The sequence below is a fragment of the Dicentrarchus labrax genome, unplaced genomic scaffold, assembly GCF_905237075.1.
Source record: "Dicentrarchus labrax unplaced genomic scaffold, dlabrax2021, whole genome shotgun sequence".
NCBI lineage: Eukaryota > Metazoa > Chordata > Actinopteri > Moronidae > Dicentrarchus > Dicentrarchus labrax.
Window position 1 is genome coordinate 12,637,692 of NW_026136718.1, and position 72,089 is coordinate 12,709,780.

General features: G+C 39.0%; 4 protein-coding genes across 20 annotated transcripts in view; 2 read left to right on the top strand and 2 right to left on the bottom strand.

Annotated features, from left to right (window-relative positions):
- The window catches only part of b3gnt7 (UDP-GlcNAc:betaGal beta-1,3-N-acetylglucosaminyltransferase 7), a 4,078-nt gene extending 3,975 nt beyond the window's left edge, over positions 1-103 (bottom strand). Inside the window, exon 1 of the mRNA XM_051375941.1 lies at positions 1-103. This exon is cut by the window's left edge and continues 163 nt beyond it. The gene's annotated coding sequence lies outside the window, so the exon portion shown is untranslated.
- An 11,560-nt stretch (positions 104-11,663) lies between these two features.
- LOC127349867 (lisH domain-containing protein ARMC9) lies at positions 11,664-37,217 on the bottom strand. Of its 17 annotated transcripts, none has more exons than XM_051375911.1 (27): positions 37,026-37,216; positions 36,467-36,567; positions 36,214-36,339; positions 35,448-35,618; positions 34,860-35,015; positions 34,632-34,724; positions 33,237-33,261; positions 32,637-32,794; positions 32,267-32,392; positions 31,463-31,498; positions 31,078-31,137; positions 29,307-29,341; positions 29,102-29,213; positions 28,259-28,351; positions 26,666-26,756; positions 25,865-25,988; positions 25,523-25,662; positions 24,459-24,535; positions 23,694-23,768; positions 22,902-22,992; positions 22,709-22,761; positions 21,725-21,823; positions 20,938-21,053; positions 20,076-20,245; positions 19,449-19,554; positions 15,334-15,524; positions 11,664-12,895 (listed from the first exon to the last, which is right to left on the bottom strand). In XM_051375911.1, the coding sequence occupies exons 2-27, from the start codon at positions 36,539-36,541 to the stop codon at positions 12,852-12,854; spliced, it is 2,643 nt and encodes an 880-aa protein (XP_051231871.1). In that variant the 5' UTR covers positions 36,542-36,567; positions 37,026-37,216; the 3' UTR covers positions 11,664-12,851. The 17 variants fall into 17 exon arrangements, with proteins under 17 accessions (XP_051231871.1, XP_051231872.1, XP_051231870.1 ...); XM_051375912.1 differs by having other exon boundaries at positions 29,102-29,210; positions 36,467-36,635; XM_051375910.1 differs by having other exon boundaries at positions 36,467-36,635.
- A 356-nt stretch (positions 37,218-37,573) lies between these two features.
- Positions 37,574-40,984, top strand: polr2h (RNA polymerase II, I and III subunit H). Its single transcript, XM_051375955.1, has 6 exons — positions 37,574-37,777; positions 38,682-38,773; positions 39,108-39,191; positions 39,439-39,532; positions 39,903-39,986; positions 40,548-40,984. The coding sequence occupies exons 2-6, from the start codon at positions 38,701-38,703 to the stop codon at positions 40,663-40,665; spliced, it is 453 nt and encodes a 150-aa protein (XP_051231915.1). The 5' UTR covers positions 37,574-37,777; positions 38,682-38,700; the 3' UTR covers positions 40,666-40,984.
- A 2,577-nt stretch (positions 40,985-43,561) lies between these two features.
- mfsd8l1 (major facilitator superfamily domain containing 8-like 1) lies at positions 43,562-52,196 on the top strand. Its single transcript, XM_051375936.1, has 12 exons — positions 43,562-43,972; positions 45,765-45,950; positions 46,089-46,151; positions 46,507-46,626; positions 46,930-47,009; positions 47,104-47,452; positions 47,904-47,977; positions 48,169-48,382; positions 48,673-48,795; positions 49,024-49,154; positions 50,801-50,921; positions 51,117-52,196. Exons 1-11 carry the CDS (start codon positions 43,897-43,899, stop codon positions 50,879-50,881), a joined length of 1,497 nt encoding a protein of 498 aa, XP_051231896.1. The 5' UTR covers positions 43,562-43,896; the 3' UTR covers positions 50,882-50,921; positions 51,117-52,196.
- The last annotated feature ends 19,893 nt before the right edge of the window (positions 52,197-72,089 follow it).

Below are 72,089 nucleotides of genomic sequence, written 5' to 3' on the forward strand. Positions count from 1 at the left end.
CAGTCCCGAATGAGCGGAGAGTTTCTTTGCCTGGTGGTGCAGATGTGCGCTGCGGAAGACTGCGCTCTCTCTCTCTCTCTATGACTCTCTCTCCCTCACTGAGATTCGCTTTTTAAAGGCACGGCCGTAGTTACGTAGGCTACCACATAGACCACAGGAGGTGGATGATAAATGAACGGGGGAGGGGGGAGTCGGAGCTACACACCTATGGTACACACACATATCCCGCAAGCATGATACTTAGTCATAGGTTAACACAGCCCCTCAGATTAGGTCAATATTTAATTTAGGGACCGAGCCAGTTCACTGAACTGGAAGGTCTCTATTGTTTTCCTATGTTTATTATTATTATTTTCAGAACATTGAGCGCATTTCACCCCCTACCAATTATAATATTCGCATTTTATTGGCACATTGCAAGCTCTCAAACTCGGAGATTCTATGCAGATCAGCCACTAGGTAGGCCACTAGGTGGCGCTATTTAAAAGATCTGAAAGGCTAATAACTCCCGCATAGTTTGTCTCACATTCAAAAACCTTATATCCACGCGTTCGGGAATGGAGCGAACCCCCCATAAGGCCACGCCCACTCCGCCTAGATTTTTTTTCTAGAGCGCAAAATGTCCACAAATGACTTTTGGTGTTCATCCTACACACTTTGTCCGATTCGCACGAAATTTTGCACGAGCATCTGTGGACCGCCCTGACAACAAAAGTAATTGAAGAATTTTGATATTTTAAAAAATAAGCGTGTTATAAAATTAGCACTTCCTGTTGATTTTCGTCAAAAGGAAGTGGACCATTTCTCCACATTTGTATGTCCGATCGACACCATGCTTGGGTACATAGTTCCCCATGTCTTCCTTAGGCATCGGCACAATTCAGGTCATCACCACAAGGTGGCGCTCTTCAAATGAAGGAGTTTATATCTCTACAACGGATGGTGATTAAAATGAAACTGGACGCTGCTTCCCCATGGCCCCTGAGGCCCCCTAAAAAGAAAACACGCCACTAGGTGGCACTCTGGTGGCAGGGTAAATCACTGTGCACACACCATAATAGTTATGAATATGAAATTCACTGGGCACGTGAGAGGGTGCCTGAAGCCACATACCAAAGATCGGGTTTGTCGTGCTTGAGCGCCCCTATAGGATAAAAACATCAGCCCCGGCGCCACGTTTCATCGATATGACGAAACTCAAAGGCATGTAAATGTGCCGGGCGACAAAAAGCCTCTGGACCCATACCTCAAATCCCACAGGAAGTCCTATTTACATTTAAAATTTGCACTTTGGCAGCCATTTTGTGCTCATTTTGACCTTTGGGCTTCTTGGAACTAACTGATCCTAGGGAATTTATCGGATCTGCTTCAAAATGGTCAGTACAGCAAAACATGGTGCTTAATGAACGCATTATATTTGGTGACTGACGTTGAAGGGCGTGTCCGTGGCGTGCCCTCAAAGTTGGCCATTTAGAACAATGTCACACTGTGATGTCATTTTTGCATTTCAGGGCTTCTATTTGATTGATGCCCTCCTACAGCTCTATCGGATCTTCTTCAAAATTAAACAGTCCAGTCACAACATGGGCTGAATGAACGCATTATATTTTGTGACTGTACGTTGAAGGGCGTGTCCGTGGCGTGCCCTCAAAGTTCGCCATTTTGAACAAATGTCACACTGTGATGTCATTTGGCCTTTCAGGGCTTCTATTTGAATGATCTCCTAATACAGGTTCTATCGGATCTTCTTCAAATGGCAGACAGTCACAACATGGTGCTGAATGAACGCATTATATTTTGGACTGTACGTTGAAGGGCGTGTCCGGGGCGTGCCCTCAAAGTTGGCCATTTAGAACAAATGTCACACTGTGATGTCATTTTGGCCTTTCAGGGCTTCTATATGAATGATCTGCTCCTACACGTTCTAACGGATCTTCTTCAAAATTGGGCAGTACAGTCACAACATGGTGCTGAATGAACGCATTTCATTTTGTGACTGTACGTTGAAGGGCGTGTCCGTGGCGTGCCGTCAAAGGTGGCCATTTTGAAGCCCGTGGTCCTGTATTTGAACAAACAAAGTCCTTGAGACTTTATCAGATCTGCTTCAAAACTTGACAGTACTCTTGAATAATCTTGCTGATTACAAGTTGTGCTATTTATGACTGTACGTTGAAGGGCGTGTCCCAGGTGTCTCGTCAAAGTTGGACATTTTGAATGATGTGGTCTTTTTTTTCAAAGTGATGAAACACAAACACCCCTCCGCTCCCACTAGCCACATCTAAAAACCATATTTCCTAGGGAGTATTGTTCGTGGAGCATAGTGGGAAACCGCTGGAAGTCACTTATTAAATTGCAAGATAAATAGGGGACTTATCAAATCAACTTCATAATTGGACAGTCTTATAAAAACAAAGTGTACATGAAGAATTGAGCTATTTGTGACTGTACGCCAAACTGCGTGCCACTGACCCCTTGTCGAATTCTGATGATTTTCCATTAAGCAGTACTCATAACTTCAGTGTGCAATGTCCAATTTCCAATAAACTTGATATATTCTGTAACAGTCTCGCCCTGAACGCGTCCTCATAACATCAGCCTACGCATTACAGTCCCGCCCCTGAACTTGTCTACGTGACAAGATTCAGATAAAGTGAAAGCACAGCATACTGGCAACAGGAAGGAAGCGCTGCGTGGCGACACGGAGCTGATTTGGAGCAGATTTACGTGACGGGTTCGCGTTGCGGTCCGCGCTCGTTACGACGGCACGTGCGTGGCCTCGGCGCACCCCGACCGCACGTGACGCGCTTGCGGCCCGCCCCCGACGAGCGCCGGGTGCGAGGTCCCGCCCAACGCTGCTTGCAGCTTTAATTTCTTTTGTTTCTTCTATTTTACTTCAGTCTGAAGGGTAAAATAACCAGACAAGTGTTGTTTTACTGGCATTAGTTATATTTGACATTTTCAATATTTATTTAGCCTAACTGTTAAAATATGTGTTCTGTAGCCTTTAATCTACTTCCCCGTAAACTTTCCCCACAATGCCAGGAATATAGCTACAGGTAATTATGGAGAAGAAATGTTATTCACTTTGTGCTTTTGGCCTAAAACCAAAAGGAATTCAAGAATTCTGATTTAAATCCTTCTTAGGCCATTAAAACTCCCAAATTCAGTAAAAAAAAAAAAAAAATAAGTATTGTGGACATGACTTCCATTTCCTTAGTGAGTTCTAATTTAATTGCAAATCCCTATTCTCCATAGTGTACTGTACTGTATGTGGTGGTGTTTCCTGCCTCAGTCAGCTGTGTAAAACAGGTGAAATAAAAATGCTATGTATTCAAGTATCAAAGGTTTCATACGTAAGTAAATGTACTGAGATTCTTTCCACTACTTACCTTGCTGTTCACAAAAGAATCAATCAACAACTTGACACAAAAGGGATTACAAACAAGGAAACATTCTTCTTTTTGTACAATGTGCCGGAGCTGAAGAAAAGCCTTTTGAAGAACCAGAAAAACCTTTTTGTTAATGTCTAATCCCCACTTATGTAACGTAGTTGAAAAGAAGATATTACTTTGTATTAATAAAAAACTATACTCCTATTGTTTCTTGTTGCTACAACTATATGTTAACCTACCACACAACAGGCTTATTTGTTTGCTAAATAACAATACACCACAATACGCCGTTGTAACTATGCTGTTGTATTCCACACAGCATAGCACTGTTTAACTCGTCATCCCTAATTATTAGAAATCAATGTTTTTGATATTCACAGATAATTACATTAACACCTCACTTCAGCTGCTCTATGTGCATTTGTTTTTTGAGCCTCTTATAGGTCTTTGGTTTTTTTTTTGGCACATTTGCTGTATGTTTAAGACTGACACGTTTCAAACCACTCACCCATTTCCAATAAAATATCCTCCGAACCCACTGCACTGTACACAGCAGACAAAAAGTAGAGACCAAAACAAAGTAAAATGGAGCGTACATCCTTGATGTCTGACTCACCAGGTAGTCAGAAACGTGAAATGGATGCTAATTGTTTGCTCACAAGTTTGCCATAAAAACGTTTTAAGCAGGGATATGGTGATGCTCATTTTATGCCCTCTAGTGGCCACAACGTGATAAATATAGCTTTAAGTAAAGATATATTGTCGCTGAAACCTTGTATCTCCATAGTTTGTCACTTTTTTCATAAATCAATGCTATTTACGTATATTTATGAACCAATAAAAGGTATTAAAACCAACATGCCGACGATATTTCTAACATATTAAGTGACCAGGCAACCTCAAATCAGAATATCTGTTTTACAATTTAAATGGACAAAACATACACACAACATTAAAACAAACAATACAATAGGAATTATAAAAAGCAAGGCACAGTGTCTTTATATTTGCACAATGGAAACATGAGGAAGTGGAACTGAAACATTTCTTAAGTTAATATAAACCCTTGGCTTGTCATGTTGGCCTCTATGGACAGTATAAATAACTAATAGAGCCACAATGATTAGCTAAACTATTCATAATATTAGTCAACCCATACAGTGGACGTCAGCAAGAGGTTTTATTATTAATGAGCTGTTACAGAGCAAACAGGTTTTTTTTTTCCACTGCCTTTCACAGCCATTGTGTGACAAAGGATTTCATGTGTATGACGGCCTGTAAACGTATGTTGATATGTCACTTTTATGGATTGGCTTGTGTGGAAACAATGTTCTATAAAGGTTAGAGCTTTTGATGAATGCATTAAAAGAAAGTTTGGTTTTCTCTGAAGTGATATGATCTGAGAAATCACAAAGATACTGTATCGCCAAAAGATGAGTTGTGGACATAAAACAGATTTTACTGACAAGGAGGAACTTTGAATCACACTCTTAAGGTGATAGCTGAAATACTGATTGCATAGCTGTCACCACCACAACCGCACTTAACCGTTGCTGTGGCAAACTGCACTTCCGCCTCTTTATGGTCTGGGAAAAGAACAACAAAACGTGTCTCTGTGCTTCAAAACAGGAATTTTTCAATCCGAACACAGCTGTGATCCAAAATCTCTCCTTCCTCTCCTTCTCTCTCCATTTCCTGGATCCAACCAGCCATCCTTCTCAGGGCCATGTGCATCCTGTTGCCTGCTGGCGGTGTTTTTTCCCGTTTTGATTTTTTTTTTCCTCTCTGGGGATTCGGGCTCTGCAAGTGCTGTAGAGGAGTGAAGTGGTGATGGACACCACAGTCCCTCATCTGTACCTTGGCTGGAAAGTCAGCGTCCGTCACTGATGTCCCTATGAACACAGTGACTCATTGTAACACGTGGTCAGTGTCAGGATATGACCTTGTAACTGCAATTATGTTGATTTGCAGTTTTCCACAGACAAGAGCAACATTAAAGCTGCACTAATCAACACTTATTTACAATGGATCACATGACTACTTGAATGTGAAAGGGATGAAACCAAAGAAATGTATCACCACACTCTCCAGTTCCCCTCATCTTTGTGGTGGGTTTTAGCATCATTCAGCTCATAGTTTTAGTTTTACGGCCTTTACAACTTTACTGTTTTGGGTCACTCTTGCTGCTCTCATTAACCTTGCAACAGCTGCAGGCAGTTGTTTTCATCAAAATAGCTTAAAAACTTGCTCAGCACCAAACCATAGACAGTCCACAGCTAGCTGGTTAACATGGTTTCCCAAGGACAACTCCATGTTTGCTCTGTGTCTGTTGACCCCCAAGTGACCAAAAAAACCCCCAACACTGCTTAAAGTTACTTTAAAGTCATATTGTGTAATCTATGATCATAGATGACTTTTGCTCGCATTGCAAAATAATGAAAGTCCTTACCCTGATATACACTAGTACTGCAGGCATATCTACCATCCCTTGAATCGTGGTCACAGTCTACATTTGTGATGTAAATTAAAAAAAAATAATAAAAGACCTAAAATGACCAAAACAAGAAAAGAGAAGAGGCAATATGATCGGGTTGTAAAATATATTGATAATAATAATTCATGCTGAAATGTATCATCATTGAAAAACAAGTATTGTTCTTAAAACAAAAGTCCAAAGGTCAAGACCAGGAAATTAAATGGTTAATAATTACAGAAGCCTACAGAATTATTTCCCTGTCTGATGAAACCTTTCAGTTTGATGATAAATGAGCACCTGTGTGCTGGGAAACGGTAGCAGAGTTGTGAAACCTTGTCCTGAGCGGGTGAAATGACACAATTTGACCCACCCTTGCCACAACTGTCCTCCCCTCTGTCCCACCCACTTGTCTACTCAACAGCTCCTTTTCACTTTTTGTACTAGTTTATGCGTGAATGAAGAACTCAAGGTGTGCTAGAGGGCTGGGGGGAAAAGGAAAATAACCTGTTAATACGAAATGGAAAACCATGCTGCTGTGTTTGGCTCAGAGGAAGTCTGTGCTAATCCCTTGTTGAGTTTAACACACCTGAGGGACTTGAGCGAGGATTACCTTTGGTCTGTTCCGACTCTTGTCAACTGTCTCACTGAAATGAACGAGCCTCAGAAAATTCATGGGTCCCTCCTCCTTTGGATAAGTGAGGGGCCCTGGGTGCTAACTCCTCAGTCACCATGAAAGAATTTACTGCTGGGGAAGAAAATGTGGCTTGAGGGGATAATTTTTTCCTTCCCTCTCTATCTTTTCCACTCAGACGTCAAGTGAGGATGTTCCTATCTGAAAAGGCTGCTAGAACAAAGGCAATGTGATCAAACTGTGTTATGAATGCCCCTGTCAGCTGTGGCTATAGGTAAACACCTGCCCCCTCTAGAACCACCTAGAGGGCCCTATGGGTTTAGTAAACACTGTAGCAAGGTCACCAGCGCCCAACTACAAAGGACAATATGAAAAACTCAAAAATCTATTTTCTTCATGCTCATTTTACCAACTGAAATCTTTGAAAGGCTTGTGTCGTTGTGCTGACACACCTCATAGTTCTGTTTGAAATACATTACTGATTTACGTCGTCATAAATGTCCTAAAGGCAAAGTCACAGGAATAATATTAATGATTTACATAAAGTTATTTTGGGAAACCGAGTATGTTCATTGTGTGATTAGCATGTTGCAGCATCAGAACAATTCGAGAGATTGGCAAAACTTTCTTAAGTCACTCATCACTCTTTTTTTCCATAGCTTTTAAGCATATCTTGTGGTCCTCATCAGCAGAGGTTGTTGCTGAGCCTTATACCCCTAGTGTGGCGTCTTCTTCGCCTCATTGTGATTCACTGAGCTGTAATGGGCTAATTAATGCCCCCAAAGGGCCCTTGGGTAGAGAACACAGACTGGTAATTGAAGTTGGTGAGAACAGTAGTTGTACTTGGTTGTATTCAAAGGTGGCAAAAGTACATACATTCTTTACTCTAGTAGAAGTAGCAAAAAAAAATAGTCTGGTAAAAGCAAAAGTACTGATTCAACTTCTTTAGTGCTCTGAAATGTAAGTAAAGAAGTATAAAAGTAAAAAGTATTCTCTGGGTTCTCTACTCTACTGGCTGTTTCTGTGCAAAGCTAACATAAACTTCAAATGGAGTTGAGTCTCCTTCTCATGCCTTTTTCTGTAAATTTCTTACATCCTTTTTGGTGATTTTGTCGTATTATGTCTATCATGTGTGACATGCACCAGTCTTTGATGTTGGGAAGTCATGCAATACAAATAATAATAATAATAATAATAATAAAACAAGCCTGTTTTGAAAATGTAAAGAGTAGATATTTGTGTAAAAATGTAGGGGGAAAAGTAAAAAAGTTGTCAGGAAAATAAATGTAAATACTGAAAAAACTAAATAAGAGACCACTGCTCACATAGAAACAAGTTTAAACTAGTGCAACCGCTTTATATATCTCTATTAAAATGTACATATCTTGTAATGTAACTGAAAGTGAAAAATAATTCTTGTATCTACCCCGTGATCCGCTCAAACACCGTTTCTTCCTTGACCCTTGCTTCCACCAAGTTTCATGAAAATTGGGCCAGTTTTCCGTAATTTCTTTTCCCGTAATACGGCTGAGAGGTAATCAAATTGTACCGAAAACATAACCCTGCTTGGCAGCACAAAGGTGAAATTAATGCTTTATCAGAAGTGTTTTCAAACAGTATTTTTCAGTTTTACAAGGCAAAAGATTTCAAGTTTGTCAAACATACGTCTGATAAGATGCTGTCAAAGAACAGCACCCAGCTGCTGAACATCTACAGTTCTGCGACATCTGGGCAAACTCCATCTGCTGATAAAGACCATGTGATGCAGCCAAAATCTCAAGAACAGGCAAATAAGTGGCCTTTGAGTTTAGATAATTTACCGTAGTTTTCAGTGTAAAAAAAACAAACTGTCAAGCTCAGTTACAGAAACGCTGGTGTCGTCCACAGATGGGTCACCCTGTGTGCGTGCAGAAAAAAGCCCAGAGGACATGCAGCTAGCGTGGCTTGCTGTTAAACTAATGCAGCTGTCATCTGTGGCACTGATTGATCTTTGATCCCCCTTCCTGTTGAAGAACCAACAGCCTTAGACCGGCATTTACTTCTACAAAACATGCTAACCCACAGTTTGGATTTGCGCTAGAGTAAACACAGAAAAAGTGTAGGTGCATTCAAACTAAAGGTTAATGGGTAGTTTGTGAGGACATTCCTGAGAAGGTCAAAAACGTAAAAGGTGATGCCAAATAAGCTTTAGTCTTTAGTCTGTTTGATGAGTGGCCTCTTTAACCTTGAACAATACCGTGCTTATGAAAATATCTACAGCTCTGACCAGAATGCACTTTGTCAATATGTAGTTCTTTTTAATAAGAGTGTTCTTTTTTTTTTTTTTTTTTGGTGCATTTACCAAAAGGACCAAACATAGCCTGAAAGGAAACACAGCACAGCTTCAAGTGTTTACAACAAAAGGACAGTTGCAGGGGGTCACTTCTATCTATCCGTTCAAAAGGACCGGTCAGGAGGAAACAGGAGGCTCAGGAGACAGAGACACTGAAATGCTGTCTCCTTGGTTGGCGTCACCTTTTATCAGTAGAGCACATGGTTGTCTACTGATAAACGCATCTGAAAGGGGTGCCAGTGAGCCTGATGACAGTTAGGGCTTGTGAGTAGAGGATGCTACTGTCGTTGGAGATTTGAGTGTCTTCATGAAAAAAAAAAAAAACAAACTGTCAAACTTTTTTGTAGTTTTGGAAATTTTTTCCCCCACTGTCATGGTAACATTTTCTCACCAGATTAGTTATAGACACAAGAAGATGCAAGGTCATAAACTACTCATGAGGTTAACTGTATTAACAAAACCGCTTTTTACAATTAAAGTCAAAGGTGAAAGTTGACTTATTATATAAACTTGCTGTTGCAAATGTTGCAAAAAAGACGTTTCCTGGTTCAACATTGTACTTGCTTACTTTTTTTTTACGCTTTAAAATGTAACATCATAGATATGTTGTGCAATAATTTGATTTAATCAATTAATTTAGGAATATACAACATATGAGCACAAAACTGAAATAATAAAGTCCTCAAACATAGATTTTGACGGACACTGTTTTCAAGACGGGGCCTCAAGATGAGGTAACAAGGCAGGAAGCACCTACAGACTGTTATCATCTCAACTTTCAATTAAATTAACCTAAACTGGACACTTTCAGGGCTTTTGTTTGCACACTCAGCCTGGTTGATAACACAGCCCTGTATACAATAGAATAGCCTTACAACTTTTAAAAGTGGAATGGGAAATTAGATACACGCTGAAGGTGAAATGTGTTTTCCTGAACTTGGTGCTGTGAAGGCCCAGGGAGTCATGAAACAAGTCTGAACCCCCTCAGTGTGATAAAGGCCTGTTAAAGAAAAAAAAAAGAAAAATACTGTTTGATAATTTTCCATATCTGTAAAGCCCATCCCCTAGTCTTTATCCACACTTTTGTTTTGATAGAAAGCAGCAGCTTCCTCTCTGTTGCCGTTACAGCTGGCCAGTACCAGCGCGGCTCGAGCTCAGGGTTACGCGGCCACCTGGCTGCAAGTGCGTCAGTCTGTCATGTGCGGCCGGTTTCCTCGCATTGTGCTGCTGCTCACTGGCAGTGTCCACATTATTAATCGCTGAATATGTCATCCCTTGGGGGACCACATGTGAGAGTTAGTAAGACTTGCCGAGCTAAAACTAACTATCATTCCTGTAGCCTTTATATATCAGAGTTGACTCAGAGTTGGAAGTTGACTGACCATCTGGTTGTCATGGCTGGGTATTATTAAGTGATTTGTGGTGCTAACATCTTGATCACAGGAACTTCACTTGTAGTTGACTTTTGTTTGTGTTTCGGACTGTATAGCAGTTTGGAAAAACGCAGGATTGGCACAGGCTGCCAAGTAACATTACAGGAAAAGAGAAGCTTTCCTTTAACTTTAGGTTTTGAAATTGGCTTCAGTGGTGGCTTCTTTGAAGTCAAATCAACTCTATTAGCCTGGAGCTCTGCAAGAAATGTGTTAATTTAAAATTTATATTACCAATGTATCAAATTAAAATGTGACCATGTGAAAGAGCTTGATGAACCTACTGAAAATCTGCAGTCTAGCAGCTCTGTTTAGGAGTGTGAGGCATACATACTGTGCATCCTGTATGTTGATACTCGCTTCAGCATTCCTCCTAATATCTATTTTTTGGATTAACATAAGGATAAAATAATCCTTCACTGATTACACACCTATCTCATTCATTCATTCCCATTTTAAGACTTTCATCAATGATTGGTGCAATATACTCTGAAACTCGAGAGGCATAGCTGCTGCCAGCAATGTCTAACCTTAGCGCTTTAATATTATTCCTCACAACTGTACAAATCACATTCTTCCACTCAGGTCTTAGATTACATTACATTTGTAATCACACAAATCCCACGCTTTCCAAACCCTTAGACAGTTGAAATGCATACAGTCCACTTCTCCAATCTTGTCACCTGTTAAGGATCTTTGCAATCCACGTCATCTGTAAATTCACACTTCCTGTTGTTACTTCACAGAAGCATAATTCAGGCCATCCTGTTGTACGGTCTCCCCTGCCCCTTAACCGCGCATGCTGTTTCCAAAAACAAACCAACAATATCAGATAAGCCACTTCCAAAATCAGCCTCCCAACATCTGACCTCTTAGACCTCAACCATATGACACCAATCACCCTCTCAATCCACACTTCACATTACTTTCGTCTGGCCACAGATACGGGACTTAAAATACGAGACTGAAATAGAGAAGAGCTTGCTTTGGCAGGAGCTTTGCCCCTTCTACCACAGCAGTCCTAAGAACATGATAATTATTTATGGGGACTATAATGAAGACTTCAGCATGTCCCCAGGACTTCTGTACGGGTGCAGCTGTCCGGTGAGTTGGCGAGTGTGACATAGCTTTCAGTTTACAACACGATACGGGAGCAGAAATCCTCCTGCTGTGTGACATCTTGATGAGTTGAACACAAAGAGTTTTTTCTTTCCGCAGTGCAGCACAGAGGCGAGCACACAACATTGTGTGGGCACAATATGCCAACTACTCGCTGGCAGTAATTATGTAAGGGGAAATGACTTATGATTCTGAAGACTGAGCCAATTGGGCCAGCTAAGGATCCTTCAACAATGGGGCAAAGAATATAAATGTAAAAACAATAATAAGATCAGAAAACAGGTGACATGTGACACATTTATTTAAAACCACTTAAAAAGTATCAAAATCAATTACTATCAAACTCCATTTCAACAAAACTGTAGCAGTTCACATAAATATACTGTACATCACAACACAGGAGAAACAGTGCAAATGTACAATGCAATGAATTTAAGACGTTCACACAAATTCAAGTCGTACGGATGGTATTGTATATAACAGTAATAAGGAATATTTTTTGTGTGCTAGCCTGACAGTTCATGTCAAACCGTGTGTCTTTCTTGTAAACATTTCATGGAGCATAAGATAAAAATGAGCAGCTCCTCACATATGAGATAATGTTTTATATTCGAAGTAAAGCTGGTGCAATTATTTATTTATGTGGACGGATATTTTCACCCAAGTCAAAAATCAATATATACAGTATGTACTGAAATTCAGAAGGTTATAGATTTGTAGAATCAGGATGAGAACTTTGCATAAGAGCTTTTGTATAACTCTTTTTTTTTTTTTTTTTTTTATATCTGTACAATAAAAGGTCCTTACCTTACTTAATTTTTAAATGAATCAAATGTGTGGTAATTACAGAAAGGTTATTGAACATTTTATCTCTATGCCTAGTCATGTCAGGTTTCCTTAACCAGTAATCCAGAGTTTACATGGAGTTACCAGCTAAAACAATACTGTGCTCAAGTCTGAACACTTCCGCTTGTATTCAGACTTAAGCGCAGATATTGAGGATTCATCAAGAAAAAGATCATCTCCATCTCTGGGACTCTGTTTATCCCTGCTGATGTGAAGAAAATGGAAAGGAATGTGCTTATGTCAGAAGGCCAGTAAGCAGATATAGAAAGGTGCTCAAATATTTTCTGCCCCAGTGTACTGCCCCAACTCAGAGCTATACTCTCTGCATCTCCTTACGCAAGAATTTTGTCATGGTTGGAGGATGTCGCACAAATTTAGGTGTGCCTAAAACTATCACCTGGGGGGTTGTGATTATCATCTGACCTCATATCAGGTTACAGAAGAAGTCTGTGCTGAAGCAGAAGAGGGGGGGGGGGGAAATGCAGAGCCACAATCCTCCACATTGTTCAAGCCCCTCCTCCTCCTCCTCCTGCCGCTGATCCTCGACCATCTCTGTTGCCCTGACCCCGATCACAACCTGGGGGGATGAAGTTACAGGAAGCCTGATGCACCCGGGGAGATAGTGCTACTCCATGGTGACAGCCCCCTCTTCACCTCCTCTTTGACTGGCTGCCTGAAGGAGGAGAGAGAAGAGGAAGGGATGTGGGGTGATAAAGGGGAAAAGAAGAGAAGGAAAAGGACAGTCAGCTTTTAAGTTATAAATAAAAGGAGAAATATTTAAGATGTCCTCCTGACGTATTTAAGTACAAAAAAAAATAAAATAAATAACATATTATCACATATTTATCACATATAAAAATCTTCATATTCCTAAAAAAAAACAACCTTGAATCTATGAATATGCTGAATTGTTTGACTGCTGCTGGACACAATTTGTCTCCAAATTGACTTTGGCTGAGACATGCTGGCAATGTGTGGTCAGTGATATAAAATCCAAGCACCTCATTCTGAAAAGGTAATGATTTTGGTTCTGTTATACCATTTCCTTCTTATTTGTGAGAAAAAAACAAACATATTTTCTCATCACATTTTTCATTCAGGTCCAGAGTGACACTACTGCATTCTCTCCACTTTGTCTAGCTGCATGGCAACATAACAGGGATCTCTCATCACATAAAGTCAGCCTTGTCGACACTGACTTGGTTAGTATAATACAATTTTTTCCCCATCTTCTCAACGCGGCGAGGCGGCAGCAGCTCCTCTCCTTGTTTGTGCTGGCTGAGTGGGTGGTCAGCTACAAAAACAGCTCCTCTAAGAGGAGAGTCTCTGTCAGTCACAACGGAAGTGTTTACCAAAAGTGGGCCTAAAGGGGATCCTGTCTCAGCGTGTGGTTGGGGTTCCTTTCTTGCCGCCAGACTCCACCAAGCAGCAAATATTGGCCATAATAATGCTCGACAGTAAGCAGAAGCTGAATTCAAGGAAACATAAATTGAAAAGTAGCTCAAGAAAAACAAAAACAATTAAGAGCTAGCAGTAAACAAACCAGTAAAATCTAAAGATTGTTACAGTAAAAGTTTACTTAGTTTATTTGCCGCGTCATGCGAGCCTGCTTATTGCCCTTTAAACGGAGATAGGATTAAGTGACTTCCTCATGAGTGCATAAATGTCTGACACTTGCCAGACCTCAAACGTACAACACACACATACAGGAGGATGTGGTGGCTTCGACTAATCATTAAACCCTATTACAGGCTTTATGGTAGGGGCAGCCGGCGAAAGAGCCGGACGTAATCGCCCATCAAATGCAATTAAGATGAATCAGAGCATGGAGAGATGTTATCACACAACTAAGAGCACCAGAGCAACTGATCAAGCCATCTCCCCTGCAGTGACTCAAGTTCTCTGTTTAACATGTGAAGTTGGCAGCAAATAAATATGTAGCTGTGGTAGGGAGGGGCTATGTCACTGGTGTTTGAAGAAATTGCGTCTTGAACTAAAAAATACTAATACTACTAAAAAATCTGTCCTTCTTTTATTTGTTCTAACAGCCATATAATGTATGTACTGCCAACAGTAGAGTAATTTTCATACTGTAATTTTCTAAGTTTGCTATACAAGTTCAGACAAACATTACCATCAAAAATCTTTTCTTTGGTTTTCTTAGTTTAAACGAGATCCAAAAACATAGTCAGGTGGCCTAAAAACCATTCATGTATTTTAGGACACCTGCTTGCCCAACACACTTGTCCACTGTTCCATCTGAAGGGACCAGCCTGGTCAAACTTACGGCAACTGTGGCTAAGGCATCAGTGAGTGAATAAAGAAAATTGTGGAATAAACACGTCTTAAGTTTCTAGTCTTGTTTTTGTTAACTGATAATTGAGTGTCACTATTGGGAACTACAGAAAAAAAAGTTTTAGAAAGATTTTGTTGCACAATTCCAGTTCCAAAACTGCTAAAAACCCAATGTGTAACTCAAGATCTGAGCTTAAAGGAAACTGGAGCATGATTCATCATCTTACCATAAATTCCACTTTTGTCTCGTTGCACGTTATTGTGAGTCTGCTTTTGTTTTCAGACAAACTAGAGTGGACAGTTCTGGTAAGACCTGTTTGTAAGGAGCAGGAAAATGATGATATTTGGCTGATATAAAACAGAGATAGAGAGGGAAAATGGCCTAGACAAACAGCTACGACACAATACAATGGCAGATTTATGATGCAGTAGCTGGCAAACACTGTTTGCTCTGAACACAGAACAGTTGTACAGGCAGATAACATCCACAGTCCTGCAGTTACACCTACCCACCAACTGCGAGTGAAGTTGGGTGATTTGATGATGCAGGTTTTTTACTGTACCATTTCTACTGAGTTAGCTATCCTTTCAATTGTATTTTAAAAGGTAATTGCAGTCAATGCAACAAATCTATCAGCATGACTACTTCATGGTTATATTGATTTTAGAGGACTCTAACTTGCATCAACGAGACAAAGTACGTTGATTTGTAAGGTATTTAGTGTCCAATTAGCCAATGCCTTTGTGGTTATCTTCCAAATGGCTGGAAAAGTAGACAAAGTAACAAAATTGGATAGTGGCCATGTGCTTACCTCCACTTTGTCGTCCCCCTCCTCCTGCGGAGCTGGCAGAGCCTGGCCGGCTGCTCTGCTGTGGCTCCGAATGGGAAAACTGGGGTGCCAAAGTCGGGCCTCGACCCCGGTGAGCACTGTTCTGGCTGGCTGCTGTGTCAGGTGTACGGGGAATCTTGGGCTGGCTTGCAAATGCAGGGATGTAATCACCGCTGATGACAAGGAATAGAAGAGGAAGGAGACAAATGAATACAAGTATGCTTTTGCTTTCAGTGGTAATACATTATAATAGACAAAAATCACCACCACCAATCATAATAATAAGAAATGGTGAAAACCATACAATCAAACAGCACTGGCTTATGAAAAATCTCAAAAAATAGAAAATGTAAGACAAAATATGACAAGGCTACATTGACCAAGCAGACATTCTCAGACAAAACGAAAAGTGCCCTTTATTGAATATTTTCCATTTTCTTTTTTATCACTGCTACTCTCATTTCTCACTTGCTCACGGTTAGAAGGATCATTCAGAGGTCGTCATTTTGCTGCTCAGTAGCCGTGAGACACTACAGTCATGAACAGATCTCATTTCATAGAAGGTTTCACAGAAATCACGGCTGTCTTGGGTACAACATCAACCTTGCACAAGCCTCTTGCCCTTGACACTCGATAGCATCCATTTCACTTCGTTTCAGTTTCTTCTGTGCCAGATTTTTTTATCGATACTTCCAAGATACCCAGTAGGGACAGCTATCGTGGGGTCATCCATACCATATAGACTCTAAAGGAGCTGACTGACTGTATAGCAAGTCTGTATTATGTTTTTTTTGATTTCTAGTTTTTTTATTTTATTTCTTTTGATACTATAAAACACATCTAACATCATACACAAGATTTTTAAAATGAGAGGCAGTTTTTAGTTTTGAGGGCATCATAGGCATGTTTCCAGAGTTCCGTGAAGGCCACCGATATGTGGGGGAAAAGGGGAAAGCCTTCTGGGGCCAAGCCGCTAGGGGGGCTCATGGGGGCCATCAATAATCCTATCACAGAGGAGGGAGCCGAACACTAGTCACTATGAGTAAAGCAGATTTGGGGAGGGCCTTGACATTTCTGTGGGTGGGCCTGGTCCAGTGTTTCTGAGAGATTCACTGTGTATGCTATTTAATGAGGTGCACCAGCTGTTAACTTGTTTTTTGGTTTTTTTTCAGATAGGATCAGATATTGTATTTTCCCTGCCTGCTGCTTGAATTGCTGTTAGTTGATCATTATCTTACCTGTATGCTTTTACTTCCTGTTCAACCTACCCATGCTGACGACATTCTTTTTCCTTTGAAAAAAAAAATAACAGTTTTTTTGTTGTGACTATATGACTATGAATAAAGAATGTTAACGCTTCATTAGTAACCGTCATACTGTGACATAATGCATAAAGCTAATACGATAAACTAAATAAATAAATAAATAAAACTTTTCACTGGATATATTTATAAGTAAATTGTATTCACAGTAATGTAATACTAGTCTAATTTACATTTTATGGTTGCATCCTTTTATGCAAATTACAAAATATGTTGCAGCTAATTTACATTGGCTTACATTGGCCCTATTGTGTCGTAGAAACCACAAAGAAGACAATTTGTATTTATGTCTCTGTGTGTAGCAGTAACATTGGCTCCAATATCCCTGATAACATCTGGTATAACTGAATATTACAAACAGTAGCCGTCATGCTCTGAAAACAACTGAGGAGCGACCTCTAAAAGGCTCTATAAACTTGCATGCTCTGTGGTGCAGCAAACCAAAATTTGCATACATGCTACATGAATGGCCATTAGCCCCTAAAATCCTACCCACAAAATCAGCAAGGGTATCAAGAGCTCAGTGTGTACCAGATGCGCTAAATGCTGTGTAGCATTTGGTGGCAGTTCAACATGGCGGACTCCTTAGAGGAGGACCCGCTCCTTCTGTAGATAAAAGAATTCTAAGGTTACGAAAACACAATTATTCTTATCTTTAGGTCATTATACACTAATGCATGCTATACCTATGAATATTATTATCATTATTTCTACCAGTAGATCCTCCTTAATGTTACACACTGGGCCTTTAACTTTGACATCTGAGTATCACCATGTGTAAATAAATGAGTTTAAGTTTTGTTAAAAAAATTAATAAATAAATAATAATAATAAAGCGGGTCCATTGACCTGAAAACAAACGTCAAAAATATATATCTTCTCATTTGATATTTTCTAAATTGCAGTGTTGCTAAGATTCTTTTCACCTATCAAGGACGGAGTCCTGAAATATCCTCTCACGATGGTTTGGTCTGGTATCTGAACTGGTGTGAAATGAGGCCACTGAAGTCAGTATTGTAGAGGCATTGTACGTTCCTGAGAGAAGGGATAACTGAAGCGTTTTCCTGGGACTCATTACTCTTGGCGGGATTCAGGAGTCAAGTTCCTCTGGGATTTAAAGGAGAGGAGAAGCAGGGGAGGTTTGATTGAATGGGTCTCTTTGTGAGCACTGCTCGTTTAAACGCATGTCACAGTCTCACAGACCAGCTTGGCAGTGCTGAGTCACCGATTGGTGTAGATGAACACTCTTGCCAACTCTCTCCACAGACGCACAAAAACACTGACACACAACTCAGAGTTTTACCTCAGCTGACTTACACTGTTTGTTTTTATTAGCATTATTCCCTATTCCCCCTCGGGTCCCTTTTATGATAGGTAGCTGATACCAAACATCTAACTATATGCACCTTTAACCTTAAGTCTCATCATTGACACGCTGCAATTTTATTGTTGTGTTCAAACTCCTTTTTTGTGCTTCTTTAGAATGTATGTATATATATATATATATATATATATATATATATATATATATATACACACACGTATGTAGTATATACACACACACACACACACACACACACATATAGTTGTATTCTTCATGTGTTATCCATCTCTTGTTATTTTTGCAACCCGCAGCTCACCTTGACTGAATTCAGTGGTTCTGAGAGAATGACAGCCAGTTTGTAGCAGACAGAGAGGACAAATATGGTGTTGAATAGGAATGGCTCGGATTGATATCACACAGGGCTCACCCTCTAACCATAAATAGGCTTGCCTACTCACTTCTGCTGAGCAGTGAACTGAAAGTTTGCAATTACAACAGGCCCCTTTCAGGAGGTTCTGTATATATGACCACTGTACCAGAACTTATCATCCAAATTCTTTCAGCAACTGAACCAGCCTGCGGTCAAGACAGGCCTTCTTTCCTCCTCAATAGTGACAATTTGTAATGCCTGTTGAAGCCTGCTGCTACTGCTGAAGTACTTCCATAAATTTATTTTATATTGTATATTTCATGTTACCATTGGGGGAGTACAAACTTTTAATTGAACTAAATTGTACTACTATGCATATGGCAATGAACTTGAAACATGGAATGATATTTAATTTGAAGATCTCATAGATGTTGGAAATGATGGCAAAGACTGTCACGACTGTGGCAAAGCAGAACACACAGCAATCAAATGAGCCACTCTCACAAACAGCATCGAGCTCTTCCTCTAGCTGTCTGATAATGGACTAGGATGTGGCTTTTTTACAGTAAAGTATATATATATATACAGTATATATATATACAGTATATATATATATATGTATACAGAAATCTTCACATGCCACTACCTGGCCCTTAATTTGAGCTTGAATCCATGAATCATCCGAGCTGATGATGTTTCATTTGCTCTGGCAGATTATTGACAGATACTGATGATATCATCAGATAATGATACTTGGAGGAACAGTCTAGCCGTGGTGAGCTGCTCTAGAGGACAAACCACTATGATGTACTACGTTCTGTATATAATAAGGACTATTGTTCAACATGTGTTGAAAAACCATATGAATACCATGGGGATATATATTTCTGAATGCATGTCCGTGTTAGTCTTGTTAGTTCCAGAGATGCCTATTTGTCCTTGTGTGTGGGCTCTCAAATCAGTCTAAATCATTAGAATCAAGTTTTTGGAAACTTGCTGAGCTCATTAAGAAACTCTCTCTGTTTTAGCCTTTAAACTGCCTGTGTGTGTGTGTGTACAGTTAACACTTGTGTCAGTTTACCTGGCAGACTGTCCATTGTGTTCCTCCTGGGACTGTGCTTTTCTGGCTCCCCCTTCATATGGCCTGTCCAACTCTGACTCCTGGGACAACCGGCCACACTCTGAATCTGAGTGTGTGCGTGTGTGTGTGTGTTTATGTTTGATAGAGAAGGAGGACAAGTTACGGCTTCATCACACTACTTTTGGAAGTATCAAAGTTTCAAATTTAAACTAAAGTCAACACAACACTAAGAATAAAAACAGTTACACATTTACAGGCGCCACTGAACACATCCTGATGCCACGCAGACATTAGTTATATAGAATGCCAAAATGGGTCATTAGCCATTTGGTGCCCATTTTGCTGAGTCGTTATGCTTTCTGAGGAAGTTGCATGAGCTTCCTTGCCTAGTGGACACTGGGCATCACATCAAATGAATCCAATATAAACCAAATAATGAGCAGCAGGTGGAAGGGAAATTAAATTGTCCCACAAATATGGAGCTGATTTTCAGTCCACAAAAAATGTATTAAGCATGAGTAATCCGACTGCAAACATCTGATAAACAGCCACAGCAGTTTGACATGGTTTCTATTTTACTGCTATCAAATGTATATATGCATTTATTGGTAAATGACATCCACCCACCGATGCTGTGACGTAGGGAGTCAGCAGTACTGGGGCAACTGCCGGAGCGTGTAGGAGGTCGGGAGTTGTGTCGTGAAGGAGGCAGGCTCCCTTCCTCGCTCTTCTGTCTGCTCAGAGGATATTCTCTGTCCCTGCTACCCTCCCCCCCCTGACTGCCGGATCGATAATCCCTACAAATGACACAAACGCAAATAATACAGTTCAGGTTTCGTAAGAACTAACATCAAGATGTTCATGTTGGTAGTATTCTATTTTTATAGCATGGCATAAAACCTTTATCTTCTAGTTAGGAAGTTATAAAACCGGTGTATGAATTACTAGCTGTGAGTTGATGCTCCCTTTTCTCTGGGAACAGGTGTGTATGATACCAATCCCTCATAACTGTCGTTACTCTTTCTTGTATTCTTCCAGACTAGTTTACAGTTTTCATTGACAATAATCTGCCTCTCAGTGCTAAGCGGTTCCAGAGTCCTCCTTCACAAGCATTTCAGTCGGTATTGTGATGGTAAATAGCATAATGTATCTGAAACCATTCTTTCTTTGACCCACTAAACTACTTTTAATGGCTGGAGAGACTTGTGAACAAAGGGGGCAGCACGATCATTGTCAAAGTGACCTATGGGTCAGGCTACAAGCTGTCTGTGCTTTTGTAAACTGGTCCACCTTGAGGGAAAAGGCGCTAGGCGTCAGGTGTCAGATGTATCTAAATACAGTATTCATGGGTAGTTTACACATCTAATGTACAATGTATAACTAAAGTACCCTTGAACATGAAACTAAACGTTATCCTGCATACTTCCTGTCACTCAGACACCTGAATTAGCATGTCAGTTTGGACTGTCTGTGTGTGTGTTAAACTTACGGTGCGTTGACATTACGATGAGAACTTGGTGTGACTGGCCGTTGTAAGGGTTCATCGACACTTGGTTGAGGCAGAGGGGTTGACTTCCTCTTCACTTTTGCCATGTTGGTCATAATCTAGACAATCAAGAGAATTTTTTATACATTAGTTTATGAGACTAGTATGCGTCACTCTTACTCCAAGCTTTCCATGTCTTGTCTGTCAGTGTGAAGGGTACACGACCAATCTCAAGATCACTGTTCACTTTCAAACCAAAGTTAAACAGAAGTTCTGTGAGCCCACGGAATCAGTCACTAAATTTAGAGTAAATTCAGCATGCTGGGGATATCAACTTAAAAAGATTCCAGATTTCCTGTTTCTGTTTTCAGATATGAACTTTTAGACACTAATTATTGGAACAGCCTCCTTTAAAGGGAACCCCTTCTTGTGAGCTTTTTGGACATGACCACTTGCATGTCACAGATACATGCTGTGACCTCTGTAGTCATCTAGCATTGGCAGTACAATTATATAAAATCTTACAATTCCTGAGGCGTGTCTAGTGTCTCTTTCGCGTGCAACACACGACTACAAACAATATCAGTTCCCCTTGTTGCAGGTATCATTACCTTTAGCGGCTGTATCTTGAACTAGCTGGAACTGTGTGCAGCTGGCTCAGCCGCAGACTGACAGAACTTATTAAGAAACAGCCTTTTTGAAAGTAGTTTATGTCTGTTAAGCAAACAACAACATGTTTATTTATCTTGTTCATAGTGAGGAGTGTTGTGAGTGTGTGTTTTGCCCTTACTCCCAGGTACTCAGTGGTGAGCAGACTTTCCCCAGACAGTTCCCTGGGCTGTGGTTGGAGAACTTCCTCTGTATCAAGGTCTGTCTCCATTAAATCTTCCTGTCACAAGACAAAGATAGTAAATCAGAATTACACACTTTGCAGTTGTGTGTTTCACAAACATGCGGAACATAATGGTCACAAAAGACTACCTGAGTATGCAGTGACAGTAATACAGAATAATAGTCTGCATTTGATGACAGCATGAAATCAAATAATAAAATCAACACAAATCAACCTCTTCCTTCCACCATTAAACACCATTATATAAAATCCTATGAGTGTTGATAGCTATGACTATGGTTAGTTTTGTGCTGCCTAATTTATTCATCTATATTTAAAATGAACTCGTTGTGAGTCTCCAAACTAGGTTAAATACTAACACAATGCTTGGCACCAAGTAACACGGTGCCAACAAGAGACCAGTGTAGTCCACACTGGTCTACATATATCAGTTCACCCTTATAGCAATGGTAAATGGATAGCAGCTACAAAAACACCACATCTGAGATCAGAGGCAATGGAATAAGGGCACTCACACTCAAGGAATTCTTATGTGACCACGAGGGGAATACGGGGACACACATACTATACACATACACACACCTTGGAGACTCCAGGCACTTTAAATACTACCATATACCTTATCTTGATAACCCAGTTTCCCACAGAATCCAATCTGCCAGGCCCATCACCCTCCCTATACACATATACATATGCACAAACACACAGGTGGGAGACACCCAATATCTGTGTCATGCTGAGATTGCTATCTACGGGTTTGGGAAAGGTGTCAAATATGAGGTGCTCCCCTTTGTAGTTCTGATCTGTTTTTGTTAATATATATTCCTATAGCTGTGTTGGAATAATGTGTAGATGGGTATATATTAAGATGGGGTAAAGAATGAACTTATCAATGTCGAATGTGCTGAGGGGAGGACTTACATCATTGTCGTCCTCCTCTTCTTCATCGTCTGACTCTGGCCCCTCTTCTTCAGCTGGGTGGAGCACAAGGATTAAACAAGTCAGTGCAGTGTCAAAAAAACTAAACAGCAGCAGTATATGTCACTTACTGCTCCACTTTGGAATATAATTCCAAAGGCACATATAGTTTAAATAATAAAATACAAAAACAAACCTGAGTTAAGCTGTTTAATGATGAACTCAATTTGTCTGTTGAGGTCTGGGTTCTCCTCCTTGCTGTAGCAGCGGAGAATCTCCTCTACACTCTACACACGTGAGGGAAACACATGTAACATGCATGTAAGCACATAACTTTACAGCTGAAAGTTAGCTTCAGAATCAAAACCAGTGACTCAGTGTTCAAACTATAAACTGTAATAACAATTGGCTAAAGTCACAAATACTAACAACTTTAAACTACTTTAAGCCATGCAAGTAAGTTGATTATAAAGTATTGTAATTGTGTAACTGTGTAATTGTGTAATTCAATTCAATTCAATTTTTATTTGTATAGCGCCAATTCATAACAGAAGTTATCTCAGGACACTTTTCAAATAGAGCAGGTCTAGACCGAACTCTTTATAACATTATTTACAGAGACCCAACTGTACCACCATGAGCAAGCACTTGGTGACAAGGGCAAGGAAAAACTGCCTGTAATGATAACAGATATCTGAGGCGTCTGCTTATATATGATATTTGTTGGAGAGGATAGACCCAGCCCCATCCATACTCCAAATGTCGTTGCATGAAGAAAAATTACTCTTCCAACTTGTGTTTGAGTCAATATGAAGCACTGACACATCCCACCATCTCACCAGTCTCAGGGTACAGTGACTGTGTCATATGACTGTAAACACCTGTTGTCTCCCCTCCAAACACCGGATGCGTGATGACATAAAGAGACAAATTCAGAGCAAACACACAAACTAAGTTTCCTCCAAGCAAGACATTTCAGCTATCTCACCATCTCTTTGGCTTCCTGTCTCACAGAGGGAATACACAGGATACTGTACAGGGCTCCATTCACATACGGTCGAATCTGAGGAAAGCAAAGTGACACACACAGACACACACACAGACACACACACACACACACAGACACACACACACACACACACACACACACACACACACACACACACACACACACACACACACACACACACACACACACACACACTTTCTGATCTCAGGCCAAATGGTAACAACTTGTATGAGCATGCAGCAGCAAGGAATCATGGATACAAGGAGGAAAAAAGAATGCTTATGTAGTGGATCCAAATACCAGTATATTTCTATATGGCTTTCCAAAGTTCCTGACAACCTTTCATAAAATGGAATGGAGCTAGTGTTATTTATGTTTTATAGAGTCATAGTCATAGCTCATTTCTATCAAAACATCCAAACATTCTGGAGGGCATCATAAACATAACTTTATGGCAAGCCTGGATATGTCTGCTTGGGTATTGGCATTTGTGTTACATTTACTCTTAAATAATGAAGTGTTGTCCACTTTGGTGTTTAGAGTTTCAGTTTTGCTCTGCCGAATGTTGCCAACTCTCAGTTCTTTTGTTCTCTTTGTTGTTTTCTGAGCAAGCCCCAATACTGCATGTGTTAATGAGTAAAATATGCTGCGCCCATTTTCTTCAGCCTCAATGAATGTGTTCTGTGTGGGCATTAAATGCATTGCACATGTAACATCTGTGTGAAAGTGTTGACGGATGATCACCTCATGGTTCTCATGTCCAAGGAGGTCAGTTAGAACCTTTAGCACATGCTTGGCGTTCTCTGCGCACTTCCTTTTTCCTGTACAAAGACAGCCATCCAACACACACAAACATACGCACGTGCTTCAATTTAACTACCTGCAATGGGATCTGATTCCCTTCAGCATTTTCTTTGTGTATTATCTTTCTCCACGTGTAAGATAATAAAACCACTGACAAATCAATCAAACACAGTGCAGTATTTCACTTTGGCATTCTATGAAAAACAGGCCCTGGGCAGCTGAGACAAAAATTAAGGAAGTTCTGAGAAAGAAAAAAAAAAAGAGTATCTTAGCTCGTCTGTGTACAGTAAAAGGGTTAGGGCTTGGGTGGTTGTTGGCATGAACAAAGATACAATCAAGGTATGATGTAAGAGTAAATAAGTAAAAAGGGGAGTGCATCGATAAGTACTCTGTTCAGAAGAAGCTGTAAAAGCTAATATTTTATACGCAATGCAAATACAAACAAAGACATGTACTCTGCTGATAATACAATCATTCAACAGGGTCATAGTTAGACACAGACGATATGCGGCTTTTTCTTGGCTTCTTCAACAAACCTACGATATACTATTGCAGTGCCAGCTAGATATACAGAGCGGTATAGTGGACTACGACTGTGGTTTTTGGCTTAAATGTGTGTAAGTGAAAATTAAACAAGCTGCACAACTCCCCTCCAGTACACTAGGCTTTATTCTGAAATGTTTTCAGCTTATTGTCTTCATTAGGGTCAAAAACATTTGGGGGGGAAAAGGATGATATACTGAAGCCTTGAGATTGTTTTCAAATTTCTTATAGAATTACTTTAATACACAGAAGCATGCAGAAGTCTATTCCTTGTTGTAATTGTATATTTTTAATGAAAACTAATTATATGTCATTTTAAAAAGGGACAGTCCCTCACTCACAAAGCTGATATCCTGTGTAGTATTTAAATGTATAAGTAAAGTGTTCAACCATATCTCAAACAGTTATTCTACAATTATTCAACCGTATCTACACGGTATCCACCTAGGCCTCGCCTTTACCTTTTGTTCGCAGACACAGGTTCATGAGCAGAGCTGCAGAGTACTCCAGGGCGTAGTCACCCAGGCAGTCTGAATCCTGAAGCTCATCCACCAGCCAGCCAATCAGATCATCTGCTATCATGGCAGTCTGCTGGCTTCTCCTACCAGGTAAAGGTAAATAGTGGATTAAAAGGAACTTGAACTTAAATATTTGTGTTCCTCAGCTGTGCAGTCTGTTCTTTAGGTTCCCTGTCCATGTTAATGTGGGTTTGTTGCGATTGTAGACCATCTACAAGTTGACTGCATGTGATTGAAACTGAAAAAGCAAGGATTTATAAAAACAGTGGGTGTTTTTAAATTTACCTGAGGCTGAGTTTCTGCAGGGCCACTAGCACATTCTCTCTAGTGAGGGAGTCATTTTCCTCCTTCCTGAGTGCCTCTGTCAGAAGTTTCAGAAGAATGGGGATTTGGGAGAGATAAACCCGACCTGTAAGCATTCACAGAACATGAATTAGAAATAAGCCTCTTCCTGACATTTTAAAGCTTCACTGGGCAACGTCCGTTCCTATAAAAACACACCAGTTTTGTCTAAGTTACAAGGAGTGGCTTTAAAAAAGAAAAGCCATAAATTTGCCAATTGATTTTGAGGTACAACTGTGAACACAAGCGAGGACAATACAGTACAACAGAATGATCTCCTTAACAAAAGCAAAGCTGACTGGACGGAAAAAACATCTCAACCCCTGCCTGTTACTGAGAAGAAATTTAGTTCTAAGTTCACAATTTACTAGTGTCACATTACATGTTTTCTCAGTATTTATGTTGCTCAAATCTTTTCAAATTCAAGTCCAATCACACTTACCGTAAACAATTCCTTGTTGTTGAGAATGAATGTTAACTAATAACTCTAATTACTACTCAAAATAGTCTTACCACAACTACTTACGACTACATGATAGAAATTTTATTTGTCTTTACAGAATGTCCACCACAGTTAATGGCATGCTGCTGTGAAGGATCATTAGCGGTTTCAAACCTGAATGGAAAGTTATGATAAAAGGCCTACCATGAATCTATGTCTCCAAATGCATCCAGTCTGACAATGACTCATGATACAAAAAAATAATGATGCTTAACCGAATGTAATGCCAGTTGAGCACTTACCCTCTGCAAGGGAAGCGAATGCATTGATGAGACGAGCCATGTACTGGCGGACAATCTCGTTCTTCGATCTCAATAAATCAAGCACGGTTTTCTATGAAAACATAAAATGTAGGTTAGTTAGAAATCATTAATGCTCCATAGCTCGTCTATACTTTGGTGAATCCAGTTTTCTTGTTCCTGTACTAACTCATTTAATACCTGTGGTCTAACACTTGTTAATGAAATCTTGTAGCTTTCTGATTTCGAATCACTATCAGTGAATCTCTTCAGTATTGTTTTTTGCGGTTTCAGAATTGCTTCCAGTAAAAGTGTGTGTGAAAGGCAGAATGTGCTGACAAGGGGACAAAGATGAGCTCTTAAGAGCACTTTATGGAACTGGCCTGATCATAGCATTAGTATTTTAAGAACCGCAGTCAGGCCACAAGCTGACCAGCGCACTGGGAAAACTTGCTGCAAATGTTCGTTCCCTATGGTAGGGCAATTTATGCTTTTTACCATTGTCAAACACAGAACATTTATTTTTGTGATTTGATTACGAGAAATTGACACCCTTCCACTATTATTATGTCTCTCAATAGTACATGGTGTCATTCGGAGGTTGAGCACCGTGGTAAGTACAAAGACAAAGAGCTCAGGTGTGAGGTGAGGATCATTTACACCTCTATAAAGGGATTATTTTTAACATGGAACCCAACGGCTAAAGGCTAGGTGAAGGGGCTGTGAAAAGAAGAAAAGAAAAATAAATAAATAAAGCATGTAAGAAAGACATGCGGCTTCAGAAAGCCCTTTGAGAAGGTTAAATTTGGAATGTAATCGTTTCCTTGTCATAAGAACAACATAAGACAACAACAATAAGTCTCCAGCTAGTTTAAAATGAATAGAATTACATATTTATAATATTGTGGGTCAATAGGTGTCAGGCGTAAAATTAGATTAAATGTCAAGACAGTGATTAAGAAGGTCACTGTAGGTAAGAGTTATTCTAACTATGACTAAGTATCAGTCAAGACATTGTTAACACCCAAAATATTTTTAAATGGTGGGAAACTGATGTCAAAGCAATATGATGATTATTTCAGTGCTCACCTCTAATAACTGTAAATAAATACTGTATCTGTAGTTGATAACATTGTTTCTGACAGATTGTTTTTGACAGATTTAGTTTGAATCAACAGAAAGAGCTTCTCCTTGCCATCTATATGGTATGCAAATGTTAAAACAGACAACATATCCCAGAAGCATAAGGGTGACATCTGAAACGGTATGTCCAGTTTGTCTACAGTCTATGATCTTCACCCACTTTGCAGCATTAAGGCAATGGCAGGTGAGAATCAAACCTGTGTGCACCCAGCAAAGGTGCCAGTTCACCAGCTCAGGCCTGCCCTGAAATTAGAGCCTGGGGATTAATTAGGCAGTGAGGCAAATGAACAAGAAGTTATTTTTTACTTTTGCGCTGGTGATTGCATAAAATATAGGTTGGAAAAATATCTGTGTCATTTCAGTTCACATCAGTAGACATTTTAGCAGAAATCTTCCATAGTAATTGCTTTACAGTGTTAAAATACATTAAAAGTTGTAGTGCTATGGTCCCACCTGTTTAGTGCTGTAGCGCTCCAGCAGATCGTTACTGATATACGCCTGAAGCACAGTGTCTCTCTGTTCACCAGGGAGTGAACGAGTCAGTCTCTAAAAAAACGTGAGAAAGAGACCCACCAGTGAAGACTCAAAACAGTACACATGCAAAGTGATTATGAATGGTGCTCAGCTCCTTAAAAGCTGCCTCGCAGTAAAACCTCTGTTTTTTATTTAATACAGCTGCTCAGTAGAATACTATAGATACTCTCGGCTGCAATAGCTTTGTGTGAACAACGTATACTGTTTGCTAGGACAGAAAACATTTGCTAAATTTGCTAGAATGAAAAAATTAGGCAAAACAGGGAAAGGGTAAATTTGCTATCACTTTGCTGTACAGTATATCACATTAGCCTTTCTGTAAAATGCTAATCATGGATAATATTACAGCCAAGTGTAAAGTCCTAATGGGTGACCAGGGATAATCCACAAACGCTTCACTAGAGGTTAGGAATTGCTTAGCATTTCCACAATTGTGATGCCATTTCCCTATCATGCTAACTTCAGAAGATTTATGCTACAAATGTAAGACTAAACTTTGCCCTGAATGGAAGTTGGGTACTTTCAGCAAAACAGTAAGAAAGAACAAAGTAACCTAAAGCAAACATTCAAGGATTAAGGCACAAAAAAGTGTGGATTACAGCCTTAAGGGAGTAGACAAACAAGGAGTAGCAGTGGTCATACATGTTAGTAAATAAGTATAATAGTGACAATCATGAAACTATCAAAACATGCAAGATATGACATGGCATAAGAGGAATAGGAGATCATTAATATACTGTAAATAAGAATATAAATACTCACCCAGCGTAGCGCCTGAAGCAGCAGGGATCTGAGTCTATCTGGGCCTTCAAACAGGTCTTTCTTCAGCTTTTCATAATCCAGTGAGGGTAGCATTGGCACCTCCTTAGATCTTCTTGAGATGAATAAAGAATACGTGTCAGCCATGTTTTATCATGGCACATATCAAACTGTGCAGACTGAAAACCTCTTCAAATGTAAGACTTACTGCGGTGCGATGGATGCTCGTAGCATCGACGATGCCTGCCACGGGGGGCAAAATTGAGAAAAGACAAAGAGGAGCAAATGTATTTTAGAATTTACTTATTTATTACTCATTATATTTATCACAACTCTTAATGTGTGGAAAACATTACCCATGCGACTGTGCATCTGTTATCATCCTTACTATCTGGTTAGACACTGTCTAAATAAGTTATTAGTGTTTTTCTGGACATGCATGCATCATGCTTGTGGTACATGCTAAATCCCCAGACATACATCAAAGTACTGTTTGGTAACATCGCCCATGCAGTCAGTGTTAAGTAGGCTGTAAGATAATTCAGCAGTTAAAAAGTACCACAGAGGGCAGGTTAGTGTGAAATAGCCATCCTGTCATTTGTTACACCTCAGTGTACTTGTTCTGTAGGCCTGCGTGTTGTTATTTTAGAGAAAAGGCTTCTGAACAGAGTAATATAATATGCTGGCAGTGCTGTGTCTGTGTGGAGGAAGGGTGAAAGAACTAATTATTAGTGTTTTTTACTATTGAAAGGGGATTTTGAGCCCTGAAATCCAATCTGAAGCCTGGGTGGTTAGGCCTATAGCAGGAGCAGCGTAAGGTCAGGGGAGTGATGCGTGTCGTCTGAGGTATCAGGTGGTCTGGCCACATTTTTGTTTTGCTGTGTAGTAGGTAATACGGAAGTAGAGGAGAACACTGATACTTGGATTCCTTCCCAAATTCCTGGCTCCCTAAACATTGTCCTGAAGAATGCTGAAGGGCAAGGAGACATGTTTCACTGAGACATTTGACACTGGGGTGCCTAGACTCTGGGGGGCCTGACTGAGATTGACATCCAACACCATTATGCTGAATGTACAAATAAAACTAAGTTGGCAAACAACAAAAGAATGTATCTGCAACAATGGCAGGAAGGAAAACTACATCAAGTATTTTTTTTTACATTTTTAATAAATCTTTTGATTTTAAGGCCACATTTATTATCAGATTTCAGCTACACAAAGCAAAGGCTTGGCCTGAATTCTCTGACAATGCACAGTTTACATAAGAGATGCCTTTTCTGTTCTGCCTCTTTAGTATCTCATCTCACCATTTAATCTTTTATGACCCTGGGGACAACATCTGAAGGCCATCTATTGTTAATGTTAATGTCTATAAAAACATATATATATATATATAAAAATATATATATATATATATATATATATATATATATATAAAGACATAATTATGGTAAATTATGGATTTATGTTGCAATAAGTGGAACAGTTGCTTGTGAGGGCAAATATGGTCTCTCAGGTTTTAGTTACAGATGAGACAAATATTGTATCCAGGTTACCAGGTATGTTTACTATTATCCACCATATTTTGGCAGTCAGAGTAGAAAATTAGTTAACCACCAGTCCAATGCTGATAGATTTTGGCTGTTTTCATTTGTTTCTCTTACAAAAGTTAAAGGCTTGACCTGACCTTCCATGGAAGCAATTATTTAATATGTTTAACTTAAGAGCCTGCCATTACTGGTTTTATTACAAACCATCACAATTACATAAAGCCTTCTGCTTGCCTCTTTTCAAACAACTGTAATTTAATCTAGCCTGTTTGACAACCTGAGCTTGAGAGGGGTGCTTTTACATCTAAGCGGCCTTGTGCTGGCCATTATTGTGGTGTCACGATGTCTGTCCTTTCAATCCTTTCAAAAACTGTACCGTTCAAACAAATGGTAAGGGGAGAAAACTGAGCCTGACAGGGTATACAGTACCTTTAAAAAGAAGACAGATATCCCATAAGGAGTGGTGACAGGGGGGGCAATGCCTGCAGTCTTTGAAAACAAATGATTTTAATGATGAGGTACGCCCTGAGATGCTCTTGTTTGGCTTAACAAGTGGCCTGACAAAGGAGGTCATTCTCCCAACAAATTAGGTCAAACATCCTTTCAAGGTAGGACAATCTAGTAGAAACTACATGAAAATGGCAGGGAATATAGACTGAGCACAAAGGCAGGCCAATGTATATCTGTAGTAAAGGAGGGGGAGGCAGACATAAAGACAAGGAGAGGAGGAGGAGACACGGCGAGGCACAAGCAAGATGAGAAGTGGGAACCTGCTCGATGACAGGAAGTAAAGATGAATACATATGAAACTTACATAGCCATCATCATAGGGACTCATAGAGTAATATCCCTTTGTGGACAAAAGCATCACACACGCAAAAACACAAACACACAGAGAGAAGGTGTTCAGTTCAAACAGAAAGAAACAGATTTCAACACCACAATGAAGGCCACTGACAGTAAGCGTGAGGTTTTTGGACAGTTTTGTTTTGGTTTAATCACACTGTAACAGATATCAAACAATGGAAACAAGGATATAACTTTTAGGATATAAGCTTTTTTAGCTATTTGCGGTTTTATTTGAAACTTTCTACGCTACTCGCTCCTTTAGCGTGCAATTACACATATGGAAAATTTCTATTCTAACCAATATGATCAAAGTTACATTTCAAAAGTGATTTTGTGAGCCACTGTGACCAGTGTTTGAAATTGCTGTTGTTAAAGGTTAAAAAAGCCTTTCTCATCTGTGTGTATTAATGGAACACCAGGATCCTGTCACCTTTTTCCAGGATACAAAGCGCAAGATTACTACATGGCTTAAAGTTGGCTGCACAAAGTACAGGATATGGATAAACCCTCCTTTCTAAAACATCTCTTTAAAAATCCTTTTCAAACACAGTGTCAACTTGACCAACATGTGTGACGTAAGGCCCTGAGACCAGTTTTCTCTGCTAGTATTTACGTATAAGACTGAGGCTCCTATCAACAGTCCTCCCACTTGACATTTTCCATCATTGTACTGAAATCACCTTGCCTTCAGGCCTTGTGTTTTGTTATTCTTCTACCAGTGAGGTGTGAAGGAGAAAGAGAGAAGAATGGTCTGTGTGCTCTCACTCACAGTGCCAGGTCTCGTGAAGTCGGTGCTCTGCACCACGCTCTGCCTCATCTGGCTGCTGAACAGGCGAACACACACACTCTGCAGGTACTCAGGGGAGATCTGCAAAAACACCGTAGGCCCCTTGAGCTTTAAGAGCAGCAGGGTTGCCATTTTTGTGTCCCTGTTTAACAACTGTGCCGCCTACTAGCACGAGGGTGCATATACAAAATACTGTTCTAAAATTACACAGTGTGTATAAGAAGGTTTTTTATTTTAGTGATTGCATATAAAACAGTGGAATTTGCATATGTAAGTAACAGCCTAATTAAACCATTAATTAGATAATTAGTCTCATTTTGCGTGTGCGTCTCTTTCTGTGTGTCCGGCCTACCATTTTTCCGCTGACGGTGGCCTCCAATGAGTCGACCAGCTCAGCAGTGATTCCAATCAGGTTGTGGTAGTCGGCCTGCATCTTGTTGAACTTTCGCACGTAGCTAGCGATGCGGCGGTCGGATTCAGCCAGTTGGAGCTGTAGCTGTTGCATGGCCTCTGTGCAATCACATAAACAACAATCGTATCATGAGGTACCTTCTCTGTGTGAGGTTAAAGGGTTTGTCATAACATGTTAAATGTTTCATTTAAAAAATGTTAAATAAATGGACGGAGGTTTATCAACGTTTTAAAAGATATTTTTCAGTCTGCAAGTCAATATTTCAGATGTTGATTCTATCTTTAAGGGATTAATCATTAACCATTATCATCACCATTACTTGACTATGACAAAGAAAGAGTTTTTTATCTTTATCTGGACTATCTGTCCACCACTGTTAATAAATAAGCAGGTGTGGTCTTTAAGATTTCAGTGGGTGGAAGCTTTTTTTCCTTTCCAGAATGTGGATTTGAGGGTAAAATGAAAGCCAAAAATGACCACACCTATAGGTTGTATAGGCAGTCTGCATTGGTGTCAGCAAAAAGTACATTTGATATTTACCTTTAGTACTCCTTCCTCCCTCCTTCTGCATGACGCCTGTTAAAGAATACAAACTAGGACTCAATTGAACACAAATCAAACTACTGTAGTATTTGTTTCTTTAGCCACTATCTTCATCCAGAGCTACACAAATACAATAAATGACTACGTCAAGATGTAACGTTTAATTTTGACAGGACATCGGACAAACACACAGTATGTTATACATCCTGTTTTAAGCAGGCAAATTTGTTGAGGCTTAAGACAATCTGCGTTATTGCACGAAGAGATATACGTGTTCATATAGAAACAATGATAGTTTGTTTTAAAGGGAGGGATAGACTAATTTCCACTGCATGGGCAAACACAGCTGTCATTGGGTGCATTCACATGCATAGTCAGCTTACAGACGGATTTCTGCAGTGAGCTAATTTACATGTCATGAAAACGTTTGCGGGCACTCGACCAAAAGAACATTTTCATGTGACAGTATGTTGTGCCAGCTGCCAAAAGTTTGCAGTGTTTTCACATTGAAAGCTTATACATGTTATATAACCCGACTTTCTAATGTTTTATATTATGTTCAGACGTGACAGATTTTCTCTGGTCAGCCCCTGAGATGATAGGTGCTATGTATATACGCTTTGATCATCAGCCAGTAGGGATAGAGTTTAGTTTCATGAATGTGCAACAGGAAAGTTGATCCACTGGGTTTCCAGTAAGATCAACAATACTTGTTATCCTTCAATTGTCCTTCTAGTCTGAAGGGGTTAGGGTGAGTTAGTTACAGATTAGGTCTTGCCATATTCAAAGGTAGCCATCTATAAATGCAAATCAGACAGGATTTATTTGCAGGATATATAACAACCAGGTCTGGGAAACAGTCGGACTGTTAAGGCTGGGAATAATTTGGTAGTCACCTACAGAAAGGCTTTTTATTTGAGATTTAAATGTGTAGCTCAGCCAGAAGACAGAATGGAAATCACTCTGTACTTGGCCTCTGTTAAATCCCTGAGTTGTTCCTCTCAAGATTTAGTTGTGTTTTTCCCCACTGCTGATCTATTATTTTAAAGCCAATTCCTAGAGACATTGGTCTCCTTTGATAAGTCTACACAACTTGTTCTTAATGTTATGCAGTTTGGTAAGCCACCTCTGTGAGGGCTGTCAGGTGCTGTATGAACACAGTTAACTACTGGCAATTTAGTAGGATACCACTGCCAAATATCCAATTCAATGGTGATGTAAGAAGCTGAATTGAGCATTTCATAGTTGAAAGTTGTTTTCCACTACTTAGTATTTAGCTGTGGTTCTATTTGCTACTAATATCACATCACTGCAACACAGCAAAGACATTGAAATAGAAAGAGAAAGTCTCCCGACAGCAATGACATGAAAGCAAGTCACGATAAAGGATACATATAAATTCAGAAGCCTTGGGGTGTTGGACGGCCTCAATGTCACTGACAGAAACTGCTCCAGCTTATCCTTCAACTGCGGTATCCAGGAATCCTAAATATACATGATGTAGGTTGGAGGAAAATTAACAGTTATGTTCATTCTGAAGGTGGCACTGGGTGAAAATGTTGCATATGCACTATTATGACTAATTATCAACTAGGTAATGTTCTGTAATTGGCAGAGCACCTGGAAAAGATCTTTGAAAGAGGGATGGACGGTGGGGTTGGGAACGAAAGGCAACGCATAATAAGGCAGAAACTTTGTGGTTTGGCTCAGCGCTGCTCCTCGAGTCTCCAGGTACTGCTTGAAGTGGGAAATCCTCTCCTCAAACTCAGCTCGGTCCTGGAGACACATTCCAACTGATTTATTTCAAGTCGGTAACAAAATGTCATTTAAACCCTTTTCATTATTTAAAACACGTCTTCTGATGCATGCACACATTCTTTTTAATTATATGATTCTGTTTCTTAGCCTGTTATCGTGACTTGAAACTGAAGAAACTGCTGCTTTTTTTTAAAATAACTTTACATTTAAATATATAAACACAAACTGCAATGACCTAAACAGTGACAAGTATATGATAGAGGTTATAGATGCTTGCTTGTATAGTGCACCAGCATCATAGATAGCCCACTGAGAAAAAAGTCAGCAGCACAGCTTAGTGGTCATTTAGAAAAATAGCACATAATAATATTCAGCTTATTCACCATAGGGTTGCAGGATATAGTTGGATTTAAACAAGAAAACAAAACAAACAAACTTGGATGTACGTACGTGTCTACCAGGGTGTCTCCTCAGTGGGTAGATGGTGAAGTGGATGTGAAGGTAGAACTCCAGGCTCTGGGCCTCGGGGTCTGTATCTTTTACCTCTGAGGGAATATTGTCTGTCCACAGTTCAAAGAAGACTTTGTGGTCTCCATCATCAAAAGAGCTAATGAGGTCTTTCTAGAAAAGTCAGAGTTAAAGAAGAGTGGGTTAGGGAAAAACAACAATTTATGGAAAGATGTTACCCACCAGCAGGAACAATTTAGAAGTTTTAATGATCATTATATATTTACATATTACACAATGATGACTGATACACAATGAGCAAGAATCTTGACTCTCTCTCTGGAATATCCAAGTTAGTTGCTTTAGGACTACACCATGAAGCATGCTGTTGACTTTCATAATGCTAATATCACTCTATTGCCTTCTAAGCGGAGGTACAGGGTCCGAAGATGCAGAAGTGCTCGCTTTGGCAAAAGCCTTGTACCCCCAGCCATAGCAGCCCTAAACAGGGTTACTTGCCGATAGAATTATGAGTCTTGTTTTCATGTTGTTTTGCCTGTGGTTGCTGTACTTCATGTAATTCTCACATCATTGTTGTGTGATGACGTGTGTAAAGTGGAATGTGTATTTTCCCTTTGATATTCAGAGCTATGATAATAATATAAAAACACAGGCTGATAATTCTCAGCTGTACGGTCATAATTAGCAATGTGTGGGCAAATATCACGCTCCTGCAGGAAAGACAAGTTATAAGCAATGTATCATTTACCTGAATGACACGAGTCTTTGAGTCCCTCAGAATACTTCCTTGAGGCTTTGAGACGAGCTTGCCTTTGTTTTTGCACTCCTTGTCGAAAACGTGACCAGTCTCTTCAAAGTCCTCGAACTTAAGATACTACAAAAGACACACAACAAGCACAAGTGTCAATAACTCCATCATCATCTTATACAACTACTTGTATTGATGCTCAGTCTGAATTCCACATTGCTCTGTGTGGATTATCCAAATTTGAATGCGTTACCTCCTTGACCATCCCAAGAAGATCGGCTTCAGTTGCCAAGATGTCCCCCATCTTGGCTGCCTCCCTTGAACTCATGTGAGTGCCCAAAACCTTTAAAACACCTACCGACAGAAAATACTTCTGTTCTCATTAAATAACGTTTATACCTCCAGCCAGCATTCTGCAGAGCCTGCAAGGGTAGGACAGTAACGTTACATGCCACTGGTGATAGTCATGTGAGAAAGTGTAGCACACAAGAACTTTAATTATCAATCACTAAGGTGCAACTGATGAGTGTTTGTGTTTCGGGGTCTAAAATTGAGGTAAAGCAGCAATAAAAAGGTTTTAATGTAACTAACAGTGATATTCTTAACTGAATTATTTAACACAGACATTTTACTGGCATTTTAAAGCTGTAAGACCACAGCGAGGACGTAGATATGCTGCTTTTGAATTTTAGCATTAGCTTCAACAAACAACTTCTGCGACGACATCAACTTTAGTCAAAATGTGACAAGCTAGTCACTAGCTGACGGCTAATCAACGTTATTTCCCGGTAAGAGAGGAACATCATTCTCACCTTATTCGCACATATTTTCCCTCGGCTACAGGCTTATGTTGCTTTCAACGTGCTCATCCACAACTGAAACTTATATAATCCATTTTAGCCAAAGCTTTTGGGCTTCACTTAAGCTGACGTTAGTTAGCCAGCCATTAGCTAGCAACCGTACACAGTTAGGACGCTAAAACACCTAGCAACCGGGTGGTTGGGAAATTCAGGCTGGAAAGTGGAGGCAAATGTCGTAAAACAATGACAGCTCAACGCGCTCATCGTGTCAGCATCCGGTTTGGTTTTACTTAACGCTATTTTTATCCGAAACTATCAAACTATTTTTATATTTATCAAAAAATGCTTAATATTGCGCGGTCTCCCGTGAAAGCATGCTTTATTTAGCTAATAAATAATTATTTACACTAATGTTTTTTAACATTAAAATAACGACGAGATATATAGCTATAACGTTGATTTTCTTTTGTTATAATATTGTTTATTTTGTCATACATATATAATTACAATTCGTCCATTTTTTTTTTTTTAATATCAACACTTAATAACGAGTTTGTATTTTCGACCGGAAGCAGTTTGCGTGTCAAAGGTTGAGCACATTGTTCCTCGGCGGTACAGTCTCTTTCAAACCGTAATGAATGAAGTTTTCCTCCAATAAGATATCTAGCGCGCATTTTACACACACGGAGAGAAAGAGAGAGAGACATTGTGACTGCGACGGTTTCCCGTACATAATATCACACAAAGATTTCGTCTTATTTGAGGTAAGCTTGGGGAAGTGTGTGTACAACATGCCAATGCTAACAGCTAGCCTGAACTGGAAACACAAGCTGAAGTTGTAGTTATGACAAGACCTCATTAGTTTGGCTAACGCTAATTCAGCTACACCAGGATTCAACGTGTTTTTAAATGAACGCCGAGTCATAGTACATTTAGAAGCCAGCTAATGTTTACGTTTTACATGCTTAGCTAGTTGATGTTCATATGTTCCACATTGGCTCTTATGGGTTGGGATGTGTCCTCGTCAGTGTGAGTTAAAGCTAGTGTTGTGAAGGAGCTCATTTATTTCAGCTGCACTTTGCACTGTGTAGCTTTAACAAACGCTAATGTGTGATCCGGATATACACTGAACATTTTAGATGTAGTCCAGTATTATTTAAAAATCAAATTAGTGGTCATTTTTTGCTATATTGGTCTAAAATGTTCAACAGTAAGTCAAGCATCATCTTTCTAGTTGGATGTAACTTGTACAGGGTGTCTTAGACCGGGCCTTTAAATCATAAACCCACTAAAATGTGCTTTAAACATAACTTTTCTTGACACTTTAATAGGAATGTCTGCCTTTATCTCTGTTTCTGTCTCTGCTGATAAATATGTATTTAATAGTGTGCTGCTATATCATTCCTCGCAGCGTAGCATACGATCTTCCTGTTGTGTTTGTGGTCAGTTATAGCAATGCTGATGATATTTTAGCATGATAAACAAACATTGCAGGTGATACATCATTTCACCTGACATTCTAACAGCTTTAAAAAGTTTTATCTTTATGAAACATGCAGACACCTTGTTTGAAAGAGCATACTTTCCCCATCACTAGATAAGATTAATACGATATTTCGTTTGTTATTGTTTGTTTGTTCATATCCTTTTGTTGTTTTCCTTTACAAGTTTATAGACCAGAACAGAGATGGCTGGAATTCTGTTTGAAGATATCTTTGATGTAAAGGACATCGATCCCGATGGCAAGAAGTTTGACAGAGGTGTGTGAAACGGTTTACGGTGGAAAGTTATAACGTCAGCCAACAACCAAATGCTTGTATGTTGTAATAGTCTCTGGTCTTTACGACTATTCTGTTAATCACTGCAGGTAATCAACCATCACACACTTTACTCTTTTTAAATAAATATCACACAATCTAAAAATCATAAAGTCTAGCATCTCTCAGGCTAAACACTCAGATGTTTTTCTCTCTTTTGCGTCTCTTTATTTACATTTGGTTTCTATCATGTATCCTGTGTTGTTTTCCATTAGTGTCCTTGAAACTGCATATGAGCAAATACAAACTGTACAATGTTACTTGTTATTTGCTGCAGTGTCTCGTCTACATTGCGAAAGTGAATCTTTTAAGATGGACCTCATCTTGGATGTGAACATTCAGATCTATCCTGTTGATCTTGGTAAGGAGCAACCATTTAGTCTTTGTGTATATGTATTTTAAGTTGCATGCTTTAAGTCATTTAATGGTGGCATTTGTCACAATCATATTCTCAAATCAGCTTGTATACAGTATCATGTATGTGTTATCAGTGCACCTCTTGATAAAGCAATTGCTCTACTTTTTGAAAAGTTGGTCACATGGTTACACTCACTTGTACCATTACTAAACCCGCTGTATTTTTATCTGCATTTGTCCATTTCATTAAGGTGACAAGTTCAGACTGGTTATTGCCAGCACGTTATATGAAGATGGAACACCAGATGATGGAGAGTACAATCCTCAGGATGACCGGCCATCTAGGTATGACAGTTTGTCTTCATATATTGATGCATTAAACATTAGTAACAAATGCTATTTTAAAAGCTTCACAAATATATTTTGGCTTTCATGCAACATATAGCCTATCGAACATTTTACAAAGAAATTATAATGTAGAGGCTATAATTTCAATATCAGAATAGTACATATTATAATATTGTCTATATCAACCAACAATTTATTGGCCATATATATAAATATATCATACATTCCTAATTTGGTGGTCTTTTTTATTTAAAGGATTTAATACCATTTGTGTGTATGTTTTTGGTGTGACTGTCCCCTGTAGCATGCTGTACTTTTTGCTCCTTTTTCTCTCTCTCTCTAATTTAACCTTTGTTTGTATTTCCAGAGCTGACCAGTTTGATTACGTAATGTATGGGAAGGTTTACAAGATTGAGGGCGATGAGACTTCAACAGAAGCAGCTACACGACTGTGAGTGTACTTAATTGATTTTAGATTTTATTTTATTTATTTATGTATAATTGCTCTGCCTAAACTTTTATATGTTAATAAAACAACTTAGCCAAATAAACCATTAGAATAATTACAAGTAGCATTTTAGTTGTTGTTAATACATTATTAGGGCAGTAATTACCACAGTAACAAAAGTAATGAAAACATTATTTTAATTTAAAATTGCTCACATTTGTAGATAAATAAAATCCGGTAAGGTAGCATGACGAACACACACTATTGGTTGCTTGTAAGTGGATTATCATCAGTACACCATTGTCTGCAAATTATCACCAACAATTGTGTATGGCATTAATGGAAAGTCATTAATTTGCAACAAAAGACTGTGTGTGTGTGTGTGTGTGTGTGTGTGTGTGTGTGTGTGTGTGTGTGTGTGTGTGTGTGTGTGTGTGTGTGTGTGTGTGTGTGTGTGATAATGAGAGGTCATTATCATACTGTCATCAGTTTTTTTTACAAACTTTGGAAGCTCCCTCATTTGTTGGCGTTAATCAAGTTGCATGGATGTGCTCTTTCTCCCAGCTCTGCCTATGTGTCTTACGGCGGCCTCCTCATGAGGCTGCAGGGAGACGCCAACAACCTTCATGGCTTTGAGGTGGACTCCAGGGTCTACCTACTCATGAAGAAACTGGCCTTCTAGAACCAAACTCTGCTCAGCCACTCACCCCGGTTCTTCCAGTGCCACAGTCAGCCTTTAAAGTCATGCTGAGCTGCATACTGAAAACATTAATGTTTCCGAGTCTGGAGCACATGACCATCACCAAGAGCAACTCACAGACAGAACACATGGCGGCTGAAGAAAGCATATTTAGTTTTTTATTCTGGTAGTTACAATGTGTTTCCTCTAAGGATATGGACTCCCGACTAAAGACTGTGACACGTAAGAACTGCTGCAACCTCAATCTGCTGGCAAACTGTAAATAAAGATTTCTTTTATACAAAATGATTTAATCATTTAATAGTTTTTGTCTTGGCGTGTTTTTTCTCTGTGTTTTCTTCTTTCCACCACATCTTGTAACGTCAACAACTGCATAGGTGCTTTTTCAAACATACTGAATTGGGGTTTATTTTACTTATCAGCAGGAATGGGGAGTACATTTGTAACACTGTTTCTCAATATTTGGACTGCAGACAAGCTGTGTTGCTCCAGTAAAGAGCGTGGGAAAAGGTTTTATAAAGAAGGTGGTGTAACTATGTGCAGTAGTTCACAGGGCAGGAGTCTTTGGAAAAACATAATGGATAGACATTATACATATTCAAGTTTATATTCAGAAGGATTTCTTCAAGACCTCATAACGCTAATTCAGCTATACCACCAGATGCCGTTAAATTAACGTTGAGTTATAGTATTTCAGTAGCCAGTTGCTGCACTTTGCACTGGGTAACTTTGACAAAAGGTAATATGTGATCCGGATATACATTGAACATTTTAGATGTAGTCCAGTATTATTTAAAAATCAAATTAGTGGTAATTTTTTGCTATATTGGTCTAAAATATTCAACAGTAAGTCAAGCAAACGTTTTATCTAGATAATAGTTTTTTTTCAACATCTTTCTAGTTTGATGTAACTTGTACAGGGTGTCTTAGACCAGGCTTTTAAATCATAAACCCACTAAAATGCTCTTTAAACATAACTTTTCTTGACACTTTAATATGTGTGTCTGCCTTTATCTGTTTCTGTCTCTGCTGATAAATATGTATTTAATAGTGTGCTGCTATATCATTCCTCGCAGCGTAGCATAAGAGGATCTTCCTGTTGTGTTTGTGGTCAGTTATAGCAATGCTGACTATAATGACCTGTAACTATACTATTATCAGTTGGTATTTCTATTTATTCAAACATTGTAGGTGTTACATCTTTTTATCTGACATTAAAATAGCTTTAAAAAAGTTTAAACTTCATGAAACCTGCAGACACCTTGTTTGAAAGAGCATACTTTCCCCATCACTAGATAAGATATGAACGCTTGTCACTGAAGTCAAAAGCTTCCCAGATATTTCGTTAAAAACTGGTTGATCATATCCTTTTTGTTGTTTTCCTTTCCAAGTTTATAGACCAGAACAGAGATGGCTGGAATTCTGTTTGAAGATATCTTTGATGTAAAGGACATCGATCCTGATGGCAAGAAGTTTTAGACTGACTGACTGAAAGTAAACATATTTTAGTTAAAGTTAATTTGTGGTTGGCTCATGCCAAGCAAAAACAGCTTTGAAACTATTTTTTTCTTCAAGCTGTTTTTGCTTGGCATGAGCAAACCACAAATTAAACAGCCTTGAGGTACTTAAAATATTTGAACTTGACATGTTGACAGGATGCTCTGGCAAATATTTTAGGAAATTAAAATATTTTTCTCCCACCTCGCAGATGGGACTTTATTACCCAGCATCCCATAGGCAACCGTTCTATATTTGCTTGGATGGCAGTTAACTAAAATGCGGACGCTCAGGAGACATAAAATTAAATTAAGGGCAAAGAGGCAGCTTTTGTGTGCAGCACAGACGTCTCAGTGTCAGTAATTGATGTCACAGGATGGAGATGGAACACTGCCAGTGACTCACACAGACTCCTGATATGTGCATGGGAAGTCCTAAATACATCTGAATGTAGTGCTGCTGTAGAATAAGCACGTAGGCTTAAAGAAAGAAATTGTATGAATACCACACAATTTAGTATAGGAATATATATGTTGGAAGTCCAACTGGAAATATTGAATTTGAATGGTATACTGTATGTTTTTTCTTGAAAGCCATTTAAGTACTGCAGCTTCAGAGTGTGAAGGAGATTTTGTCTTGATCAGTAACTTAAATCTAACATTTCCTACCCAAACACTTAAAAATATTTTGGGTTTTGCATCAGAATATTCTTGCTGGGGTGGGAAAGCCTCTGAAACAGCTTTTTAAGTATCACAGGACCCAGGATGATTAATGTGTGTACCTCTGACACACCGTAAACCGTAGAAACTGTGGGTTATTTGCTCACATGCCCTGCAGGTGAATGGTTGGAGTAAATCATGTATGTAAATTCGTTTTCCCACTGGTGGCAACAGCAGCCTTGGACTGGAGCACAGAAGTGACAAAGTGCAGCTGTAACCTGCATTCAGTCAGAGGACATAGAATAACTGGACCAGGCATGTTCTCCTGTGGAATAACTTATTTTGCTACCACATGATTTTCTGGCATACTTTTTTTGGAGTTCAGACAGCTTAAGCTTTATATTTTGAGGTTTTCCAGTACAGCTTGTGTAGTAATTTGATTGCTGTAGATGTATTTTGTAAAGAGCTGTCTTTAAAAATAACTTTCTTTGTCTTTTTACCTAACTTACTTTGAGTCTTCTCTGCCTTCTCAATAATTTCTACTCATTTTACTGTGAAAATCTACATAAACTTGCAAAAAATGACCCTCTTTTCAAAATAATATCATCATATTTCATCTCATCTGACATGTGTGCACCAACTCTTCGGGGGGAGGTCAGTGCTTGGGACTGTGCCATGGTGTATGTTAGTCCCCCGGAAGTGATGTAGGTTGGGATTTAACTGCGCAGGAGCATCCCGGGGACGTTTGCCTTGTGCAGTGTTTTGCGAATCGGGGCTGGTGTTTCAGGCATTACCTGCTCAGGGAGTGTACCGCCCCGTGCGCACTCACTCTAAAGCTATGTTAACAATATGCATTCTTATTTTAAGCATTTTCCAAACGGGCTGCGGACAGGCTTGGTGACATGTCCCTGCGTATTCCTCTAATTGGAAGCACTGCACTCGGGATTATAGCTGCGGTGTGTTCTGACAGAGAGAGACTAGAATGAACGTGTATCTGGAGGAATAATGAAGGCGATCAGTCAAAGTATAGAAAGAAGATTATAGCAGGGCAAACACGATGGATAACCGACGGAAAAGGAAGCTGACATACTTCACCATTGGTCTTCTATTTCTTCTGAGCGGTGTGGAATATGGTAAGGTGCTGTTTTGGGTCATTATTCTGGCGTTCGCCCCTTTTAAATCCCAGAAATTGACTATCTGTATTAGAATGGGACACAAAAAATGATCAGTAAATGTCAAGTTAATAATTTCCCCATTAACACATACATGTTTTCACTCTAATAAGACCATATACATGCTGTCATTTCATTTGTGTCAGGCTATTTTAAATCAAGTTATAATTAATCATAATTATGCATTGATATGTTTCTGATGGTTGATGCTATGTGTATTTTTCACTGTGACATTCATTTTAGTGACTATGGAACATACTTGGCCTACTGGAACTTGGTTAATATGTTAACTAGTGGAGCCTGTTGACATTTTACCTCCTCTGAGGAGACACAGCCTTTATGAGCCTATCTGAGGGCAATGAGTGAATCAAAATTCCTCCAATACAGCTTCACTATTCAATCAGTTCATTTCACTGTGACATTGTATTGTAAGCACATTTTATCTACACCATCTGTTTAACAAATTATAGATTCTGCCTCAAAGAACCCCCCCTGTGGAATTTGTGTGTAATTGTAGAATAGGAAATCTTTCTCAGGCTGTTAAAACTTCAAAATAGCCTAACACAAAACAACACCAACACGACCTTGATGTTTTCACCTAGATCAAGTTGCAGAACAGTTAGTATTTAACTGAAAGGGTCAAGGGTCAGCACATAGTTTAGGCCCTTACACAGATGGCTCCTGAGCTATGATTGCAACAGGGTTTGCAACACCTGTAGGAACATGTTATTGATGTGTGAATCTGAAGTGTCTGGTCACTCGATACACTGCACTGCAATATAATATATTCCTGCAATGATCACTACTTACAGGTGAAATGTTTTTGTTGAGACAAGAACTTGTTTTTGTGTTTTACTTGATTTTATGGAACATTTTGAGGCTTTATATTAAAATATGTTATATGTGTTATTTTCTCCTTGTCAATTATATTGGCAAACTAGAAAAGCTTTACAATACAATGCAAAGAACCATTATATCAATGTCACGCTTACACTGCCATTAAGATTCAGAATGGTGGTATTTATTATAGGACTGTTGTATTTGATTGCATTAGAGTGTTTTTTTGGTCCCTCACATATAGTTTCCCTCCCTCTCACATACAGACATCTCTGTCAGGGTGATGAAACAATGGCAAGCCCACCCAGATGACAAGAAAATTTGAGCAATGATTGCTATCTGGAATTCTGCGAACACAGAATTGAATTAGGATTGTATTGAGTCAGCGCTACCCTTTGTCTATATCACAATAAAGCTGGAAGTGAAAGAGCTACCAGCCAAAGTTAAAGTTCACAATGAGTTCAGGCAGCTATTTCTGCATTACTACAGCATGCAACGTGAGCGTTAATGCATTAATAGTTTAACATATTTAAGTAAAAAAATATCTTTTTCCAGACCTTATACAGACTTGTAGTTGTCAGGAAGGTCTGATGGTAGGTACAAAATGTATGTGGATTAGTTTATCAATAATTTACCTTTAATTAAGGGAAATATTTACAGCTATGATGCGTATTCGTATTGCTCCTCCTCTGATAAATATCACGATAGGGCTCAGGGCAGTCACAGGGTTTCAATAAACATTGGGGATACAGCCAGGGGGATTACGCTTACTTACAGGCAGCCCAATGGAGCCACAGTATGGTCGATCAGCTCTGATCTAAATACTCAGCATCATTCAAGTCAAATCAGACACTGATATATAACAATACTTTACGAGAAAATGTACTTATATGTTTGCTTACTTCTGTCTCCCCAGCTGTAATATTGCCCACAATATGGAGGTATTTGCAGACTTTAGAGGCAGCGCCTTACTTTCTGGGTCTGGCCCTGTCAGCATTCAGCTTGAGTGGCCTGTTGTCGGGACCGCTGTTTGGACACTGGTCTGACAGGACAGGGGCCACAAAGAAGATCATCTTGTTTGCAAACTTTTTTGAGATAATTGGTGAGTCCACTCATATTTTCCTATTTCTACCACTACTTGCTTTGAAACAAGTATTTAACCCCTCGGACCCCAGTACTATTATATACTGAACTTTTTCTTTACTTTTGAATACTAAAAAATAATCTTTTTCCTCTGCAGGTAATTTCATGTACTTTATGGGGTTCTCCAAGTGGCTCTTATTGTCAAGCAGACTGGTGGCAGGTGAGTCTGCACAAAGTGACACTGTGACTAATTATTAATTTGGTTCATTCATTGGTGACAAGCCAGTAAAATACACCCAGCATATCAGTGCAGCTTGGCAGGATCATTATGTAAAGGTACACCCAACTGAAAAGATAACATTTTAAATTCACTCAATAGCAGCCAAAAATCTCAGAATTGAAGCTCATTGATAATGCCACAAGGAGGCACAACAACTCTGGCTTCGTATATTTTAGGAACATAATAAGAAGCTATATGACACAATATGACAATGATGTACATCCTCTCCAGCGCTCCAGTTTTCAGCCTCAATGTGTCAGCAGTAATTTTCTCATGAAATATGTATTTTCCTCAGGCATTGGCACAGGTGCTGGCTCATCTATCTTTGGCTTCCTGACCAGAAGCACTGCCCCTGAGGACCGTGCCACTGTGTTCGCTGCTGTCATGGCATGTCGACAAGCTGGCCTCCTGATTGGTGAGTTCTCATTAGCTTTCTGATGACAAATAGTAACCGCTGACTGCTGATCATTTGAGTTTAATTATTATGAATTCTGATTGTTCTTTACACAGAAAAAAAAACACAAGGTTATTGTGACTTTCAGGATCTAGCTCCCTGATACATTTCACATGCAGTTTAATGTGTCAAAAAGAAAAAGTCTGTACGATTGTAGTTGCTTTTGAGATTCATTTTCTCATTATTAAGTTTATGTAGAATAATTTGCTAAGGTTTGGTGGTAACATATGGTTAAAACACATTTTAACTTTTTGTCTGACACAGGTCCAGCATTTAACATCTTCCTGAGGCTGTGTGATTTCCACCTAGGTCCTTTTGTGGTCAATAAATATACTGCACCAGGGGTAATGACCAAAATATGGTGCAAATTAAATTGTTTAACCTTTAGTCACCACTGACCAAAGAAAAGCTGTAACGCTCTTCCTCCACCCCCTGCAGTTGTTCATGTGCCTGCTGTGGATTCTCCTTCAACTTGCCGTGGTCTTCATGTACTGGGACCTACCACCTCTGGAGAAGGGGAAGGCCAAGGAGAATTCGAAAAGCCGGAGCAGGGAGGAGGAGAGCGAGCAAGGGCTTGTGGAAGAAGACAATGAAGAGGAGAAGCCGCTAATGGTGTCCCAGGAGCTGGTGGGGTCCTACGGCTCAGTAGTGACCTCTAGCCCACCCACACACCGGACCCCTGCTGCCTCAAACGCCACACTGAATCACATCTCTCCACCTCTCTCCCCTGTGCCATCAGAGTCCCATGAGTCTTCCAGCCCCTTTAAGAATTTCAGCATATCCAGAGGTGTGACATCTAGTTGTTAAAAACTTGATAATAAAATATTTTAAAAAACTTTTTCCCATTATATCCGATTTACTCAACACTACTGGACTTAATCCTTTTGCCTGTTTTAAATTGTAAACTTCAACTGGCTAAGTTTTGTTAGCTTTGTTTACTTATATTACCTTTTTAACTGGGCCTAGGTTGCACTCTGATGAATATGTCTTAAATGTGTCTTTCTGTAACATGCTGATGAGGTTTAAAAGTGGTGGCTAGTCCATTGAAAAGCTTAATTTGTCTTTGTCCTGTCCTCCTTTATGAGGAGGTGCCCAGATATAGGCACTGTATCACACTTCTTTCAGAGATTACCAAGATATCCAGATGGCTAACAACTCATGGAGATAGTAGTGACTCTCTGTAGCAACGAGGAAACCGTGAAGGTCTTCCGTCTCTGACTGTCTCTATGTCTCTCTAGAGTTCCTGAGAGAAGAGGTGGTTGTGCTGCTGGCTGCTCAGTTCATCACTCTCTTCAATCAGACGGCGCTGGAGGTGCAGTAAAGACACAAACACACACACTTACACATAGATGTAATTTGATTGAAAAAAAAAAACCATCTTGATATTTCTTTAATTAGGAGACTATTAAAGAGGCTAATGTGTTCAGGACTTTTTAGGAAAAAATACTTGTTAATATGGGAATTAATTAACTGTGCCAACGTCTCCCTCCATTCCCTCCTCAGACTATGGTGACCCCGCTGACCCAGAAGTACTTCAGTTATGGGGAGCTGGAGAACAGCGTGATGTACTGTCTCTGCGGTGTAGAGGTGATCGCTGGCTTCCTGTTTGTGCGCTGGCTGAGCAGGCGTGTTGCTGAGCGGGTGGTCCTGGCTATCGGCCTGACCATCTGCAACATCTCCGGTGTCTGGTGCCTCATCTTCCTGGCTAAACCTCTAGGTCAGATTGCACTGAAGGAAGTCTTCACTGTAGTTATTATACACACAGATCTTCATCAGCAGCTGCCATTAAAAAAAAAAAACTTCATTTCCAAGAGTCTGTTTAATTCCAGAAGGTGCATTACTTACTGATGAGGCTAAATATAGAACATCCTCAGTCTATGAAAGGCAAGCTAAAGAATAGACACATCCTCATGATCAGCATTTTAAATGTCCCATTAGAATCTGGCTTTATCATGCTTATTCACTCACTGTTTTGGTGTTTTCTGTTGCAATCTGTGTCTTCTGTAGGTGGTTTCCCATGGCAGCTGACTGAGTTCATCATTGGGGTGTTTCTGCAGGTTTTGGGTTTGCCATTCGTAGCTGTGGCCCAGGTTTCCCTCTTCTCCAAAGTTACCGCTGAGAAAACACAAGGTGAGAAACGACACTATCTAGTGGAAAACATGAAGTATTGCATGTTGGATGATTTTGGTATTTGATGTATATATATTTCATTCAGGCTGTTGAATAAAAAATATTGAGAGTCCTTTGTCAGTGACATGGACTGCACATTTTAAACAACAGATTTTACAAGTCCTGTACCTTTTTATTTTATTTAGTGTGTTGAGCTGTTATGTCTTTTGTGTCTCGCTTGTACTGCAGGTTTTAGTCAGGGAGTGCGTCGCTCAGTGGGAGGTCTGGCTACCATCCTGGGTCCTCTGTGGGCTGGTGGCCTTACCGAGAACATGTATATCATGATGGGGGTGATGATGGCACTGCTGGCACTGCTAACGGTATGAAAAAGGCAATGAGGCCGAATGAGAAAAAAAACAAAAAACACAGAATGTGTCTATGTCCAAAACATCGTGTCTGTGGTTGAGTGAAGGAAGTGGACATTTGTTTGTGATTGTCCATTTATGCTATCTGAGGGCTAAAAGGGACTATTTGTCCTCCAGTGTTGGCAGGGCTGGTATCAAATCTCATTCACTCTTATTTAACATTATTTAGCATTGAGAAGTTTAGCATATTTTGTTAAATTAAACAAACTATGATTTGGAAAAAGTAGCAAAACTTGGCACCAATATTGTAAAATTTCAAACAATACCTACACCTAATAATTACTTAAATAAAAACAAGCAAAATCTGAAAATAATGTAGCAAACTTTTTGTTTTTACTTTTATTTTATTCATAGGGTAAACTTTGTCAGTCACTGGATCTCTGGTCACTTTCAGAATCTCCACAAAACAAAATATACAAGGTACAAAGGAACATAATTTAAATTTGGCTCAGTATTGGTGCTAATGGTGCCTCGTGCATGACAATAATATTACTTTCCGTAAGTTCCTTTCTCTTTTAGGTTACTAATTTTCATTTCATACATAGGGGTGATGTGATTGGCTAAGGAGATCATGATTAATGAGAACAAGTTCTGCCATGTGCTTGTATTAATAAAAATAGATAGCACTCTTTGATATGCCCTCATTATCCATGTGCACAAGACAAAGCATCAGTTATGGTTAAAATCAGGCTCCATACTCTGTGCAAATGTGGGTCGCATTACAGTTTCAAGAAAAAATTGCAGTGAGAATCTAATTAGAACAGATAAGAAATAAACAAACCACACAAAAGGGTTTAAAGTTAGGAATTGGAGATGTGAGTTGACATCTATAGCCAGCAGCTCCTCTTGCGTTAGGGAACAAACAAGCATAACAAAATGCTTGTAATGTCTGTAATGAAGCGTGGGCAAACCACAGCTCAGCAACCGAATGTTTCCATTATCATTGAAAGAGTAGAAAACAAAACCAGAGTGAGTGTGTGCCTGGGAGAGAAGGAGTGTGTGAACTTTCAAACAGGTAAAAGGGAGTTCACCTTGCACTTCTTTCTTCCAAATTGGGTCCACCAGGAATTCCCCTCCAAGGCCCTGTCTATTCTTTCTTGCATTATTTTCATTCTAAGGGACATGCTGTTGTACATCTCTGACAGTTCTGAAGCAAGGATTCGGGGTTCACATTGTCAAAGTTAAAATATTTTAAGTTTTTTTAAAATCAGTCTCCAGGATTCACTCGGCAGCTACGTGAAGTGCTTTGTGCGAACATCAGCTGCTAAATATATATTTAAAAGAGAAAAACAAGATGGCCACTTGTGTCAAGGCAGACCAGCAGATATATGATTCATTTTTTCATACTGTATTTGTTCAGATTGATTTCAGGCTCACCAGAAATTCTTTTTAGACAATTAAATGCTATTTTTTTTTAAATAAGATTTTTAAGAGGAGTGTGTGTGAGAGAAAGAAATCTCAGAATTTGATTTCAAAAATAAACAAAATATATTAGACAATCCAACATTTGTTTTGCATCTCAGAGCTTCCTTCCTGAACAGTTCATCCCCCCCTTTTTTTGTCTTTTTATATTTATATTTTAATTTTATTGTCTAATACAGATGATGCTGGCCTTCTCATACGACCGGCTGGTTGCACCTGCTACAGAGGAGCAAGTAGATGACTCTGACAACTGTGGCTAATCCAGCGGAAAGCTTGATGCAATAGAAGTGGACACGGAAGGTAGCTTTTTTTTTTTTACAAATTATATATTTTTTAAAGGGATCCAAGACCTGTGTTGTATAGATGCAAGACCATTTTTGTTCTTGCATCAATGAATGATATGAGCCAGTAACAATCAGTTGATATATTCACATTTATTCTTAATTAATTGTTACTTACTGTGTCTCATCCTGTATTTTTTCCCCCTTCTGCCAGTGCACAGTGAGAGATTCCTTGTACCTGACAGTCCGTCCACAGTTTCACTCTCTGCATTGGGACCAGCGTGCAAGGTGATAGCACACACACTTCACCACCGACCGAGTGCTTACCGAAAAACTTGGACTTCTCAGCTTTCTGTGCAGAGGCTGAAAGTACCGTTATGGTGTGTATGTATATTTCCCATGGAAATATGGAATCCTGCCGACTCCACATGTGCAAGCTTTGGATGAAATCCTTTCCGTCCTTTTTTGTTCTGCACTGACTACCAACTAAAGTAGTTGCATCTCACATTCTGCCTGTGTATCAGCACATGCACAATAACACTAATTGTGTTGTGTGAAATGGTTGTGGTTTTAGCCTACCTATGTCCTTGTGGTGTGGGAGAATAAATTAGCTGTTCGGCCTTGATACTTGATACCTCATATTCTGGAAAAACAGGCATTCAAGTATTTTATAAGCTCATTAAAGAGGAGCAGGTTGGTGAAATTCCCAAAAGCAGTAAAAAGTTTAGGCCAAAATGTCACTTTGCTAATAATTTAGAAGGACTCCGACCTTTATGAAGTATCATTTCTAACCACTTGTTTTCACATCCATTCATCTGATATAATGAAAATCTCTCCTTGAACACAGCAAAACATTTGCAAAATCTTTATGTTTTATTTTTTTCTTTGCAAGTTGTATTTATTCATTCAAATGTTGAATGATGTGCTTTGTGAATTAATACTTTCAGACTGGCCTCTACCATTGAAGCCACGTGTCTAAAAGAACTAACACAAAAGAATTGGATTACTGTGGGTTTTAACTGTAACCGAGAGTTTTGTCATCCCATGGTGTTGAAAATGCTGTTTCAAAGGAATTTAAAACCTCACAGTAATATAATTCTCAGGGAAACGCTAAATGCTCGTTATATACTAGTTTTTATTATGAAAAGTGGTTACATTAGGAGATGTTGGCTCAGAATCACCTATCGGTAAATTCACTCTGCAAATTGCGGAATTAATAAAAAAACAAAAAACAAAACATGGATATCTGTCAAACCATACTTGAAGGTGACTATTAAAATGTCCTGGCGTTAAAGGCTTGTGAATGATTCCTTCTTTAAAAGACGCAGAGCCGTACAATGGTTTGATGCTGATGTAGTACATACTTCCAACACTGGTGGGCGCTCTTAGTCTTTCTACCCAAAGTATATCCTTGTCCGTACAGCTGAGCCTAATGTGTGTGTGTGTGTGTGTGTGTGTGTGTGTGTGTGTGTGTGTGTGTGTGTGTGTGTGTGTGTGTGTGTGTGTGTGTGTGTGTGTGTGTGTGTGTGTGTGTGTGTGTGATCTCAGTCAGTCAGATAACTCGATAAAGTCAAGTGCACTATTGCATACACACAATTACGGAAAAATTGTCTCGTAGTTGTTTTCTTTTGCAGTAGAGAAAACGCACACTAAGTAATCAAAGAGCACTCTATTTGGATTATGTTATGTTTATTGTTTTGATAATTTGTTCAGGTTTTATACTCACAAACTAAAAAAACATTGTGAATTACAAGACTATTTATTTATTATTTATTATACATTTATTTATTAGTTCCTTTGTGGGCACCTAACATGTACACTCTCACCTTTTTTTATTTCTTGTCTCTATACAGAAAAGATTAACTTCCACCATAACTTCCCTGGCTTGTGTTTCATTATTCTCTGGAGAAACTTTGTGCAAAGTATATGAGCAAAGATACTGTTGTTGTTATACTTAAATACAGTTAGAATATAATTTAATTAGAATATATATATTTTATAGCATGCCTTTTAAGTTGGTTACATGTTATCAACTGAGAGGCCTACACATTGAAACAAAGCCATTTGGAGCATAATATCACATTTAACTTAATCAATGTTGGCAATGTAAACTTTTATTATAAATTAAAAGAAAAAATAAGACTACTTTTTTCCCCTTCCCATTCATTGACGAATGCTATGTATGAAGGCTTTCATGGGACTATGAATTCACCCTTTTAGTTTTTTTCTTTCTTCATTTTTAAAATTTTATTTAATACACACTGATACTTATTATTATTATTATTATTATTATTATTATTATTATTACTATTATTGTTATTATTAAAGAAATGTAGGATATACTTTTTTTTTTCAAATAGCCATTTAAAAAATATACATGGATTCACTTTAGTAAAGATATATAATTTTTACATTTTCTTTCTACTTATTTATTAATTCCAGTATTTTATTATTTAATTTGTAACAAATTATTAAACACAAATCATAAATTGTATCACGGTTAGCCCGGAGAATTTACCATAATTTCTTTTTCTCTCTTTTTTCTTGAAAAACTAATTATCTATAATGTAGAAAATATTTGTGTAAATAATAGTGGCTATTATATTCAAATATAATTGTAAATCTTTACATTTTAAAGAAAAAAGAACCAAACTCGAGATAAGGTCCATGTCTTACAAAGTAAATAATCCCAGACTTTATTTTCCTCATAGATGACATTTTGTGTATTATAACAATTTTACTAGTTTAGATACATTTTCAGTGATATGGATATTATTGAACCAACATAAGTATATATTAAGTGTATAATATAATGAAATCTAAATATACACAATGATAAAAAAAATTATGTTAAATATAAATATTTACTCTATAGAAAAAATTTGAGCATGAATTAAAAAACATGAACATCAATCTAAAAAAATATATTGTTCATATTTACCTTCAATTTATTAAATGTTTTCCTCCCACGGTTCAGAATCAGTTTTTTGACTAAATTAAATTACATTAAATTATATATTTGATAATGACATGTATTTTGAACTGATATTTCAAAATATCATGCTGCATGATGTATGAAAAAATAAATACATGTTTTTAAATAGTTGTTTAGTGACAAAATAATAACTTATAAAAAAAAATATACAACTCCCATACATAAATTTTGAGTGTGTGACACAAAAACCAGCACATCTCTAAACCTGGGGTTCATAATATAAAGTGTAAATAGTTAAAGGGGACAAAGCCCCACTGGGGGTCGCTGTGACCTCGACAACCGAACCAGAAAGTAGGACGTCGTTGAGGTCTTTTTCACTCGTGACGACAAGTCGTCTGCCTGGTGACGTGGTGGCGAGGGGGCGTGGCCTCAGAAGTGAACTCTAGTTGAACCTGTTTTGGCGTTGGGCGGGGCAGGCCCCGAAATGTTATGACACAGGGCCAGCAGAGATATTTTGGTGTTTCACTTTTTTTTTTTCGTAACTTGGCCACCCCCCCGCCCTCGACCATCTCACACACACACTCACATACAGAGCCTGCAGCGTCAGTCTGACCGAACAGCGACCCTGCGTATCAGGGTCAGAAGTGTAGAACACGTCATGTGTCATATCAACAGTAGTTGTCGGGTAAGTTTTGGTAAGCTCGCTCCTCCTCCCTCCCTGCCAATCACAGGGATAGGTTCCGAGGCATATCATCCAAATTCAACAACGATAATGGACATGTGAACTTTTGGTGAACCATGTTTTTCCTCGACTAGAGAGGGCAGCGAGGGCAGGTGGAGTTCAGTGGGACTTAGATGTTTTGTTTTTTTCAATCTCATTCCCCAGGCTTGATCACTGATTGACCCTCACAAACTAATGGCCCTCCCCTCACCAGATAGGGCTGGATTTTGGTGATGCACTGCGACACTCGGGCCTGTGAGACACCGCAGCTTAGCCTGACATGCATATTTTAAACGTGGGACTGTGGACAAAGCAACACTGCGGCATCAGAAGCCTCTTTTCCCACATTTGTCCCTTTTCTTGACCCTTTCACATGTACTTTAAAAGGCCCTTTCCCAGTTCACGGGACAACTTTGAAGTTCAAGAATAATACCCTCAACTTGGTCATTATAAGACTTTCATGAAGCTAGTTGAGATGGGTAATAAATGGATAGAAGTGCTCTCAGGCCAGAACGGTGTAGCTTTTGAGCTGCCAAGCGTATGAAATATTTAGAATGTGCACTGGTGTCACAGATTCTTAATGTTTTTGCAAAAACAGGTCGAGCCACAGTCAAATCAAAATGGTGGCACCGACGGAAACCTGTGAAAGTCTTGAGTGTCCCTGCATGGATAGCACTTGAATCCTGTGTTAATAATACATGTGTCACTTCAAAGAGGTGCGACATCAAGACAAGTTATGGGGGGGAAAACAAGGGAGAAGCAGAGTGCTTTGGTTGTGGTATAAAAATCGATGCATTGCGACAGAAATTCTGCCATAACAAAAGGTTAAAATACAAGATCTCATTCCAAAGTTAGCATTTACGCCAGTTTCTTTAGTTTAAAAGGTCATCGGGAGAGTCTAGTTTTGTTTGGTTGCTGCAAGAAGTGGAACTGCTACAGCAAATTGAGCTGTATTTCTGTCACCCAAGGCTGTTTGACATGCAGAGGAATTTTCTTCTTCTTCATTGGTCGTATCAGGAAAGCATGGTTGTGTAATGCTTCTTCTGACTGAATGAATAATTAAATCTGGGTAGCCTATAGCCAGGGCTCCCTGGGCTGTGTTGTGCAAACTAACCAGATGCTACTGCAAACGAATTCTGCTTTTGCCAAATGGGTCACGCTTCAGTCATCTTCAGCGCTGGAAGTTTTCCTCCCCCTTCTCTTTGATCTTAAAACAACATGCACTTACTCTGGATTTGTAATTCTGATGGTCTTTTCCACCCTTGACAGCGCACAAGTTCTGTTTCAAGTCCTGACCTGTGTGGTCGATGAGAGCGGAGCGGCACCGGGGGGATTAAAGGATACCTCCGTCACATTTTACACCTTTTCAAACGCTTTAATTTGACCGTTTCTCGAACTCTATGAAAACAATACTAAATTTCAGCTTTCTTCCATTTCTTCGATGCATCTAAGTGAATCCTCTATTGCTCACAGTCAAATTTTAGTTAGATATGTTTTCTAGATAGGGCTGATTTGGGAGCATATAAATAACAAGCTTATTTCTTGAGATAAATATTGGTTATTGGAGCTATAAAATAACTGTTTGGCATTGAGGCCCAGAAAAAAAAGAAACAAGGTATGACAGGAGTTATCTAACAGTGAGAGCATGAGAAAAATATCATTGCCCGATATTATGTCTAACAGTCTTTTGTTGTTTAGAAAGCTATCTTACAATATTTTTTGAAAAACGGGGCTTATATTTTACTTCATTACTGAGTACGGAAATATCAGTATATCGTAAACTCCCATCTCCTCATTTCTATTTCAAACTTTGTCCGAGTCCTGTGTCACTGCTTTATTTGTGTTCTGCCCGCCAACATCACCCACCCAAGCAGGCCACAATATACCTCCACCCTCATTCGTCCCCTCTGCTCCCAGATCAGAGATTACAAGCCCATCTGTATCACCAGAGCCAGGCCACGCTAAGCCGATGGGAGCCCTGCTCAGCAAGGCACCGCCGCAATTGTTAACCCTGATTAACTTGATGTGGCGTTCAGTAGAGGGAACAGTGTGAAAATCAAGCCAGTGCCGTGACCCAGTGCCCTGCCGCTGAACCGAGGGGGAATTGGGCAAACTTGGGGAGGGTGGATGAGAACGGCAGCCAGGAAAAAGAGAGAGGAGTGAAAACAGAATAAAAAGAGAGACAGAGCGATGGCAGAGAGATTAGAGCGGCTTGAAGCTTCTACCAAAGATTACACTGGAGGAACAGATATGCGCACATGAATATCTTTCTTTTTCTGTCAGTGAAAACAGGGTGTCAGTTACGATTTAGACTCCAGCAGAAAAACATAAATTGGTGTGGCTTTCAGTGCCCTTGTGATAGTCTTCTGTAGAGCTCTTGGGTCCAACAGAGAACATTAAAGATTTAGTTATAACTACTGTAGAGGGATTACCACTGCACAGAGAAGACAGTAGTAGTAGATAGTAAGAACTGGAGCATAGTTTAAAGACGGGGACATATGGACATGCACACACTGTTCACTTTACCCCATAAATTACGATTTCATTCGTGTCCCGAAGGAATAACAGAGTTATACTTGTTCAGATTCTGTCTTCTCTCGCAAAACAGCTTTATGGTCATCTCACAATTATTCTGGCATATCTGCATATACAACGTTAAACAATTAAATACAATGAAATTCCTTGTCAGAAAACATTTGAACTGTTTATATAAACATCGACTTGATCCGATCCCTACTTATTTAATCCCTCCTATGCCATGGATAAAGCTCTATTATATGCTTTTCCGTTTGATGGCTTTCCTATGATTTCTCGCAGATGAACCTGAAATTATAGCCGTTTGCACATTACGATGCATTTGCAAGTCTAGTTTTGCACCCAGAAATGCATCACTGCCAATGGCTCAGTTTGAAAGGTCAAGTTAGACCATATGTCAACAGTAATGCCAGCTTTGATATTTCTATGACATATTGCTGGACCAAATTGGCAGGAAACCATCAGGCATGTTGCCTGGCAGGATTTCATCTTATGTCTTTGAATTCCATGTAAAAGTGCTGAAAATAGAAAATCACCAAGTGTGTTTTAACGTTAGGATGTTTGATCTATAAACTGTGCACTTGAAAGAGGAGAACGTTTCATTTCTTTTTTTTTTTTTTTTTAGCACATATGTTTGTTTTATTTGTATTTATAAATCAAATGTGGGTGTAAAGAAGACAATTTACAATATGCAATTTGAATATCAAGTTAGGGAGAGCAATCCACTGGGAACTGCTCACTCTGTTTAAACAAATCAATAATAAATACATGTTCATAATGGATACAAGTGTGTTGAACACAGCCGTGTGGTTCGCCCTGTCTACAGTCATATGAAGTTAGACGATTGAATAACCTTGTGACATTTTCTCCCTGATGTGACCACTACCTGCACCGTTTTGTTCCCCATCCATATCTGTTGTTAAAGCTTAACCACTCGAATAAGGGTACAATTGCAACTGATACTGACAAATGATTTATGGGAAATTACTGCGGGTGACATGTCTCCACATTAAATTGCACCGATATATATTTTAGGAACCTTTAGCTAATACGGTAAGCATTCCTTTTCAATCAATTTGTATTTTAAATTAAATTTTAAGAACTACAGTTTAGGTTTTTCAATTTAACCCAAATTTCTGAGAATTTTTCATCCTCAGTTGTTCTACATATACTATAATGACAGTAGGAGTAGGATTAGGAGTACAGAGTGATGATTTTAAGCTGTTTCAATTTTAATCACGTTGCATTTGCACTGATTTTAAAACAGTTCAAGCTGTATAATAAATGTTTCATTAGTGTCAGATTAGTAATGAATAATATGTGCCAAAAGGGAAATATATATACATATTTGTTCAAAAAAACATCTTATTTACATGTACTTAAACTGTTTTTGCAATCTTAGTGTAAAAAAAAAGGTGTAAATCAGTCTTCTGTAGTAACAACTGTCTACATTGTGGGGCGGGGTTGTTGTTATTTATTAGGACGCTTGAAGAAAATGTCAATTTGTGTATTCACAATGACGCCCCCAAACAAATAATAACATGTTGAACCCTGTAACACCCTCAGCAGGCCCCTCCCTCTTTCAGCTCCTGAGCATTTCTCCTTTGACCTAATAATTAAGCTGCTTTTGGCATTAGAAGTTGAGAAGCAGCTTTACCAACCTGCAGGGACAAATCTCTCTCAACTGAACCGCTGCTTTGTGGAGGTCACCACTGTCTTTCTTGCAGTGCTTGGATGCTTCCTTGCTCCGTTGTTAAACTCCCTAAATCTTTTAGCATCCCCCTGAGAAAGCAATCCTGCTCATCCTGTAATAAGAAACAAATGCTGAGCATGTCTCATAAGCTGACCTTTCTGATTTAGTGTCATAAATGTGAGAAATTCTAATGAATATAAAATTGCAGCTTTGACCACATGTGAGTGGTGGTTGTACTGTATCAGGAGCCCGTATGTACTGAAAGCCATTAAAATTGGAGTAAAGGCAGAGAAATAAAGATGTATTGTACCAGTGTTCACACATTTGGCATTTCATACCATTATGCTGTACTGTTTCTGATTTTGTATATATTGATTTAGCCCTTATATGCAGCCATTGGTTACCGTTCAGTTCCATGTGGCATACAAATCAGTTGCAGACTCTTGAAATCTTGCTTATGCTGTGTAATCCGTCACAATCAAAACCAGTTCCTTTATTGTAATGTGGTTATGCAGTTTAAGTGTAGATTAATTGGAAAAGTCTGGAGTGTGTCAGGTAATGTACCTTTGACAAAATCAGAAACTTGGCACAGTATACATAACAGTTAATGCATGCAGTTAAGGAGCTACAACATGCACAAACACTCACAGTCATTTAAGCAAAAAGTGGAACTACTACGAGAAGTCTTTAGTTAACTTTTACTTAACTTTAATTAATTAATTTGGTCAGGTGAGACCATTGCCAGTTTGATATCTTTAAAATAGATACAATAAAAAGCACTAAAAAGTCTCAGTCCTCTATAAAACTGCAGTTCATTAGAAGTGAGAAATTAACCTGAACCAACGACAAGAAACAACTAAAACCAGGGTATTTGAAGGTAGTAGTTGACCTCTTTTAGACCTTTTTATGGACTGGAATAGCACAATTAACCAATGAAATTCAAAGTCCTGAGTATTTCTCTTGCTGAAGTTGCCCGGCAGAGATCAGATTCCTTTTGACCCCTAGGTGTGATCACACTAGAGCTCAACAACAAACAACTTAGAAACATCCTTCTCCAAATGTGACCAGTCTTGTGAGCACTTTGTTGGTTGCCCTTTTTGGACAGGGTGTCTCAGCCTGTTCTGGGTTAGACAGGGTGGACATTACGAGAAACAGACAGGAGGGTTGGAGGAGGAGGAGGGAGAGAATGTGTGAGGCAGAAGCCGGCAATGGAGGTTAGGGAGAATCTTGCAGTAAAGGAGAGTCCCCGGACATGCTAGCATTACAAAGCAGTGACCCAGGATTAAGTGTGGCGGACAGTAGCAGTTTGATTTGAACGGGCAGTGCTGTGCTGTTAAATCGCTCATTAAATCCAATTAGAGGGAGGTAGAGGGAGACAGAATGGAGGGTGAGTAGGGGGCGGTAGAGCTGTATAGTCTTGCTGCCCCTGAGGAAGATTGCGTGCCAAGCCAGGCAGGTGACAAAACTCCAACTCTGAACTCCTGACCTAGCCATGGGACTCCCCACTTCTTCACTGCTTTTCACCCTTCTCCTCTCCTTGTTCTTTCTCAGCTGCCCACTCACAGCTTTCACCTGCGACCTCTCCATCTTTGTGCGGCTTACAGTGAGGTGTGAGGGTGCTGGACATCCTGCAACACAGCTGACGTGTCAAAGACCAATGCAATCAGGCCGAGCGGCCTTACATGCAAAATACACTGTCAAGCCAATTAATGTCTCATCAAATTAAAGTAAACTACAGCCTAAGTGTTGCTCTCATGTTGTGCCGAAACACTGCAGTCACACCAGAGCAGTGCCAAGACAAATGCCACACAATTACACAGCATAACACCACCCTGCTGTGGCCTCTCAATAACCTCTCTCTAAGCTTTCACAAACAAAATTTACCATGTACAAAATGCCCTAACCCTCCTGGATTTAATAATCCATCCACAGTAGTCCCCCCCCCCTCCCAATCCCACTCTCCACTTCACTTTCTTCCCAACTTAATCTTTTTCTCCAGTTTTCATGGTTTATGCTGTTTTTGTCTCAGAAATGGAGTGCAATGGTTTGAGGCACAAACAAACACGGACGGATTATGTGAGACTTTGACAACTTGAGTCATTCTTCTCTTGAAGTCTCATTTGGTTCGGTGATCTGTGAGTTCATTCTTGTTTATGTCCCTGACTGTCACAACAATGCTGCTCTAATGCACATTGTTTCCCCAACTGTTGTCCCTTATCTGTGATTCATGCGTCATGTCTCTGTGTTTCCTGTCCTCATCCAAATTCTCTGCCCTTTTGTCAAAGGTATTTTACTCTATTCCTAAAACTTGAAAAGTGCGTTCTTTCTGAGTGGACTTTCTTGTATATATGAATTGTTGTGGAAAACTAATAACTAGGTATATGTGTGACATGTGTATTAAGATGTAGGCTGGTGAGTAAAAGGCCTATGACACCAAAGTGACACCTGCCAACTCATAGAAAGTTTATCCTCTGGTTTTAATCAAATGGAACAATCTCGTTATTGGTAAATGACACTGGACTGGACAATTCATTTAGGCAGATAACTATAATCCACATATAAAATATATAAATATCTATAAATCTCCTTTTTTACCACAGCTTAATCAGGATTTTAATAAATACTGAGAGCCATGTGAGTCTAGCAGATATTTTTAGATGTTTATCCTTTAAGAGCCATACAAATTATGTAAAAGTTTTTAGTAATCCAAACATGATTCCAGTTTTAAGTAATTCAACTGCTCAATTATAAATTATTTGTATATATTTTTTTATTCATTTAAAAGCTGGTGTGTGTCCCACATTTTCTCTGGGTACTTCTCAGTGATACTTCTATATCTCTGCCATATGGTCTAAAGGTTTATTTACCATCCCTAATAAATTATGGTGGGAAGATTTGTTAAATTTAGGTATTTATTAATTTATGTATTTCTTAATATTTCCTACTATGTTGAATCACAAAATGTAAATTGTGTTTCAGGCCCCCACATAAAGAGAAAATACTGAGGACATGTTTTCTGTGGTATGGGTACCACACTGGTGTGGTAAAATCCAATCTATAAATATATATGTCTATGGAGTAGATAGACAATACATGTCATGAGAAAAAAAAAATATTAATAATTCAATTTTCTATTTTTTTTGTATAGCGCCAATTCATAACAGAAGTTATCTCAGGACACCTTTCAAATAGAGCAGGTGTAGACCGTACTCCTTATAAAATTATTTACAGAGACCCAACAGTTCCCACCTGTACTCTGAAATTGATGTATGCCATATGACTGCCAGATTACAGTAAACTAACCTTAGCCATGTTTAAGTCACAGTGCCCTTTGTTTGATTAATGTACTCATCAGACTGTTTGTCAGACATATATCTCTCTCTACATTAGGGAATTGGCAAAATTGACATGGATACACAACATAGTTGTATCCTCGTAAAATTATCACAGATATATGCTACTTGATGATGGCAAGGTTCACACTGTGTTCATGTTTTCCTGTTATACAATTACCCACCATATAATGTGTCAACTTATAAGAGGGTTTTACTAAATACTAATTGCATAGGAACACCTCTGACTCTATTGTGTGTGGTACCTTCTTCTCTGAAGAGCCATTTTAATATTCCTGACACGCTCAGTCTCCTGGAGAAAATCCTATGCGAGAACATACACATGTAACTCTTCTTCTTGAGCACTTCTGTAAATATTTAATTTTGAGTGAACTCCAGTGAGGTGAGGCGACTAATTAACTGTCAAGGAGTTTCTGCGTTAACAACCAAAGCAACTAAGTTATATTTTGAGAAAAGTAAGATACAAGCTGTAGCTTGATCATAAGCCACCATAAATTATCTTAGTATTTAATTAATAGTATTTTTGGCTTTTATAATGCAGTAGGTATTTCTTCTTTAAAATATTTACATTATATAATGTTTACTGTATTTCTGAATAATATTTTCTCTCACACAAATATAGCATCAAGTATAATAGGTCATATTTCATATAAGTTTCAAATGTACATTACGTAAACTTGCAGACTATCTTGAGTCTGTATGGTTTTATTTAACATATTTGCCTTGCGTTGCTTTCCTATTTAAATGTACTGTCAGTAAATCTGCATTCTGATCTTGGTGTTTTTTTTTATAATGTCTTAGTTTTCCTCATACTGCAGAGTATATTTATCACAGACTGTAAAACATTCACTACTGGCTCTGTTATGTGTCTTCTCTCTCATGTGTCTTCCTGTCCTTTCTACGAGTAGACATTTACTGGTTCCTTCTGGGTCTGTATGCAGATTATAGGGCCTTTTTATATCTTTAAAATCATTGGCTGAAATGACTTTTTATGGCCTCCGGAGCTGCTTTGGTTATCTGTCCCTTAGGTCAGACTGAATTATTGTGGGCAGAAATGTTTCTAGCTTCCCTTCCCTTCACTCTTAGAGGGACCACAGCAAAATTATTTAAAACTCAAAGTTCTGGCGTCTATTGATGGATTTAAACTGACAAAAAAAGATCTAATGTCTAACTCAATTTATTTGATTTAACTTTATTTGGCCCATGAGCCGGCTAACTTTATTGGAATATTTTTTTCTGACTGAGGCACCTGTAGAGAACCATTCTTTCATTTGCTCGACTGTATTTTTTATTTTCAAATATCTTTTATTTCATGTGCTTTATCATATTTGCTTTACATATTGTAAAAGTTTGTTTCCTGATTAATGTCCAATACTCTGATTTATTCACTAACACTAATACTGCAATTTTTTTAGGAATTCAGCTCTCAACAGTAATATTATCAGTGCTCATTCTTACTATTTATTCATTACATTTCTGTCTTCCATGTACTGTAGTATACCTGTTTCCATGTGTTTTTTCTATCTTCTATATATTGTCATATATTGTATTATAATGCATACTTTTAACATTATCTTTATTATTATTTCTATTTCTTTAATATCTTGTGAGCATCTTGAGCAACTGTAAAGCAACAACCCCCCCCGATCAATAAAGTATTTCAGATTCAGATTTAGATTCTGCGTGTACTTTAAAAGTGTTATGCACAACTGTGCTCTGTGACTTTTCTGTTTGTCATAATGTTGCTCTCACTGTGATCTGACTGTGATTTTCATTTCTCAGTAACATGAAATTTAAATAAAACAAAAATGGTAAAGGAAAGCAGCATCATCCCCTCTCACATAATTCAAAATAATACTGTAAATTTAAAACATAGTACATATCCTATACACCATTATACATAATCACATTGAAATAATAGTTAATGTCTTAATATTTTGGCATGTCACTGTAATTACTACAATAGCCAAAAAAATATTTAAACATCTGTCCTTATAACTGGTTACATTCATGAGTACAGTTAATGCTTACTACAGATATATACTGCACAATTGCAGGTAAACTGAGTTATATTGAATTATACACATGATTATATTATTATTATACACATGATATTTGGAATATTTTTACATTAACTTTGTTCATAACTTTGGAAGAGTACAATTAATCTTCAAATAAATAAATAGATCACAATTTAATGCAAAATATGTTGTATTAAAACAATATGGCTATATGCTAGGATCAGTTAAATACATAATATTTGTATGTGTGTGTTTTATACTGCATTACATTATATTCTAATAAATAGAAGTAGTAAATAGTCATATTTATATCTTTAATGCTTTTCTAGTTTTATTGCCATATGCTAACATCTTTATTCTTGAGGTGTAATCCATGCACATACCTGGGACACATAGTTCACAATACTGTACCGCATCCTAATGTTGAGTCAGTGACTTAGCAGCTAAGCCATAATTCTCTATAGTAGCAGTGATAGATGAAATGACCCTCCGTGCGTTTCTGCTAATGTCTTGCTCTATGTCATTATTGTAACTGCATTTTACACTTGAATAGCGGCTCAAACATTTTACAAAGAAACTCAATTTCCTCAGAACAGTTCATACTGTAGTGCTGTGGTGTGTCTGAGACATTATGTAGCACCTGACCGTTTAACTGTGAAGTTTTGCAAACTAAGTCCTGCAGACAGCAAGTCAAGTGTTCCCACCCTGAGCCCCGAACAGGACAGTCTGTTTCCACTATCATCTCACTGGGTGGCTGAAAAAGTGATTGAGAGGCTCTTCACACCTTTCTGGCTCTTTGTATGCACTCACATCAAGATATTTCTGTATTACCTAACGGCACTATGAGAAAAGGTGTTCTTTGGCGTTTACATGGTGTGGTTTTTTTTTGCATACAATGTGCCTTGGAGTTAACATTTCACTTAGTCAAGACTGAGTAGTGGGTTTACGACACCAGTGCTGCCTGCCTTCAGTATGTGTTAGTATAAACACAGGGAGAAAAGGCCTCAAGTGCCACACACTGAATGAACTCTTCACCCTGCATTTTGCTGACAGTGGTTAGGCTGCCCTCTGTTAATGGCCGCCAGCTAGCAGAACAGAGAAAGGAGGTCTGCGGAGGTCCGGGAGCAATGGGCAGCAGGCTGAAGGTGGAAGTGGTGACTTACAATATGCAAAAGGAACGGAGACTGAGCTCCACGTGCGTTTAATAGATGACTTGATGCCCTAGTTACATTTGATGTGCATCTTCGTGCGGCCACCAAAGAAGTCCTCTAGGCCTTCAGAATCTCAATATAAGCCAGCAGAGCCGCTGTAACCTTTTCTTGACCTCTGCCATTCTGGACTCTGTTCACTGAGTTCTTGATCCTCAGCCATGATGTCTCTGACTTTTTGCAACCCAGAAAAACAGACAAACATAATACTTGACTAACTACTCTTTAAGAGTAACATCACAAGTGACCCAGCAAGTTGACTCGATTCACAGCATATTCAGAGTGCTGTCTAGCCTTCTTTTCCTGAATATGTATCAGGATGGCTAAGGGGGACAGTTATGCCAAATCTCTTTGTCAATCCCTCAAGAAAAGTAGAGAGATATTTTCTAACAGGCTCTTGGTCCCAGAATAGATGACAACTTTGACACTGATGTATCATGTCTCAGTAGTTCAGACATGGACGGCGGTCTGCCTAGGCTTGATGCAGAGAAGGCAGCGAGCCAACAGAGGTTCATGAGGAGCGGGGGTAGGGGGATGGGGGGGCTATTTAAAAACAATCCTATCTGTGGATTCACTGTGGGCTAAACAAAGGATTGGGCCTCATTAAGATAAGAGTGTCCACGAAAGCAGACCAGTTGTTATGTGAAAATGCTGTCAGGGAGGCCGCTCAGAGGCAATGGCCCAATTTCTTTTTCTCTCTCTAAATAGCTGTGTGTCTTTCCAGTGCATCATATGTTTTAGCTAGTACTAAGCATGCTCCCCAGCGTCTTCCCTCCATTCCCCTTCATCACATCCATGTTGCTGGCAGTCATGGGTATATGTCAGGAGTGGGAAAACAATGATAAACATTGACAAATTGGCCCGGCTGTGTTCCTGATGTGCCACAGAGCAGAAGTAATGCAGAGAAACTGGGTACTCAAAAAAACAACAAAAAAACCCAAAAACTTATTCTTGCAAATTCAAAAATAAAAACTGATTTTTTTTCTCCTTTGGGCTCAGTTCACGCATGACAACAATATTAGACAAAATGTTCCAGATCACATTTATTTGTAAACATGACAATATTTTATGCTTGTTATTTGACTATTTTCAGTATAATTCAGATTTAGTAACACGCTCATTTGTCTCCAGTTGTTTTTTCTGTTACAAATTAAAAGCATGAAATATTTTCTTTAGAAATAAAACATTTATAAATATATAAATGTACCAAAATATCAGTTATCATAAGGTAAATATTATAAAATAAAAAAAATGTTCATCCCATAAATTAACCTAGGACAATAAGATTTTATGAAAAATGGTGGAAGAAATGTGAAGAAGTTTTGTTATCCTGTTTTATTTTTAGTGTTTGTGCAATTTCCCCCCTACAATTATTGAATATCGAACACAATCTTTTTATACAATTATGCATGACAAAGTGCTAAGGCATAATGCCTCAATGACAACTAAACTTCCAAAAGACAGTTACATGCCACACAATTCTATAGCATAAATTAAATTGTATGTAAAAAAGGAATACAAATTATTATTATTATTATTATTATTGTTTAAATAATGCATGACTTTCAGTATATGTGTTGTCTGAAATTGTATAAATATAGGTTGAGGTAAATTCTTTCATACATTTCTTTCAGGCACATCATACAAGCTGACCGCTACACTTTGACACATTGAGCCTTTGACAAATTGAAAAGCAGTGGTAACACATTTATAGAAATACTTTTTCCTTTTGCTTTTCTTTTGCAAAGCCCTGTTTAGACTTTCTGTCATTAATTGAATTGATGTTTATCTTATTTTTTGTTTTTCTGTTTCTAATGACATTTCTGAAGCAACTTTAAAATTTGTTGCACTTAAAATGAATAAACCATGAGGGAAGTAATTTCTACCTTGAATATTCAGTGCTAAATATCATGCTGAAAAAAGACACGTCATCTCGTAAAATGTAAATGTAAATGTAAATTATTGTTATTAAAATAAAGAAAATAATAAATATGTTAAATTACTCTTCCTAATAGTGTATAGGCCTATACTGTTTCTGCCACACTGCCTTATGCATGTACAAAACAGACACATATACTGTACACATCCATATAAAACAAGGGCATGTGGATATACTTATCAAGTTCCTTAATAACATACATATACTACAAATACCCACATATATACATATTTATTTGTATTATTATTGATATTGCAATTAGTGTTTAGAAATCATTGATAACTAGAAATTAAGCTAGACAAGACCACATACAAATCTTACATTTTAAAGGCCTCTTTGTAGTTTCACTTTCTTTAAAGCACTACTGACCCCATTTTGTTTTACTTTTCAACCAAAAACCTATTATTATATTAATATCATATTATTTAGGCTCACAAATAAATCAGAAAATCCATGTGCTCTTTAGGAAAACTTATAAATAACATGGAATGAGTGGGGAGGTTAGAAGACATATCTGAGAGTAATTAGAAAAATAAAGATATTCAAAATATATGAAATAGCCTCTTATTTGTAAGAGTTGTGCATGTATTCTATACAGTGGACGGACCCTATAACAGCTGAGCCTGAGATCGCTGTCCACTGACACCATCAGCAATTGAGAGGATGCTTTAAACTAACAAACAAATGATCTCAACTAATGTACTGTATCAGACATGTGTCTAAGCTTTATTATTAGAGAATAAAAAGAAGCTTAGCTGTTTACTCAGACACCATGAACTCTGAATGACACAGGGTTCAGACAGGGGTTATTGGTTCAAATTAGCTGAAAGATGTGCAGGACTGACTGGGGCTATTTGTTATGTGACGGGTATGCTCCACTAGGGGGCAGTATATTACCTTGTTTTTGGGAGATGCTGCTGTTAAGGGCAGAGTAATGAATGAATATGAGAGAAAGAGTGAGAGAGATATGACCCTCTGATGAACTGCAAATCTACTGGGAGCTCAACGGTGCATCGCTGACTGGTTAAATGCCAACCCTCCACCTGGAGAGGAGAGCAGTGACAGTAATGCATCTGTATGCCTGTGAGTGACTTTGTCTTTGTCCGTGTGTTTCTATTTGCATTCATTTGTAGGCGAGCATTTGGTGAGTTTTTAGGCGTGGTTAATCCTGCTAACATGTGGCCAGCAGTGCAGCAAAGTCTACATCCCATGTTTCGTGTTTGTCCACTGTGTCACATGCCCACTCATTCCTGTAGATGAAGCCCAGCGAACATTTTCTTCACAATTTCCTTACTGGAGACTATTTAAGCCTTTTGCTGCCAGATCACTTCTCTAAACAATCCCTTGGCCCCTCTTTTCTTGCTCCACTCTGGACTTTTTTTTACCTCCCCTTTTTGGCACTCTCCCTTACTTTTCTTCATGTCTTTATTTCGTTTCCTAACAAAAGCCAGGACCGGGAGGCACATGATTAGGCTGCCACTAATTGGTATCAGATTCACAGGTTTGGATCAGCACCGTGTTGGCTGGAGCCAAAGCATTGCTCACATCTGCATAGAGAGTGGGTCGCTGAGAACCCGAGTGTGTCGAGCTTTTTTGGCCCACCATCAGTTTCTCCTCACAAAGTCGTAGGCCTGCCATCACGCACAGCATTCCGGGGGCTAGACGAGCTCCAAGCACACACATGTATGACAGCTTTCATGTGTAAGCCAAACTCTGATCAGAGGACCTCCATATTGACACCTTTCATGGTTTGTTAGCACCTTGACAGTGAAGAAGCAGGACAGCTGAGATGTCTGCAGTATGGCGGAAAGAACCGACCGGAGTGGAGAGAAGGCTGAGGTTAAGGGAGGCAGAGCAGACATGGGGATTAGGGAATGGGGTCTGTCTGCCATATTTTCTGCCTTTGTGGCCCCCAGACACAGAAACTCACATGCATAGACTCAAGCAAAAATATCAACAGAAAATGCAGACACACACTTGCACTTGTAACTGCTAATACACTCTGTCAGTGAGCAGTGTGTTTTCTGTGGGCCTTTCTTAAATGAATTGAATGAATTTTATGATTGGCTATGCCACTGAATTTGTCTTGGCAAGGCACCGCAGTTTGTTTCGACTTTATCGCAGTGACATGAGTTGACAGAATGTGGGGTGCAGTGGGTGGGGGTTGGGTGGACTGCTATGTTGTGTACAGATGATGGCGGTAAAAAGAAAATGAAAAAAAGAAAGCAAAACAGAACAAGCAAAGTGCGGGGACACCTGCATGCTCAGATACCATAAGACATCCTCCTTCCCCCGAGGGACCTCCATGACCCAGAAAACCTAGCAGGTTGTCAGTGGCTAAAGGATGGTTTGTGGCCATTAGGCTAGTGGAGCGATATAGCATGCCCACCACCGTAAACAGATTTCGCCAGCAGCAAACACTTGGGAGGCTGCCATTGGACATGAGACACCAACCACAAGAGGTTTCCTGCCAATAGTCCGACAGTTCTCCAACGTCATACACTTGGCAGCTTTAGCACCGCCCCTCTTTTGCTTAACCTCTTATTTAACCTGACAAGATCAGTAAGAACATGTTTGTTAATGACAAAGGCCTTGGGGGCCCTGACCCTACAGTACAGCATACGAATGAGGCTCACAGTACCACCAAATATTTTAAGAAATCCAGCCACTGAGCAACAGCAGATCCATTGCATTTTAGGGTTGATAAATTATCCATACTAATCAGAATTACTAGGCAGATGCTAAAATTTGTGACTTCAAGACCGTAAAAATTTCAATGGTCAAAAGACTTGATCTCAAGCTAATCACACCAATGACAGATATCTTATTACATTTATATATATAACTCAGAACTAAGAAATTAATTTCACTGTATGCTCCATTTCGACATGACTCTACTCGCTCTCTTTTGGTTTTCCTTCATGGATAATACCCCACCTCAGTCAAGGTTCCAAACGAGCTGAGCTGACATCCTGCACAAATGCTGCATTTTTAAAGAGCCAAGCTACCATCAATAGCGACCAACAATTTCTTTTATTCCCTCAAAAATGGATGGAAAAGTTTCAAGAACACCATCCATAGGATATACAGTAAATCCTCTGGTATAGTGTGTGGATGAGCAAAAGAGAGAGAGAGAGAGCGGTGAATGCGAGCAGTGCAGAGGAAAAGGTGAGCAGTAAAGTTGTCAATCTGGCAGTAAATGTACAGTATAGGTTACACCTTGTCAGTGAATAAAGGCTGCAGCTTCTCAAGACCAAAGTAAAGCTCTCGTGTGTTGTTTCCTGGTTCTTTCTCATCTGCTGGAATAGCGTTGTTGTGATGCTCGGCTCTGTTGAGGGGGTACTATCCAAGTACTATCTACAGAAGAAAATGAAGTAGAGGTACCAAAAGCAAGTAGTGTAGAGTTGTACCATGTAATGGAAATATCGTTTTAGGAACTTGTGCATCCTTGTGTGTTGTTAAACTGTAAATGTATGTGTTGTTGGCATAAAATAGTCTATAGTTATAGTTTCACTATGAAATGTGAGGTTAAGTTGTGTCAGAGATATATACAGGTCATGAAAAGTACTGCTGCAGTTCACTCTGCTTGATAATAGTCATAAATATTAATTCATAAGAGTGGATTGCATTGCTTATTCATTCTGCAGATCTTTTAAGTTGGTTGGATGAGTAGAACTGACAACTTTCCAGTTACAAACCCACTGTCTCTTACTCATCTCAGACTTCTCTCATTATACCCCCTGCTGGTGCTCTCCTGGTGGCTTTCCACCAATCTTAAGACTTCTTCCTGCCTTTCTGGCTCTTCACTACTGTTTCCCAATAGATCTGTCTGTGTCACCCTCCTGCTGCTTCTCTACCAACCTCCTGACACGTTTTTCAGCCAGCTTCCTGTTGCTCCTCCACCACCGATGTATTGTTCCTCTGTCACTAGTTGATGGCAGCAACCACCCTGAGGGGCAGAAGTTGGAGATAGGAGACAACCAGGAAGTGCATTTTAGGTGAGCTGGGGCTGAAATGGATTCTTGTACGCTTACTAAAGGATGTACAATCTTGTGAGCAGAAAACCTTTTGGACCAACAGAGCAGAGAGTGCCCACATTCAAAACCTTTGGATCAAAGATGTGCACATTATACTGCTTATGTCAAGTCAAGCCAAAGCCACAAATGTCTCTGCTAGATCCAAATACTGCTCTATCAATTTATTGGGATTCATCAGTCAATCTTGAATCTTTTGTTTAATATTTTTGTTCTGCCTTCAAAAAATATTGATTTGTCATTGCATAAATGTTGAAGGCAGAAAAAAACAACTGAACTGTTGGTTTACATGCTTAACCTAATACCTAATGCAGACACCATAATGTCTGTGCAGCATCTCATATTCTCACTACCTACTGGAGATTGCATAGAGAAACATGCTTGCTGAAGAAAAGAAACCTAATTTGTTTTCGTATTTCATTTCCATTATCATATTTGGCAAGCAAAAAGCCCAAAATAGCACCAGCGAGTGCAGATATGAGGCATATGGTTACTTCCAACAGCGACTCTCCCCAAGCCGGTATTGGCCGGCTATTTGTAGACAGCCTTTCATTCCGACCCACCATCAGATAACAGAACAATACAAATCAGAAACTTTGATTGAAAGGGACAATTTCCATGCTGCACTTTCGTGTGATATTACAAGGCAGTAAAGAGAGGAAAAAATGACTTTCAAAACGTATCGTTTCCATTTGTTTTGACTGACGTTCATCTCGCTTACTCTTTAATTAAACCATAGTGAGGTCAG

Excerpts from the sequence above, each read along its gene's own strand:
- LOC127349867 (XM_051375911.1), bottom strand. The coding sequence starts at position 36,541 with ATGAGTTCAAGGGAGGCAGCCAAGATGGGGGACATCTTGGCAACTGAA. Across the intron at positions 23,769-24,458 it reads TTGGACATGAGAACCATGAG|ATTCGACCGTATGTGAATGG; the intron begins GTGATCATCCGT and ends TGCTTTCCTCAG. Across the intron at positions 15,525-19,448 it reads CACAATGGACAGTCTGCCAG|CGGTGATTACATCCCTGCAT; the intron begins GTAAACTGACAC and ends CCTTGTCATCAG.
- polr2h (XM_051375955.1), top strand. The coding sequence starts at position 38,701 with ATGGCTGGAATTCTGTTTGAAGATATCTTTGATGTAAAGGACATCGAT. Across the intron at positions 38,774-39,107 it reads TGGCAAGAAGTTTGACAGAG|TGTCTCGTCTACATTGCGAA; the intron begins GTGTGTGAAACG and ends TATTTGCTGCAG. Across the intron at positions 39,192-39,438 it reads GATCTATCCTGTTGATCTTG|GTGACAAGTTCAGACTGGTT; the intron begins GTAAGGAGCAAC and ends CATTTCATTAAG.
- mfsd8l1 (XM_051375936.1), top strand. The coding sequence starts at position 43,897 with ATGGATAACCGACGGAAAAGGAAGCTGACATACTTCACCATTGGTCTT. Across the intron at positions 47,010-47,103 it reads ATAAATATACTGCACCAGGG|TTGTTCATGTGCCTGCTGTG; the intron begins GTAATGACCAAA and ends CACCCCCTGCAG. Across the intron at positions 48,796-49,023 it reads TACCGCTGAGAAAACACAAG|GTTTTAGTCAGGGAGTGCGT; the intron begins GTGAGAAACGAC and ends CTTGTACTGCAG.